At 45.1% G+C, this 64,687-nt stretch overlaps 1 pseudogene; it reads left to right on the top strand.

Moving 5' to 3' along the window:
- Positions 1–33,464: 33,464 nt before the first annotated feature.
- LOC138246824 (epidermal differentiation-specific protein-like) lies at positions 33,465–60,300 on the top strand (annotated as a pseudogene).
- The last annotated feature ends 4,387 nt before the right edge of the window (positions 60,301–64,687 follow it).

Consider the following 64,687-nt stretch of genomic DNA (forward strand, 5'->3'; position numbering starts at 1 on the left):
CTTACTTTACCCCACTTTCTAGGCTGTGCCCCAGGGTCTGAGTGACTTAGATGCAACTGGTGGAAGTGCTGAGTTCAAGATTATGAATCAGCACTGCCAGTTGCCAGGATATTTACTTACAAACATATATTGTCCAGGCTATTAGACACTCTAGCCCCTCCGAATAGCCTATAATCTTACACGGAATGGACCTCATAATGCAGGCCAGTCACCAGAGGCCAGACACCATACTAGCAGACATGGACGGACATGTTAAACGTGTCCATTCCCAGGTTCCAAAGGTTTTAATAAAGAAGTAGAGAACCTCATGTACATGAAGCATTGTCGCAGGGCATTCAAAACAGGCTTATGGAATAAAACCTATCTTTTCACTTCTCCTGAGGCTGCAGATTTTGGTTCAAAGCCAGATCTACTCTGCTGAACATCGTTCCATGCACTTCTAATTGCTTTTTACTGCTGTCAGATGTGCGTTTTAATATTTGTGTTAGAAAAAACAAAGAAAGAGTCAATATGAATGATAGTTAAAGTTTTAACATTTATACATATGGAACAATATCATATATGTTCAGTTCATGAAAAAGAGACAAAGGTCTTAGCCCCTGATAAACATTGTGCAAAAGGTAAAAGCAGAATAATTGAAACATTTTTAGAATCAGTAGCTTCAGTTAGATTCCACAGTATGTAACAACTGGATTTAAGTCTCTACACTGTTCTTCTCTCAGGCGATCTGTAGTTATTACAGTAAGGCCCTACTCTTCTGTTATATTGAGGGACACACCAATAAATTTACAAACAACAGATAATATATCGCAAAGAAATACAAAAATGTAAGCAAATAGGGTCAGTTCTTTCTTTTACTCTTGCTTACCAAAAATCGCACTTTAATGAAGTCTCTAGCATGAAACCACTGCTTTGTCTATCATGGGTTTCGTGATCTTTTATTGCTTCCTAAAACAATTAATGTTCTCAAAATTCATGGATTAGAAAGATCATCATCATCATCATCCTCATCACACCCCATCCATCAAGGTTGTCACTGACTTGAAGAACATCCTTATTCCCTGGGCAGTGAACATCAATACTGGAGAGGGCTCCCCCTCTCCAGTATTGATGTTCACTGCCCAGGGGATAATAAATTATAATAAATAAATAATGCCACCAATGCCACAATCCTCAAAACTATAGACTATTCATCCTCACCCAATATAGAGTTGATGGTCTTAATTTCTGTAAGAAGAAAGCCATTAGATGGAGCAGTCCATTTCATTGATGAAGCTGGAAAGGAATTGTACCGACCACCACATGGAAGTGTGGGCGAGCAGGGTGAGGATGTTGCAGAATCAGTGCAGTGGTGAATTGATTTCTTTTGGCAAGTGGAGTTTTTTTGCACTTTTATGTCCACTGAAAAGCTTTTGCATTCTTTAGTGGAAACGTTGTGACTGTTACTATGTGAATATCTTTCATGAAAAGTAAAATTAGCAAAATCTGTCCTTATTTGTAATCAGCCTACAGAACAAAATACGCTCTGCAGGGTGACTAGAGAAAAGATTGAATTTCCTCTAAACCACCTGTGTTTGGGCAGCTTGCTCTATAAAACGCAGTTCATAGTGGCAAGTATACCGACACCTTTTTAGTTTGGCTACCGGCAGCTGATCTGAATGTTTTAAGCACAGAAGTCTAATCTTCAAAGGTAGACCATCAGATTGCTGATGTTTCAGTAATCTGAAGGGGTCAACCTTTCTACCAACCAGAAAAGGACCTTTGAGCTAATCTACCACAATCTTAGCTGGTCCCATACTGTTATGTTATGTTATGCTATGTTATTGTATGGGATGTTATGGTATGCTTTGTTGTGTTATGTTATGTTATGTTATATTATATGTATCTGTCGGGTCTTCAGCTTCTTGTGGAATTCAAGAGGAGAGAAACCCCCGACATTCTATAAAGGCAGTAACATGGGAGTGGCATTTCCCAGCCTGATGTACAGCTCATATTCACATATTTCTCTGTAATGCCATGTGGACATCTTGGTCATGCTCTGGCTCAGTACCTGAAAATATCAAGAAGTTGTTAATTCAGATAACTCTTGTAATATACTATTCATAAAGAACTGGGTGTTAGTTATCGTATTACAGCTAGCTAATTGTAGGAGGAGATTTTAACTTAATCCTGGAACCGATATAAGACGGGTCGATGAGTTTGAATTGTTCAGATATGTAGTATGATAAAAATGTAATAAAAATAAATGATATGCCTTGATTTAAAAGATGTTAGGAGAATAAGGAACTGTAATGAAAAGTAGTACACTTATGTTCTTCAATGCATAGTAGCCATTCGTATTTCCCCTAAAGACCTGGGACTCCCTGAGGACTTCTAGGTGATCCCCCTCTGCACCCTCCTTTCAACAACATTTAAATCTCTAGGTTTTGTGTTGGACTCCTTACCTTATCTGGAATGCCACTTAAAGTTGTGAAAGCTGCACATTTCTTTCTCCCCTCTCTCAAAAAACACACTTCTTCTCTTCTATTCGTATCAAAACAGCCACCGTACTGGTGATTTTATGATTGAACATTGACAATGATGTCGTAGCTGGTATTCTGCAATTCTCACTCACCCAACACAGGTTTACACTGCATTATCCTTCACCAAAGTATTTGGCCACATCACTTTTGTCCTGCCCAGTCTTCACAGTTTGTTGATCTAAGCAAGGATCACATTTACAATAGGAGGTGCAACCTACTATGCTCTTCACCTGAACAAACCTAAATACTTTGCCAAGCAGTGCAACACATCTGGTGGATAAAGAGGACTAAAAATCAAAAACGTTCTTTACTGGAATCAATTCTCCTCTGCAATCACAAGATACACCTTTCCTCATGTCCTTCAGAAGACACTTCGGGCCGGATTTATACTTTTTGATGCAAAACCGCACTAACGCAGTTTTGTGTCAAAAAGGTTAGTGCTGACTTGCGCCATTTTATGACGCCAACCGGATGTCATATTTATACTATGACGCTGGGTGGCAGTAAAAATTGGTTAGAGTCATTTTCTCTGACGTTAACCATTGCGCCTTGTCGTAAGGCAAAATGATGTTAACGGAGGAAAAATTACTCTAATCCAGTTTACGACATATAAACACGTCGCACGGAAATGCACCCTTTTTGCCCACAATAGTGTCAATTAGAGACTCTAACGGGGAAAACAGTGCAAAGGACAGGAAAAATGGAGCCAGGAAGCCAGAAGAGACCCCAGGGAGACCCCATTCAACCACAACCCAGCGAGGAGGACACAGACAAGACCCAGGGGAGGGAGAAGAAAAAGAGGTAGTGTCATTTCGGCACAGAGGAGCATGAAATACAGGTGAGAGAGGTGACAAAGCATCAACATCTACTCTTCGTCACCCCCAAATTGCCAATTGGAAGGAGAGAAGCAATCTGGCAGCAGATTGTGGATAAGATCAACAGTGTTGCAGAGGAGAACTGTAACTGAGTGCAAAAAACGCTGGCATGACTGCAAGCGAAGGACAAAGAAAAAATGGAATGGAACATGAAGGCAGCACTGCAAACTGTAGGTGGGAGTAGAACCACAGGAGGACTTGGAGGAAATCATCACAGGAATACAAGGACAGGACAGCACAGACTACCAGGAAACACCACAAATGCAGGATAAGTTGTATGGGGGAAATTTATGCTAAAATGTCAAGTGCAAGAAGGGGGAGGCACATAGGACTCACAATGCATGTCAAAGGAGCGCAGAGGGACACAATGCACATTAAGCAAGTTGCACCATGCCGACGTAAGCTACACATGTACCTATGCCTTGGTAGTGCCATGCACCTTGACACATACACAAACTGGACATATTTTGAACACCAAGCCTAAATACCTACATGTACATATGCAGCACATGGGATGGATGGCATGTTTAATCACTGTGCAACTGGTTGTGACATCACAATATTCCTTGCATGTAGCAACACCACCAACACGACCAAGACCTCAGAGACCAGGTAGTCAGTCAACACCATCCCTGGGGTAATGTCATAGTGGTGTCCCTTGCAGTAACACTTTGCAACTGCCTTGCATCATTGCTCAAATGCATGTGTGATGCATCTCACAGCACACAAGTCATTGCAACTGTCCCAACAGTAACCAGGCATGTGCCAGTAGCACCACCACACCACACATAGTCAACACATCCATATGAGGCAGCCATCCCAACATCATGCAGTCAGGGTGACCCCTAGGTGCATGGAACAATGAACTGAACAGGTGCCAGAGGAATAGCTGGGTGGACCTGTATCATTGGTAACATGCCACTACCCAGACCAATTAAACTGAAGTAGTGTTGAACCACACATCTTTATGCTGAACTGAAATGTGCCACTACATAAATATGTACCACAGATAGCAAGCAGTAGGTCACAACAGTCACAGGCTGAGCCCACAACTACTCTTACACAACCAGGTCAGACACATGGGAATGGGGAAATAAATACACACATACAACACATGGGGTATGACTGTGAACATAATGGTGTATAATTCCACATCAACGGGTGGGGGATAGTGCATGGGCAAGTCCGGTGCTGGTAAGACTGCCAGTGCAGTGTACCCTTTGCACTTGGCAGTATGAGTCACACGATGGGAATCTGTCTGCTCAAGGTAGCTCTATGAGGCGCTTAGTAAACATTGTTGATGGATCAAATAGAGTCAGTGCCAGTTTTGGGCTGCTTGGGTGTAACAGGACGCACTGCACTCAGCCCTGCAAATTAGGCAGTGGAAAGGGCAAAGGGTCAGGGTATGGGACCCCCTGCACAGCCCATGCTAAGTACATGGGCTGTGCAGGGGCACCCAGGGCCACATCACCAACAACCATTTCATGGGTGTTACACCGCCAGGCAAAGGCTGTTGGAAATACGGAAACAGACCTGGAGGATAGTGTTGAACATAACAATGGTCTGGTGTGACAGGACAGATGCTATAGCCAGTCTGTAAGCTGCTGGAAACCTGCCATGTCCAGGCCATTGGCCCACGAGGCATTCCACGTTGACAACAGTTGCCACTACCAACTGAGCAGTTGGGGGCAGTCAAATACACAATGGCAGTCAGGTGCCCCTTGGACTGATGCACTTGGAATGAGGGACCAGTATGACTACCTGCAGACTCACCTCTAACTTGCTTCAGGCCCTGACCTAGGTACAACTCCTGTTAATTGGCTATGTCCATAGAATCATTTACCATCAGGCACAGTCACAAACACAATAATGTACACAGCAGAAATTTCATACCCATACTTGCCATCCCTGGGTTCAACCCTGTGCCTGTGTTTCAATGAGCTGTACTGTCACCATGCTGCACTCATGTGACATAGCGCAAGGAGGCTGCATTGAGGGGTAGGACATAGGTGTTTAGTAAGACAAACACACCTACACAGACAGGAGATGAAACTGAACTCTGCCAGGCCCATGAGTGTCATGCAATGTAGCACACAAACACAAACATCAACATGAGGAGCCATCAATGGCAGCAGAGCATAATGTCCTGGCAATGCCATCCCTGGGGTGGTGCAAGGTCTCAGCACAGGATAGATGTATGTGAAACATGTAAGACTGTGACAGGTGAAAATTGCCATGTCTGGTGCTGTGGCAAGAGCACAGCAGCACCCATTGCATTTTGATGCTGCCCCAGGGGTGGCGTTAGCTGGGTGCAACGAGGAGAATACATTTATACCTCCTCATTTTGTGCTTTTCCAATGTGTGCTGCATTTTGCAGCATGCATAGGAAGAGAAAAATGCCAGGAATTATTGTTTATGTGCATAAAGGTGTCCCTTCCTGCACATAAACAATCATTTGTAAATGGCGCTGTGGCTCTTCTGTGTGTGCTGCATTCTGCAGCTCACACAGAAGTGCCAAAGCACCATTAGTGATTGCTAATATGCAGAAAGGAACACCTTCACGCACATAAACAATCACACCCCTCAAAGCATTCATCCTTGTATGATGGTGCAAGGATGCCTGCGTTGGCACTGGCAGCTGAATTTTGCACCGGCACGGGAGATAACACAGGGGTGCACCGTATTTACATACATACGACACATCCTTGTGTTACCAAAGTGACGCAGCGAGGTGCTGCCAATTTCTGCACAGCACCGCGCTTTACCACTTTTATATAAATATGGCCCTAAGATGACAATGAGCCTCAAATATCAAGTCAGTGACATGACATGCCAACTGCCACTACACAGATAGACTGATTTTACACCATTTCATTGCAGAGGATGATGGTTCTCCTTTGGATCTGCCTATCCTGGAGTACCTTGATGACCTGGATGAACAGCTGGCAACTATCAGTGAAGAGACCTTCCAAGAAGCCCTTGTTAACCTCCAGACACCACCTCCAGTCGCAAGAAGGAGTATTGATGTAGCACACATCCCACAGGCCCCACATAGCACCCCAATAGTATGACCTGCTAGCACCGACACAGCAGAGGACTCCGAGGACTTAAGGACCAGCTTTGAGAGGACAGTGGTAGGAGTCCAGCAGGAGCTGACCACGGAGGTGTGGGTGGGGATGCAAACTAAGACAGCCAGCCTTGAGGGGATGCAGACATGCATGGTTACAGCTACAGAACAGACTGCAGCCAACCGATGTACACTCCCCAATGTCTGGAATCCAGGAGTGTCTGATGGACATAGCTGCTGCCATGAGGGAGAGGCCACAACAACTGCCCTCCTAATCAGCGTGCTTGAGGCCAAGATGGACTCCATGCACAGGGAAATGGTCTCCCTCAGGGCAGACATGGCTGCCTACCACAGGGATGTTGCTGCTATACTTAAAAATCAGCAGCTCATCCTTGCTGCAGTGATGACATATGTAGTGCCACAGATTGCAGCTGCTGGGAATTTGGAGTCCACATCTCCAACCACTGAAGTATGTGTGGCACCCTCTACCTCCCCACTACCACCATCAAGGGTAGAGGAGGCACCACACACATCGGAGGATGAAGATCTGGAACAGTTCATCTTCACCCATAGGAGTTCCCGGTAGCACCAGCCTATGCCACATGGGCAGTGTTTTCCTTTGTCCTGTGCTTGACATCATGCCAGTGTTAGCACTGTTGCAGATATGCACTCTTCACCAACAAACTAATGACCTTTCTGCTATGAACTGCAATGGTCTCTAACTTTTCAGTTAGCAATTTATGTTGCCCTGCACTGAAAGACATTTACCCCATCCCTGGACTTGTGTTGTGTCACATTTGGATGGATCCACGAAAGGCGTCACAGACCTGGATATTGTAAATATTGCACTATAACATTTGTTATTAAACACCACCTACACAACCAGCATGTTTTTGTGTGTTGTGACACATCTACTATGGTTAGGAATTGTGATGTGTGTAACATGTCTTAAGTCACAGAGTGTCAGTACAAGAGTGGATGAATATGCAGGCACATATCTCTGCATATGGTACCTACATGATGAACGTCAATGCTGGTCTCATTCCATACAAGCAATTCACTGAGTATGTAACACATGTTAAACACACATGTATGCTGCACCCACTACCTACAGCAGGAATGGCTGTGAAACAGTTCTTGGGAAATATTGTCAGCAGGGCGTACCAGTTGAACACATTGGTGTGAAACAGAGGGACTCACTCAACCTCATCTGTAATTGCCACTGGTCAGTTTAGCAGGATAGCAATGAAATGTAGGCTGTTGTCAGATGTCCCACAGTTCCCAATATTCCGACACAAAACCCATACAATGACAGCAGAAATACCACACCTACCTGTCAATGACACCTACATGGTCAACAGAGTCACCTTGAGTTGTGGGTACACTGGATGGCAGACACACAGACAATTAGATGTGTTGTAGCTGCCAATGTGACAGCACAGTTGTGAGAAGGTGATAAACATGTCAAGAGAGGGATCCGGAGGCAAGACGGAATCCTTAGCACAACACACAATTTCCACTGTACACCCATGGGAAGACCCTGAGACCCAAGCATCTGACACATGAAGTAAGGGAGTACACAAAATCTTTTTAATTAGATTTTAACAAAACTAAAAATAATTAAGAACACCTATCATAACCTAACCTATCCTAACTATACATAACCAACAGCAGACCCTAACTACTCTATGCTACACTTACCTAACACATTTAACAACACACTCTAAACATTGGCCCCCGTACCCCCTTTATATCACAAGACACATGCAGGACAACATATACTAAACTACACATATACTACCTATTACTAAACAAATATATATTTTTTATAATTTTTTTATTTTTATAACACATAATAGCCCCAACATCACCCCCACCCACCCACATAGTAAAATGTAAAAAGTAGAAAACCCACCCTCAAACCTACTTATCTTAACTAAACCACTAACCTACAACTAACCTACAACTAACCCCCTAACACCCACAAAAAACATTAAAACAAATAAGGAGGGAGGGGACTGAACTGGGGATGAGAGACATGATGTCATTCACAGGTTGGCTCTCTTGAGTTTCTGCTTTATGAAATTTAATCTTTTTGTGTTCTTCTGAACCTCCTTCTCAATAGAGTCTGACTTCTTGAGGACCTGTGTGACATCCCTCTGTAGTTCTTATGTCCATGGCAGCAGATGTGGTTGGCTGTGGCATGGATGTTGAGGGTGCCGCAGCTGGGGCAATTGTGATGGTGGCAGCTGTGGCTCCCTGCACAGCTGTGGTGCTTGGTTCTCCCTGTGTGGGCAGTGTGGGTCCCCCTTGTGTGAATGCCCACCACTCACCGGTGGATCGCGCCGTGCGATAGAGGCGTGCCATTCTCCTGAACTCAGATTCCACTGCCAATATGTGCCGATAGTGGACTGCCCTCTTATGAAAGGTATGCAGTTCCTCGTTGTTTATGTTGGCAGCTGTTAAAATGAGACAGGCAACCATCAGTGTCAGCATCATGTGGAGTATGTACAGATAATTAGTTGACACTCTGCATTGAATTGCACATGCACTCCAAGTCACATTCCAGCTAATACAACGGCCCTGATAGATGAAACAACAACACTGCCTTAGCATCATTTCCTTGACACCATAGCCACCCACAACAAGATTAGGAAATAAACAAAATTAGATGTGCATTGATTTTGTGCCATGTGTAACAAATCATCAACTTCACATAGATCAGGGCCACTATTCCTCATCATCTGTATCAAATTTCAACCATACATCACCAATAACTTGAATCTGATATTGGGAGTATGGGATGCAGTTGGTAACCATAAGGGATCAGTGTTGATAGGTGCACACGCAAGCCTGATAAAAATGACTGTCACATACACTGTGAGCATCACATCTACCCACAAATTTGTTGTTCCCACCCCCTGTGCCTCAGGTGGAAATCACGCAAATGGCTCACGGGTCATATACTGTGCTTTTGCGGATGTTTATGACGCATTTGCATATTTTTTCTTACTCTGTTCCTGATTGCGTGATTTTGTCCATTGTCAATGGATGCTCCCTGTATCAACATACAAGTAGAATGGGCTGGGCTTCAATGTGGCATTTTGTTTACGGCTAAATGTGGTAGTCCATACAACAATGTGTTTGGGTGTGATTGGCCTGTTACACCAATGTGTGTGTTACAGAATCAACAACATGCAAATGTATTCACGTCATGCATATGTATGTATATGTGAAAACAGAGGGGCATATTTATACTCCGTTTGCGCCGAATTTGCGTCATTTTTTTTTACGCAAATTCGACGCAAAACTAACTCCATATTTATACTTTGGCGTTAGACGCGTCTAGCGCCAAAGTTCATGGAGTTTGCATCATTTTTTTGCGTGGACACCTACCTTGCGTTAATGAGATGCAAGCAAGGCGTTCCCGTCTAAAAAAATGACTCCCAGGCCTGTGCGCCGTATTTACACTCCCGTGCAAAAATGGCGCACAGGCGTGGGCGGGTCAAAAAAAATTACGTCTAGCCGCGTTAGCGTCATTTTTTAACGCCTGCTCAGGGCAGGCGTTAAGGGACCTGTGGGCTCGGAATGAGCCCACAGGTGCCCTCCCATGCCCCCAGGGACACCCCCTGCCAACCTTGCCCACCCCAGGAGGACGCCCAAGGATGGAGGGACCCACCCCAGGGACATTAAGGTAAGTTCAGGTAAGTATTTTTTTTTTTCTTTTTTGTGGCATAGGGGGGCCTGATTTGTGCCCCCCTACATGCCACTATGCCCAATGACCATGCCCAGGGGACATGAGTCCCCTGGGCATGGCCATTGGGCAAGGGGGCATGACTCCTGTCTTTGCTAAGGAGTCATGTTAATGGCGTCTGGGCGCCCAAAAAAAATGGCGCCCCATTTTTGGGCGCCCAAGCTCCATCTTCCCCTACGCCGGCGCTGCCTGGTGTACGTCATTTTTTTTCACGCACACCAGGCAGCGTCGGCGGCTAACGCCGGCTAACGTCATTGAATAAATAGGGCGCCCGCATGGCGCTTCAGAATGGCGTTAGCCGGCGCTAATTTTTTTGACGCAAAACTGCGTTAGCGCAGTTTTGCGTCAAAAAGTATAAATATGGCCCAGAGTATCCACATATGTATAGCAGTCAGTACTCTGCAAGAGTAATGGTATGTGATTGTGAATTGTGTTCACTTATGTCCTGTGTGTAGTTGTCTTACAGAGCAGACGACATACACAGCTCGTGCATTGTTGATGATAGCTAATGAATGTTATCTAGCAAATGTTACCCGACAACTGTCTCCATATGTTGATCTTGAGTATATGGTGACTTGTGTGTGGACTGCACATATGTCTGACATGTGTACATATTAGGAACGTACTGTGATTGACACACTCTGTAGGAGGCTGGCCTTGTTTGTAGTGGGTACCTTGGGTACTTACACCTTAGTCCAGGTCCAGTAGTCCCTTATTAGTGAGATGTAGTAGTGTTCTAGCAGTTTAGGCTGATATAGGTAGCTATAGAAGAGCAGCTTAGGCTGAACTAGGAGACATGCACATCTCATGCAATACCACTTATAGTTACATGGTACTTATACTCAAGTAAAGCCAATACTCAGTGTTACCAAAAATAAAGGTATTTATTTGGGTGACACAGTATCAAAAATATCTTAGAGACAATAATGCTTGTGGAGGTAAGTATTATACACAATATATACAATAGACACCTCAATTAGACAAGTAAATAGTCATAGAACAGTGCAAACAATAGGGAATGCTATAGAATACATTGGGAGAAAATAGGTCTAGGGGCAACACAAACCGTATACTAAGAAAGTAGAATACAAATCACAATTGACCCCCCTTGACAAGTGTAGTGTGTGCAGAATCGATGGGAGAGTAAGAATACAGTAAAGGTAAGTAAATTACCCCACCCAAGAGCCTAGAAAAGCAGGAGTAAAGTACTGCAAGTTTCCTTAGAACACACTACACCTCGTGATATGGATTATTGTAGTAACCAACCAAGTCTGCAAAAGAAGGGGACAAATTCCAGAAGTCAAAAGAAGTTCCTGGAAGGACAGGAGCCCCTGCCAACCCAGAAGAGGGTGCAAAAGAAGAGTCCCTGGTTAGTCGAAGACTACAGGCATGCACCCTAGGAAGCTCCCGGCGGTTTCCTGTGTGATGCAAAAGATGTCCCAAGACGTGAAGATGGATGCAGACATGATTTCGTGTTAGAAGTCAGCAACAAGCCTTGATTATGACAAAAGTGCGTTTTGCGTCAAAATGGCGCTGGCTGGACCCAGGAGGGACCTGGGAGCCTCACCTCTGTGTGAGGAGGAAGAGGAGGCTCTGAGCACTTTTGCGAGCCCTTAGGATGCCAGACAGCACCCACGGGAGTCCCAGGACATGGGGACAAAGGAGGTGCAAAACGCGGTTGGTGCAGCACAACAAAGGAAGGTCCCACACCGCCGAAGAACAACTTAGCGAGTTTAGCGTTGCATGATTGAGTGCTGGGGACCTGGGCCAAGCTGTACATGAAGGAATTCAGCAAATAGTGCACAGAGGCCTCAGGAGGTGAAGAAGATGCAGTACATAGGGGTACCATCGCTCTCAGGGAAGGCAAGGACTTACCTCCTCCATATTGCCTCAGCGGGACCTCAGGACAGTCTTGTTGATGGGGTCCGACCTCTGTGTCCTTAGGAGCGCGCTTGTCATTGTGAGAGGAGTCCAAAGGTACCAGTAGTCATCTTGGAAGGTGCATGCTTGAGCAGGAAAGTGACTACGTCACCCCACAGGAGATTTCTTCATTCCTTCTGGTGCAGGGTGAAAACAGGGAGTCCCCAGACCATGCACACTATTGAAACTGTTGCTGTTGCTGGCTGGAGCTGAAGTTGCAGAGGCAAAGTATCCCTTATGGATACTTTGTTGCTGTTACAGTGTTCCTGGAGCAGGCTGCAGTTGATCTGAGGTCAGAGGATGAAGTAGTAGTTGCAGAGGATTCCTGAAGGAAACTTGCAAGCAGAATCTGAAGAGAACCCACAGGAGAGACCCTAAATAGCCCTGAGAGGGGGATTGGCTACCTTATCAGGTATGGACTTATCAGGAGGGGTCTCTGACGTCACATGCTGGCACTGGCCACTCAGAGCCCTCCAGAGTGCCCACACACCTTGCAAAGCAAGATGGCTGAAGTCTGGGACACACTGGAGGAGCTCTGGGCACCACCCCTAGGGTCACTCCCCTTTCCTTTGTCCAGTTGCATGCCAGAGCAGCGGACACGGGGTACCTGAACCAGTGTAGACTGGCTTACGCAAGGAGGGCACCATCTGTGCCCTTCAAAGCATTTCCAGAGGCTGGAGGAGGCTACCCCTCCCCAGCCTGTAACACCTATTTCTAAAGGGAGAGGGTGTAACACCCTGCTTCCAGAGACAATGCTTTGTTCTGCCTTCCTGGGACTGAGCTGCTCAGACCCCAGGAGGTCAGAACCCATCTGTGAGGTGGCAGCAGCTCTAGCTGCAATGCAAGCCTCAGACTGCTGGTTTGGCAGTACTGGGGGCCCATGGTGGAGCCCCAGGATGCATGGAATTGGCTCCCCAATACCAGATTTGGAATGGTCGGGACAATTCCCTGATCTTAGGCATGTTATATGGCCACATTCGGAGTTACATTGTGAAGCTACAAATAGGTATTGACCTATCTGCAGTGCACGCGTGCAATGGTGTCCCCGCACTCACAAAGTCTCGGGAAATGGCCCTGAACTATGTGGGGCACCTTTGCTAGTGCAAGGGTGCCCTCACACTTAGTAACTTTGCACCTAACCTTTAGCAAGTGAAGGTTAGACGTATAGGTGACTTATAAGTTACTTAGGTGCAGTGAAAATGGCTGTGAAATAACATGTGCTTTATTTCATGCAGGATGCAATGGCAGGCCTGTGCAAGGGTTTGTCTGAGCTCCCTAGGGGTGGCAAAAGAAATGCTGCAGCCCATATATATCTCCTGGAACCCCAATGCCCTGGGTACCTAGGTACCATATACTATGGACTTATAAGGGGGGGGCGCAGTGTTCCAATTGAAATTGGTAAATGAAGTCACTAGCCTATAGTGACAAATTTAAAAGCAGAGAGAGCATAAGCATTGAGGTTCTGGTTAGCAGAGCCTCAGTGACACAGTCATGCATAACTGACAACACACACATTAGGCCATAAACTATGAACATTGGGGTCCTGGCTAGCAGGATCCCAGTTAGACAGGCAAACACACTGACATATAGGTTTTTATCTATGAGCACTGGGGTCCTGGCTAGCAGGATCCCCTTGACACAGTAAAAATACACTGACACACACTCACAAACAGGCCAAAAGTGGGGGTAACCATGCTTGAAAGAGACTACTTTCTCACACACTCTGCCTACATTCCAACCATATCGTGGATTGAACACAATAATCAGTTCAAAGTCATTACATTTAGCATTGTAATAATAATTTTTGTGTGGTGGACCTGCAGCCCTAGTTGCATATGTTCTCATCCATTCTGATGTGCATTCCACAGACGTGTCTGTCCAAAGTGTGCGGTCATGTGTACCCTGTGTCAGGATTGGGCCCCAGGGCAGTGGCAGGACTGATTTCCATGAATGTACTGCGCAGGCTCCATTTCTCCCATTGCTTGTCATACCTGGCCTAATCATGATGACCATTGTCACCGATGATATCCCGCCCTTGTCACACATGCTCCATGCAGCCATTGCATCTTTCACACTGAGTTGTGTCAGTGGTTTGTTCAAACATTACAGTCTCACCATGATTTCACATCCACTTCCTCATGTGTGGGCCCCTTGTTTACCTCCTATTTAGACCTGTTGTAGTTGAGTGTGATGAGCTATTGATGTACACGTTGTCAACATGGATGTAAATAATAGGTTGTGGTCCACAGACTGTGTCCTTCAGTTGTCACACTCAAGTGATGAGGCTTTTTGTGAAATGAGTGATGGTAGCAGTTCAATCTTATGCATCACTTGTGATGTTGCTAATACACTCATCAGATTAGTGTTTGAGAACATGCTCCCTGAGGTTAGACTCACAATCCTGTGGTATATGTTGTGTAGACTGAAGAGACCAAAGCCTGATTTAGTGAATAAGTAAGATGTTTATTGACAAAATCTACAAGGTGAGTTACGTGATTATTAAGTGAAGAAGTTTTCAATGATGTGTAGTTTGTGGTGTATCCCAGCAGCTGTGTTGTGCTGTTCTCCCTTATTTTCTTCTCCACCATCCTCCTCTTCCTCCTCCTCAGGCAGGTCATATAAGGGGACATATGTTTTCAGGATGGCACATGTCAAGATTATCTTGCAGACGATGTGTGGGGTATATAGAAGGCCGCCTTCTGTGATGTCCAGGCACCTAAATCTGAACTTCAGGATGCCACATGTCCTCCCCACAATAGTCCGTGTCCTACAATGTCCCTCATTATATGCACGCTCTGCTGCTGTGCTTGGGAAATGGCTGTATGCCATAACCAAGATCTGCTGCAAAAGATTAAAGGAGTAAGTTGTTGTTAGGGCGTGCAACAAGTAGGTCATGTGGCATTGCAGTTGATATTTAGAGCTGGTTGTGGCTCATATGTATTTGTCTTTTGAGTTCCTATCCTTGTGTAACGTTTCCACATCACTAGGTTGTTGGACATGACACTCTTGTGTTTGGCTCAAGGACCCTTGACACGTGATTTGGATTACTCATTGATGGTCATTATGTATGTAGCTTGCGTTGTGTAGTGCACCTGTGTCTCAGTGTGCTATCACTAGAAGGGACATGACACATCCTCACAAAACCGTGGGGTCAGATGTGTTGGCAACATAGAGCACTACAGAGCCTTGACATCCCATACCTTTTAACATGTGTCATTGCAGATGATGTGTGACACTTAGGGCCTTTGAAATTGGTAAGTGAGAATGCACAACACGTCTCCAAAACTGGCTGCATTGTCCTACAACATTTCGACTATGGAAGAATGCCCCATGTGTGACATGTTACTTGGCAACCCTTTGTTGTCCCCTGCACCAGTTGCTCATGTGCAGCCGTGCACTGACACTACCTACCTGCACTAGGGTACTTGGCTAGCTGCCTTGTGGCTGAATCTGTGCAGGACGGTACACTGCCCAATACATATGCTCTTTTGATGGCCAATTGGTTCTTTCTGTGTGTGCAGCAGTATGCAGCATGCATTAGTGCCACAATCATCTGAGTTCCTAGCACAGTCTACTCCCTTATTGCAACATGCATACAGCACCTCTGGGGTGATGTTTATTGTTGGCACTTCCTCAGGTTTTAGGTGACAGCTACATGTGAGTCAGCATCATCATACTATGTATCTTGTGGTGACAGACCTGCAGCAACAAAGTTTGCACATTGCTTCCACACTACATACAGCATGAGAGGGTGGCCAAATTACAATGTGGCTTCAAGTCATTATGCAATGGTCATCTGCCAAGTTGAACATACAGTGCAGGCCACGACAATGGAACTGTGGGCTGTAACATGGGTCCCTTTGTGTTCCAGAGTGGCAGCTAATGTTCGTGGCAGTCATGAGGTATCCAAGGGCGTGCATCTCATTGTCACAGGATAATCAACATTACTACTTGTGTCTCTCCTATCTTCCTAAACATTAATGTGCAGTTTTACTGTCGAAACAGGCACAGTGCAGGCTATGTGATAGAGCTCAGCTACTTAGCAAATGTGTCCCTTGGCACAATGCATGTGAGGTCAGTGACGTCCTGTTTTCTTTTACTGAGTCCCACTATGGCATCCATGATCTGCACTGTCTGACAGTGACTCTGTGCCATGTTGGGCCATTTATTGTATCTGGTACAGACATGATAGTGTTGTGAGTCAGTTAGTGTTGAATGTGAGGTTGCGCTACAGTAGGTGTGGTACCACTTCTCACACATCTGGCACATGGTGTGTGATGGGCATTGATCTTGTGTTCCTATGTGTGTGAGCTGATGCATCAGACAGCTGCCTCTGCACACTACAGGTAAGTTAGGTATGTGTTGATGAGTTGCAGTTGATATAGGCAAAGGTTGTGTGGTGTTCGATATTTGTTCTGGTAGTGATTTGCACAGCATAACTTGAGGCATCTGTGCCTATTCGGAAGTTACATGACATGGGCATGGTGTATGCCATTAACATGTCATGTGCTATTCTTTGTTTGGTGTACTGTCTGTGAAGTGTATGTAGTAGTCAACTTGTGGGCAATTGTATTGGTCTGTGTAGTTCTGCTGTTAGCAAAGGGTGCATGTCTGCACCTGTCCTTCCCATGGTGTGCCTGTCAAGTTGTGGGTGTGTTATGTACATGTGGGTGTATGTATAAGTGTTGTGCACTGATAGTGCTGTAGTGTAGCATGGTGCATATGTGTTATCACCTGCACATGTGTTTTACCCTGGCCATATGTTACTGTGGTGGTGTTTGTCTTGTGTGTCCGACAGGGTTTGTGTGTTGTGTGTATATTGTTAGATTTATTGAGTTACCCACAAGTAGGCCATTTCCAAATTGTCCTTCCTGGAATTGTTCATTGATCCTGCTGTGCTGGAATATCTGGGCGTCATGGACACTGCTAGGATACTTGGCCAAAATGTTTATGAATAGTCCCTGTGGTCCACTATGACCTGCACATTAATGGAATGCGTGTGCTTGCAATTCTGGTATCAGTACTCTGTTGCTGCAGGTGGTACGAGCTGGACATGTGTGCAGTCAATTGCACTGAGCACATGTGGGAAGCCATGGATTTGATAAACCCCTATTTGTTCTCCTGCTGCTTTTGCTGGGTGTTGGGGAAGCTGATCTGGGGGGGGTGTCAGGAAGATTATAGCATCTAACAGCTTTGGCAGGAATGCAAAGAACCACGGCTGTGAGACACCAGCAACCAGTGTACCCGTTGTTTGGAAGGAACCACTTGCAAGCATGTGCAGGACAGCAAGCAGCTTTGTCATAGGTGTTATGTTGTGTGGGGTCTGCAGGCTGGCTGTAATGTGTAGCTCAATGTGGTGCAGCAGGTGTAGTATGGCTTGCTGGTTCAGTCTATAGGTCCTAATAATGTTCAGGTACCTGAGGCCAAGGAGGGTTGTCCTGGTTCTGAAGACCCTCTCCTGCCTTCTGCGTTGCCTTTGTGGGCCGCGTTGTCGTGGTGGTGAGTGCAGAAGTTGTTGCTGTCCTCTGCTCTGTCTAGCACGTTGGATCATTGTTACCTCCATCTTCTCCTGTGAGTTGTATTGTTTCTTCTGTGTGTTCTTCTTAAGTAGTGGTGTGTTTGCCTCAGTTTAACGCCTGCCCTGACCCAGGTGTTACATTTTTACGCAAATCGGTGTTAACGTAATTCTTTGGGTCCGCCTCCCACCCGTGCGTCTTTTTTTGTCCAGGTAGATAAATATGACGCTAAGGCGTTTGAGTCATTAATTAGGTGGGAACGCCTACCCTGCATCTCATTGACGCAAGGAGGTTTCACGCATCATAAAAATGACGTTAACAGCAATATTTTTACTCAAGACGTGTCTAGCATCAAAATATAAATATGACGTTGAGTTTGCGCTGAATTAGCATTAAAAAAATGATGCGAATTCAGTGTAAACAGAGTATAAATATGCCCCTTAAAACTTACTTCTTCATATGATACCAGTCCTTTGTGAAATTTTCAGATACATTTTACTAAAATAGCATCTTCCTAATCCAGGTTTTGAATGCATTTTATGCAATGTGTGAGAAATGGGGATGTTGATTGTCTGTGGTGTGAGCAACAGCCGAAGACCCCTGCAAAGAAAACCACAAAAGGTCACTAAATTATCTGTGCATTACCATTGATAGCTTGGCACAAAAACAAGTCAGGCTTCACTTAGAAGCAATACATGAAGTATTTACACAGCACACAAACATTAATAAAGTGTAAACTCTACACAAGAAAAAATCAACCCCAATTTATTAAAATGAAGAAATGATTATTAAACTATTTTATGCAAAAATGAAAAAGATCTAATCAGTAGAGGGGAAGTTATGAATTTTTTAAGTTTTAGTAAAAAGATCAAAGCACCAACTGCAAACATGTATTGAGCAAGACCATTTCAAAGTCAAAAAATATGGCCAACTGCGATGGAGAGCAGTTTGGACAGAAGTGAATTGGGCCCAGTCAGTGCTTACCTTTGGACTTACAAGTAATAAAAAGTGTTCTCACAATGTAAATTTCAGGTGAGCAAGGCTGTAGGGGGTGTCAGAGGACGGAGCATTGTCATCACATTGCCTTGGGTCGAAGCCCTTGGGATGTTTTCTATATTTGGACTTAGGGGCTGACTTATTGATATTGATAATTTTATAGAAAACACAAATGCCCAAAGGCATCTTGGCACTAAAACAACAACTGACTCATGTGATTCCGATGCAGGCAACCAAGATTAGCCAACCATATATTAAACCTTGCTTTCTGAGCAGGAAAATAGCCAGCTTTTAAGCAGTTTTCTGTAGCCTGGCCTCTCACCTGAACAGGCAAGGAGTTCCAAAGATGAGTTACCAAAAACATAAATCTTCAGCTTACTCCGCTAGATCTCCTGACTTTACCAACCCAGATTGCTCTAGTATTGGAGGATCTTAATGCTCCACTAGAGGTATACCAAGTAAAAGTTTCCTTAAAATATTCAGGAACAGCTCCATAAAGGACTTTGTGGACAAGACAGAGGGACTTGAACTTATTCCTCACCGGCAGCCAGCATATCTCTTTTAAAGTTTCTGAAACAGACTTGAATTTCGGAATCTTTTTCAAAAGTCTAGCTGCAACATTCTCAAGACATTGCAATTTGGTCAAAGAATCCTGATGAGCTACTAGGTATTACAGTAGTCCAGACTTGACAAGATCAGATCAGTTACCACTGTTTTCTGCAACTCAAAAGGAATATAAACCAGGATGTTCCCGATCTTATGCAGCAAATAGAAGCAGACAGACACTAGTTTGTTTATTTGTGCAGTGAAAGACAAGCTTACATCAAATATGATACCCACGTTTTTTACAGTAGATTCTAGAGTTGGGGGGTCCCAAAAATTGAGGCCATGAGTTCTAGTTCCATGGGGGAAGGTTCTTCTCAAACAAAAGGACCTCTTTTTTTGTTGAATTGATCATCAGACTGTTTTGACTCATCCATTGCACTATAGCCTCCATACAGGTAAAAAACCTCAAAACTGTCTCCTCCCTGTTGTTAGCAATGGAAACAATGAGCTGTGTATCATCAGCATATGCAATGGGAGAAAAATCAAAGAAACAAATGGGTCCTATCAAAGGAGCCACATAAATATTAAAAAGGGTTGGCGCAGTGATGAGCCCTGTGGGACTCCACAAGGCAAAGTAAAAGATTTTGATCTTAGTTCTCCCACAGCCACAAATTGTTCTCTCTGCGTGTGAAAAGAGCAAAGCAACTTTAAGGCAGAGTCCAATTTCTTCCACCCACCCTGTAAGAATCTCATGATCAACGGTATCAAAAGCCAACAAATCTAACAAAATTAAAGTTGCCTTCCCTCCGCTATCCAGTAGAGTCCTCACTTGGTCAGCAGCCACCACCAAGGCCAATTCTGTACTTTGGTTAGGCCTAAAACCAAATTGTTCTGGATCTAACCCTTGCTTTATTTCCACATATTTAGAGAGGGTGACATTCGGAGGCTGGTCTGGTTTATAGTGGGTACCTTGTGGTACTTACACCTTGTGCCAGGTCCAGTTATCCCTTATTAGTAGAATAGAGGTGTTCTAGCAGCTTAGGCTGATAGGGGTAGCTATAGCAGAGCAGCTTGGGCTGAACTAGGAGACATGCAAAGCTCCTACTATACCACTTACATCACATAGCACTATATCATAAGAAAACACAATACTCAGAGTTACCAAAAATAAAGGAACTTTATTTTAGTGACAATATGCCAAAAGTATCTCAGAGGATACACTCCTTTAGGAGGTAAGTAATATACACAAATTATATGTACACAAACCAAAATCAGGTAAGTAACAGTAAGGAAAGTAGTGCAAACAATGTAGAATCACAATAGAATGCAATAGGTAGAAATAGGCCTAGGGGCAACACAAACCATATACTCCAAAAGTAGAATGCGAACCACGAATGGACCCCAAGCCTAGTGTAGGTTGTAGAGGGTAGCTGGGACTGTTAGAAAACACTAAGGGTGTCCAAGATACCCAACCCCAAGACCCTGAAAAGTAGGAGTAAAGTTACCCTACTACCCCAGAAAGACAGTATAGTCGAGATAGGGGATTCTACAAGAACAGCAACTGCCAGCAAAACACTGAAGTTGAATTCCTGGACCTGAGGACCTGTAAAGGAAGGGGACCAAGTCCAAGAGTTACGCAAGTGTCCAGGGGGGGCAGGAGCCCACTAAACCCCGGATGAAGGTGCATAAGGACTGCATTTGGGTGGAAGAAGCCAAAGATTCTGTAACAACGGAAGATGCCAGGAACTTTTCCTTTGGTCAGAAGATGTCCCACAGTGTGCTGGAGAATGCAGAGTTGTTTCCATGCAGAAAGACCGCAAACAAGCCTTGCTAGCTGCAAGAGTCGAGGTTGAGGATTTTGGGCGCTGCTGGACCAGGATGTCGCCCCTTGGAGGAGGAGACAGAGGGGGCGCTCAACAACTCACAGGGCCCCTACAGAAGCAGGCAGCACCTGCAGAAGTACCGGACCAGGCATTTAGAAGATCTGAGGACAGCGTTCAACTCAGAGTCACAAAGGAGGGTCCCAAGACGTCGGAGTCCAACTCAGCGAGTTGGGTAATGCAGGACGGAGTGCTGTGGACCCAGGCTAGGCTGTGCACAAATGAAGTCTTGGAAAAGTGCACAGAAGCCTGAGCATCTGCAGATCACGCAGTACACAGGATTACTGTCTGGCTTGGGGAGGTAAGGACTTACCTCCACCAAATTTGGACAGAAGGGCCACTGGACTGTGGGAGTCACTTGGACAGAGTTGCTGAGTTCCAGGGACCACGCTCGTCAGGCTGAGAGGGGACCCAGAGGACCAGTGATGCAGTCTTTTGGTGCCTGCGTTAGCAGGGGGAAGATTCCGTCGACCCACAGGAGATTTCTTCAGAGCTCCTGGTGCAGGAAGGAGGCAGGCTACCCCCAGAGCATGCACCACCTGGAAACAGTCGAGAAAGCCGGCAGGATGAGGCAATACAAGGTTGCTAGTAGTCATCTTGCTACTTTGTTGCAGTTTTGCAGGCGTCCTGAGCAGTCACCGGTCGATCCTTTGGTAGAAGGTGAAGAGGGAGATGCAGAGGAACTCTGGTGAGCTCTTGCATTCGTTATCTAAAGAATTCCCCAGAGACCCTAAATAGCCAGAAAAGGAGGTTTGGCTACTTAGGAAGGAGGATTGGCTACTGAGAAAGGTAAGCACCTATCAGAGGGGGTCTCTGATGTCACCTGCTGGAACTGGCCACTCAGAGCTGTCCATTGTGCCCTCACACCTCTGTATCCAAGATGGCAGAGGTCTGGGACACACTGGAGGAGCTCTTGGCACCTCCCCTGGGAGGTGCTGGTCAGGGGAGTGGTCACTCCCCTTTTCTTTGTCCAGCTTCACGCCAGAGCAGGGCTGGGGGATCCCTCAACCGGTGTAGACTGGCTTATGGAGAGATGGGCACCATCTGTGCCCATCAAAGCATTCCCAGAGGCTGGGGGAGGCTACTCCTCCCCAGCCCTTCACACCTATTTCCAAAGGGAGAGGGTGTAACACCCTCTCTCAGAGGTCATCCTTGGTCCTGCCTTCCTGGGAACAGGCTGCCCAGGCCTGAGGGGGGCAGAAACCTGTCTGAGGGGTTGGCAGCAGCAGTAGCTGCAGTGGAAACCCCGAAAAGCAAGTTTGGCAGTACCTGGGTTCTGTGCTAGAGACCCGGGGATGCATGGAATTGTCCCCCCAATACCAGAATGGTATTGAGGTGACAATTCCATGATCCTAGACATGTTGCGTGGCCATGTTCGGAGTTACCATTGTGACGCTACATATAGGTATTGACCTATATGTAGTGCACACGTGTAATGGTGTCCCCGCACTCACAAAGTCCTGGGAATTTGCCCTGAACAATGTGGGGGCACCTTGGCTAGTGCCAGGGTGCCCACACACTAAGTAACTTTGCACCTAACCTTCACCAAGTGAGGATTAGACATATAGGTGACTTATAAGTTACTTATGTGCAGTGAAAAATGGCTGTGAAATAACATGGACGTTATTTCACTCAGGCTGCAGTGGCAGTTCTGTGTAAGAATTGTCTGAGCTCCCTACGGGTGGCAAAAGAAATGCTGCAGCCCATAAGGATCTCCTGGAACCCCAATGCCCTGGGTACCTAGGTACCATATACAAGGGAATTATAAGGGTGTTCCAGTGTGCCAATGAGAATTGGTCAAATTAGTCACTAGCTTGCAGTGACAGTTTTAAAAGCAGAGAGAGCATAAACACCGAGGTTCTGGTTAGCAGAGTCTCAGTGATACAGTTAGGCACCACACAGGGAACACATACAGGGCATACGTTATGAGCACTGGGGTCCTGCCTAGCAGGATCCCAGTGACACATAGGCAAAAACAAACATACACACAGTGAAAATGGGGGTAACATGCCAGGCAAGATGGTACTTTCCTACACTTAGGGACTGATTTATTGATATTGATAATTTTATAGAGAACACAAATGCCCAAAGGCATCTTGGCACTAAAACAACAACTGACTCATGTGATTCCGATGCAGGCAACCAAGATTAGCCAACCGTATATTAAACCTTGCTTACTGAGCAGGAAAATAGCCAACTTTTAAGCCGTTTTGTGGAGCCTGGCTTCTCAGCTGAACAGGCAAGGTGTTCCAAAGATGAGTTACCAAAAACATAAATCTTCTGCCTACTCCGCTAGATCTCCTGACTTTACAAACCCAGATTGCTCTAGCATTGGAGGATCTTAATTCTCCACTAGAGGTATACCAAGTAAAAGTTTCCGTAAAATATTCAGGAACAGCTCCATAAAGGACTTTGTGGACAAGACAGAGGGACTTGAACTTATTCCTACACCGGCAGCCAGCGTAGCTCTTTTAAAGTTTCTGAAACAGACTTGAATTTGGGAATCTTTTTCAAAAGTCTAGCTGCAGCATTCTCAAGACATTGCAATTTGTTCAACGAATACTGATGAGCTCCTAGGTATTACAGTAGTCCAGACTTGACAAGATCAGATCAGTTACCACTGTTTTCTGCAACTCAAAAGGAATATAAACCAGGATGTTCCCGATCTTATGCAGCAGAGAGAAGCAGGCAGACACTAGTTTGTTTATTTGTGCAGTGAAAGATAAGCTTACATCAAATATGATACCCACGTTTTCTACAGTAGATTCTAGAGTTGGGGTCCCAAAAATTGAGGCCATGAGTTCTAGTTCCATAGGGGAAGGTTCTTCAAAAATAAAAGGACCTTGTTTTTTGTTGAATTGATCATCAGAATGTTTTGACTCATCCATTGTACTATAGCCTCCATACAGTTACAAAACCTCAAAACTGTCTCCTCCCTGTTGTTAGCAAAGAAAACAATGAGCTGTGTATCATCAGCATATGCAATGGGAGAAAAATCAAAGGAACGAATGAGTCCTATCAAAGGAGCCACATAAATATTAAAAAGGGTTGGCTCAGTGACGAGCCCTCTGGGACTCCACAAGGCACAGTAAAAGATTTTGATCTTAGTTCTCCCACAGCCATAAATTGTTCTCTCTGTGTGTGAAAAGAGCAAAGCAACTTTATGACACAGTCCAATTTCTTCCAGCCACCCTGTAAGAATCTCATGATCAACGGTATCAAAAGCCAACAAATCTAATAAAATTAAAGTTGCCTTCCCTCCGTTATCCAGTAGAGCCCTCACTTGGTCAGCAGCCACCACCAAGGGCAATTCTGTACTGTGATTAGGCCTAAAACCAAATTGTTCTGGATCTAACCATTGGTTTATTTCCACATATTTGGAGAGGGTGACATTCATATGTTTTTCAAACGCCTTTGCTACCAAGGGAAGACAGGATATAGGGATGATATGTCTCCACATCTTTAAGATCCAAGGTAGGCTTTTTCAGGAAAGGAAGGATTGAGGCTTTTTTTCGATGCCATATGAGAGGATCCTGACTACAAAAGATAAGTAACAGTGCGAGCGGAGGCACTACCCATTCCTTAATCTCATCCATGATTTTTGGAGGACACGGATCAAACAGAGCTTCTGATTTAGTCTGGTCAACAAGTTTAGTGACTCTGTGAATAAAGGAAGTCCTATTAAGGAGCAGGGCTCAAGCTGCCCCTTAACACAATGGGACAGGCAATCCTTTGAGATAATATCATTCAGCTTGCCATAACTTTCTTCAACTTTGTTTTAAAAAAGAATGCAAGTTGATCACAAAACCCTTGACCATAATCAGAGATGAAACTAGATGAACTAGATAGGTGCTCCACTTTAAAAAAAAAGCTCTTTAGTAGAGTATCTAGCCACAGGCATTTTCTCAGAGACAAATTTAGCTTTTTCAAACTTAATAATCTTGAATACACTATACTCCTTCCTTCACAGATTTTCTTGTTTTCTACATTTACGTTTTAACCCTGTAAGCTTCTGAGAGAACCACAGGGTGGAGGGTCTTACCCTACGGCTTCTAACTGATTTTACTGGGACATGCTCAGTCATTGCGGCTCCAATCCAATCTGCAAAAATCGCAACGGTAAGTAGGGTATTCTTAGTAAAAAGAGAGAAGATTGATTAAGTGTGTTCACCAAGTCTCGGATGCAAATTCTGTTCCAGCCTTTAATATTAACAAGAGGTGCAGACTTATTAGGCAGATTAATCTGATGAGATGACTCCAAACTGAAGTTTACCACCATATGATCAGACCAGGAAACTGGTATAGTCTCTTCAAACCTCAAACCTGGCATACTAGAAAAAATAACATCCAGAATGTGGCCTCCTTTGAGTGGAGGAATTCACCAATTGAGGAAGCTTAAAACAATTTATAATATCCAAGCAGGACTCTCTTTGCTGGTCATGTTGTCACAGTGAAATTAAAATCACCTAGGATAGTAAAATTTGGATAATGCATGAAAGGTTCAAACGTTTCTGCCAAGTTGGCCAGAAAGCATGCTTTAAGGCCCAGAGGTCTGTACATCAGCACACCAATAAAATGATTTGAAATTTCACAGCTAAAAAACAATGCCTGACCCCTACTAATGAGATCGGTTCACAGAGCAACACCTGGTGATGCCAAAAGATTATAGCCAGCACCCTCACCCAGTTTACCAAATCTGTCTAGTCTCTAATAGAGTAACCAGCCAGGTGAGCCTCCTCCACATCAGGGTCTGAACTCTCGTTGGCCCATGTTTCTGTTAGAAATGCCATATCTAGCGAGTGCTCTTCTGTATGATTACAGAACTCAAATCTATGCTTGATGAGAGATTGTGTATTCAATAATGCACATTTAAGTCTTAATATTCTCCCTTTAGGCAAAGGCAGAGGACAAGGGGCCTCTGTTTCTACTTCAGGTGAAGCTGGTCTAAGCAAACCTGACAAGTTACTATCCGTGCAGTGCATAGTATCCATAGCTGATTCAGGGGAGAAGATGCTACATCAAGGGACCTACCCTTCTTTTCCTCCAACAACTGGTCTCTGGAGTACTTAATAGGCCCCATTTGACCAGGGGTCCTGGCCCAGACTTGGTGTGGATGGGTGCAGACTGGCTCGTTATATGCTAAGTCAAGACCCAACATGGTGCCTAAGAATGGCAACAGCACTAAAGACGACTGGAATGCCAAAGCGAGAGAAAGGGCCTAAGGTAGAAAATGTGCAAGGTGTGCAAAGTAAGTAAACACACAGGAGGATGTAAAAACAAATACCCATTTGGAAAAAAATAAATACCCTTTAAAAAGCAGCAAAAGTTGTTGCTCCTACTTGCACTTACAATCACATTAATCAACTGCAGATTTAGAGTTTGGCGGAGAGGTGGCGGATATCCCGTCCACCATTATTACAAGTTGCATAGGTAATAATCTAATTTTAATACGGTGTATGGGATATTTGTCATGATTGTGAAGGAGTAACCCCTCTACCACACTCTAAGTCAGGCCCTAAGGCTCCAAAATGGAAGTCAAAATTTTCCAGTGGATTGAGAGAGATGGCTTGCAGCTGAAGACAGGTCCATGGGGCCGGATCCCCTTTTGGCAAAGGAGCCACCAAACAGGATTTGCTGCTGTGGAGAAAAACAAAGCCAATCGGACTGGCAAGGCACCTTGGTGTGATATGCGAGCAGGTTGGTCCCAGTCGCCTCATGGCTCTCAGGGCAGTTTTTAGTCTACACTTTTGCATTTTAGCTATCATGTCACCTTCAGCACCACTTCCAACTGTCAAGGACTTGATGGGCACCTCTTGGAAGGTCAGGAATAACTTGTATATGTGGGTCCAAGGTGAAGGGAGTCTTTTGTGTCCCTGAAGCACAGATCAGTAGGCCATCAAAATAGCTATTTTCATACAAAGATGTCCTTCCTCCGGAAGGTTTGAGAAGATCCTAGAAAGGCTCTTTGAAGTGTATAACATTTCCTGACTCCTCTGCCCTTGTTCCAAGCTGGCCGCAGTGACAATGTGGAAGTGATAGGTCTTTTGGGTGAAGGAAGAGATATATACCATATTCAGTTGCAAGTGGGGCTGTGTCCACCTCCCCCCTCCATTCTGTCCGCAGATGCCCATTCAGGCACATTTAGGGCCAGATGTAGGAAACGTTCTGCATGGTGCAAACTGCAAAATTCGCAATGCACATTCCCATTTTGCGAGTCGGTACGGACTCGCAAAATGGGAATGAGACTCCCCTTCCTATTTGCGATTTGCATCGCTATGCAGAATTGCTTTGTGACCTCGAACGCGGTCGCAAAGCAATTCGCAGTTAGCACCCCTTTGTGAATGGCTCTAAAAATATTTTTTCAGAACAGGCAGTGGTCTACTATGAAAAAATGAAACCAAATGGTTTCATTTTCACAAGTGTATTGCAACTCGTTTTCCTTTAAGGAAAACGGGCTGCAATACCAAAAGAAAAAACTTCTTTATTGAAAAAGCAGTCACAGACATGGTGGTCTGCTGTCTCCAGCAGGCCACCATCCCTGTGAGTGCAGGGAATCGCAAGGGGGTCGTAAATTGCAACCCCCTTGCGATTCGCAGATGGTGTCAGGGACACCATCCTGCATATGGGATTGCGAGTCGCAATCCCATTTCTACCTACATCTGGCCCATTGTTCCTCTATTGTGTGACTGTCTGGGAGAAAGTCACAAAGTCTATCAGTTGCACTCAGTCATGTGATCCAAGGTATGCCACAGACATAAAAAAGTTGAGGACAGAAAAATGGCTACTTTCTAAAAGCAGCATTTTGACAATTGTAATAAAAAACAACTTTACTATTAAATAAAAGTGTTTATTACAATTTCAAAGACACCACATATGACATAACCACTTGCTCCCAATTGGAAATTACACCTTGTTAAATGTAATACAGAATATGCAATGTTATACTATAGGTGGGGTAAGCCTTATGGTAGTGAAAATCAAATTTAGGAGTTTTTCACTACCAGGACATGTGAAACTTAAAGTACATTTCCAACATTTTAAATAAAATGCACCCTGCCCTATGTGCTACCTAGGGCCTACCATAGGGGTGACTTATACACAATAAAAGGAAGGTGTAAGGCTTGGCAAAGGGTTTATATTGACAAAACTGAATTCAGGTTACAATGAAACTAGGTTCTGCAGGCTCACTGGTAGCATTTAAATTACAGGCCCTGGGTATGTGGTATACCATTCTACAAGTGACATGCAAGTACATTAACTATGTCAATCAGTGGTAAGCCAATCAAACCATATTTAGGGGAGTGAGCACAAGCACGTTAGAGTACTAGGGCCAACAAAATCTAATTTCAGCACCGACAATGGAGGTGAGTAGGCAAATTATTTTGGGGAAGACCACCCTAAGGCTGACAGGTCTAACACAATGTAAATGTATAAGGTAATGTTCCATTATCAGGAATGCATGTAACTGTTGTTAAAATTTAAGGTGCCCTAATACGTATGTTGTGCAGAAGCAATAAAGTAAAACATTAATTAAGTGAAATTCCATAATAGACAAATTTTGAACTTCTATACGATATTAATTAACAGAAATAAATACATATGGTCACATCATAATTTATGACCATGCTGATCTTACTCTAGATTTTATTTGCAGAGGACTTTGTTTAGGAACAATGCCTTTGGAGACTTACGGGCTTATTTAACCTATGGTGGGAGTTCTGTCCTTCTACAACAGTGTCTCTGCTATCATGTCAGAGACTAACACAGCCATTTTTTAGTTTCCTCTCCTGGTGCATTTTGATCTAAGAGCTAGGCTGACATAGATGGGTCACTTTTTGCAAAGATGTAATGCCGGGTAGGAGACTGCCATTTAAACACTTACATGGAAGCAATGATAGTGTGTCCGCTAGCCATTTTATTGACAAAACAATATTTGGAATATGTGGAAAGATATAAAAATGACAAAAGTGCACTACTAAAATGACTCATTTGGCACTAATGAAAAACTACATATCATACAATGAAATGTGCTCATTCATTGTGAATCTATATGGAGCAGTTCATTTGCATTTTAGCACTGGCACTTTCTTTTGACCACAAATACTGTACTAATAGATTATGGGGGGTCATTACAACCCAGGCGTTCTTTGACCACCAGGGCTGTTTTGGAGGAAGCACCGGCAACAGGCTGGCGGTGTTTCCAGGGGAATTACGACCGCGGCGGAAGCGCTGCGGTCGCTCCGCCGGGACCGGTGGTTTCCTGCCACTTTAGTCCCGGCGGATGTAATCCTCCAGGACAGCGCTAAGACCCCCCCTCCCGCCAGCCTTTTCATGGCGGTTTGAACCACCATGAAAAGGCTGGCGGAAAGGGGAGTCGCACATCCACAACACCGCTCCATTTGGAGCCGGCTCCCGTGTTGCAGCCGAGATCCCCGCCGGTCCAGCGGAGATCTCATGATAGACCCCGCAGGAGTGCGGTTCAACCTTCGTGGGCGGCCTCAGCTGCCCGCCAAGGTTGTAATGAGGGCCTATATATTTTAATACACTCTTCCTTTTTCCACCCCCTTTGTAGTCATTTGCAATCCTACCTTTAGTAAAAATATGCAAGATTATATTTCATAGTTACTTTGATATTCTATTTATTATCTAGAATACCATACAGTGCAAAATAAAAAGTTTGAAAAACAAGGCCAAATAGCATTACACTGCATTCAAATAAACTGGATTTAAAGTGAAAACCTTGCTTCCATTTGAATCCCTGTACTAAATTACTACTTTGACTTCCTTCCCTATAGTAATCAACTGGTAGGTCAAACTTAGTAAAAACTGTGGCATTGCGTTATGGATCAGGTAATATTGTTATTAATGGTAGAAGGTATCTCTTCTTGATTATTGTCCATTTCTGAGCCCAATGTAAATGCACACTCTCAGCTTACAGCCTTTCCCAGGCACTAAAAATAATGGTGTTGCCACAGGTAAATCAGTTGGCAAATAAGTTTAAAGATACTGATCAAAGTTTGTTTTCTTCCTTAGTGCATCGATTTTCCAGCTCCTGACGGGCCCAAATCAATGCAGCAGTTGCATCTACTATGGGAATGTAGGAGGAGCATAACAACCCTCTTGAACAAATGTGGGTTTGTGGATATAGATCCACAAAACAATAGGCAGGTCACAAATATTCTTTGGCTCCATAAGATACCAGAGAAGGCAGCTTCAGTGCAGTTTCAGGATTTTGTGAAGCTGAATTGAGTTCCTAGAGGCAAATATTCAGGTTTCCTCCTGCACAGAGTAACAGGGACTGCCTTGATATATGTCCAGTCTACTGTTTCAAACATCATGGACTCCTGAGTTCGAGATATCAAACGTCATGGACTCCAAAGATTGAGCGCTTTTGACGTCGCTCAGTTTCTCAGACATTTTGGGCCAGATGTATCAAACATTTTATTGCGATCACAAAAATGCATTAGGGTATGTATCAAGTCCAATTTGCGATTTGGTAACTTGTTACCAAATTGCAGATTAGATTTGCGACTACATACCGATTCAGTATTAGGAAGGGGCTTGTCAAGGGCGTCCCTTCCCAACACTGAATCACAGAGGTATGTACGATTGTTTTGTGACTATGAATGCTGTAGCAAAACAATAGCAGTTACCATAAATTTCAAATTGGTGGTAACCCATAAACAAAAGGTGAAGGGGTCCATATGGGACCCCTTCCCCTATGTTAATGCATGCGGAAAAAAAATTTAAGAGTAGGCAGAGGTCCCAAGGACCACAGCCTACTCTTAAAAAATGAAAAGAAAACTTTTCATTTTTCTTTTTTAAATGCATCCCATTTTCCTTTAAGGAAAATAGACTGCATTAAAAAAATGCTTTATTTAAAAGCAATCACAGACATGGTGGTCTGCTGAACCCAGCAAGACATCATCCCTGTGATTGTAGCCATTTGCAATGCGTCCCAAATTGCTACCTACCTCATGAATATTAATGAGGTAGGTCTGATTTCGAGCTCTTGCGAATCGCTATATGAAACTTCTGAAGTTTCAAACATTCCAATAGCGATTACTTATTTGTGATTCATAAAAAATCGCAATTTGGTAATCACTATTGGAAAGAATGACACATCTGGCCCTTTATGTCTTCCATGAAAACCCCAAATCTCTGATAGACTCGAGAGGACTGCGGGGGTCAGTAGCGTTGCTGATTTGGTTGGAGTCTTTTCACTCTGTACTTAAGGCATCAGTTGAAATAGAGCAGGCATCAACTAAATCTGAGAAGGATCAAACTGGGTCTGACAAGGATCATGCCTGTCCCCACTCCTCTTTAACGTCTACCGTCAGACTCTCCACCAGCTACTGTACAGCTTGAGTATCAGTTTAAAAAACTATGCTGAAGTCACTCAAAGAAGGGGGGCGTGGCTAGCCGGGCAAACATGGCGGACGCTTAGTTCGAGAGCTCCGTTGAGGCCTTAATTAATCCTGCTGTAATCGGCTACCCCCCGGGAGCCAGGACTGCGATTTAGGGGCGGAGGATCTGGGCTTCCCGGCGGGGATCACCCAACCGGGTTTGGGAGAAGTGAGGAGGACACCGGGAGACGCACGAGAACCGGCACGAGCGGGGCCCTGGACCAGACCGGATCTGAGTTGCGCTACGCAAGTAGCGTCATGCCGAGGTGAGGAGAGCCTGACGGCGGGGAGTGACTCAGGCCTCGGGCTCCGCCGGGGCTGCGTGCTACCAGAGAGGTGAGGGGCTCCGCTGGCCTCCCCGAGGGCGGCAGCCCGACTACGAGTGCCTCTGGGAGGAGACCTATCGGAGCGGCCCTGGCACGGACTAAGCCGGAGGCCATATGAGACGGAGGTGCGCGGAAGAGTGCTACGGCCGGGCTGCGCTGCGGCCTTGACGCGAGTGGACACCTGACGCTGAGAGCTCCGTTGACCAGCTGGAAGGGGCTGCCTGACTGAAGAGGCTCACCCCGCTAACTTTGAGGCCGGACGGCTGGCTGTGGCTCTGCCCAGGGCCTGGGTGAGGGCTTGGGGCCGCGGGGTCGAGCTCGGCAGGTGACCTGTGGTGCATTGCTCGGTGGTGGCTGCGGGGCTGCCTCCCCGCCTGCCGGGAGAGCGCGGATCGAGCCAGGACCTGGCTGAGGAGAGAAACAACGGCCTGGAGGAGGGTGCCTCACCAGCCCAGCACAAGGATCGAAGGTAGGAACACTTCGCTTGATCGCTGAGCGCTATCCAGGGGACATAGGAAGCCCGCCTGGACTGACCGGAACGGAGTGTGGGGGTTGCTCCCGGTTCTAAGGACGCCAGAATCTGTGGTAACTGGATGGATGTGCTGGGGCTGGGCGCCCTGATATATGTACAAGTGACCTAGGGAGGACCAGCAGACAGGGTCCTGCTGGGATCTGCAGCCTGCGAACGCCTGTCGCTCCGTGGTGGTCGCTAGGCGCTTTTGGACCGGCGTGGGAGCACGGTTGCTCTCTGTGGTATCGGCGATCAGAATCGAGGCGATAATTACTTACCTCCAACGCTGGGCCTGGATGCGGTGCCCGGGAAGGATACGGCACTAAGGAGTGCACCCGCAGGGAATTGAACAATGCGGGCCCACGGGGGCTGGGCGTGGCCGGGGCCGGGGGGGGAGAGCTGTGGTGAGTCCTGTGACCAGTGCTTAACGCAAGGACTACCTGCAATCCAAAACCCTGTATGGGCTCTACTGACTGAGTGTACTAACTGAAACCTAATCTTGCACAACTCAACACAAAGCTGTTGTCTTCTTCGGATTCATGTGCCTTCCTGGATCCTTCCCCCTGCTAAATAACTCATCCAGTTCCGACCGAAAACGGACCCGTGGTAGCAGCATAGACAAACTGTGCTTGAGGGGAGAAAAAGCACACCTGTACCCCAACGGTGAATAGCCCACCGCTCTGTTCGACACCTAGCTCGCAGCGATACGGGTCCCGAATGTCTACCAAGGGCAAGACCAGAAGTAAAGCACTGCATCGTAACCCTACTAACGCATACCAAAAAGAGACCATGGGAGATCTCACGCAACCAACAGTACAGGCAACCCTCGAGAAGATCCTAGGGGCCATCGAAGACACACAAAACCACTTTACGGCAGGACATTAACCAAGTGGCAGTGGAGCTGGGGTTGCTGAGGGCAGACCACCACAAATTGGCAGACAGAGTGAAAGAAACAGAAACAACGATATCAGAACTCACTCCGAAGCACGAAAACCTCACAGCATAAGTTCTGCATCTGACAGACCGCGTACACCGCCTAGAGCGCCATGTTGAAGATGCAGAAGGTAGGAACCGTAGGAACAACATTTGGGTGGTGGGCCTCCCGGAGGGCGCAGAGGGGTCCGACATGGTGGAGTTCCTTGAAGGATGGCTGCGCACGGTCGTGGCACCGGATCACCTTACGCCCTTTTTCTCACTGGAGAGGGCGCACGAGTCCCCTCAAGACTCCTGGCGCCGGGGAGGCCACCGCGAGTGGTGGTAGCGAAGTTAATGCACTATAGGGACAGAGACTACCTGCTCCGGAGAGCCAGAGAAGCTGGGCCCTTCGAGGTGGAAAATGGAGAGGTGACGCTGTTCCTCGACTTCACTTTGGAGGTCCAGCTGAAACGTGCCTCATTCTTGACTGTGAAGAAGACCCTCCGTGAGGCAGGAATCCAGTACTCACTCCGCAGCGGCCGGGGTGAACGGGCTGCTCGCACGGACCACAGAGGACGGAAAAGGCAGCGCAACAGCCACCAACGGAGCCAACCAAGGCCCAAAAAGAGCTGGCAAAAAAGGAGGCTCTTGTCGCGGCGGCCTCCGTGTGTGGGAGTGTGCCCTCGCCAGACAATAGTGCAAAGGACTCGGATAGGGCGTCTGTGTCCTCAGAGGAGGGCTCCAGCTATACCGGAGATGCTCCTAGGGTGACTCCCCAAACGGCTGATGACCTGGCCTAAATATCTCCCAACCCAGCCCCGGGGGAGCTAGGAACTTTGCTGAAGATGCCTCGACAACCTCGCAACCACCCCCTCTACTGGTTTCTCGACCACTCAAATCAGAATGGCGAGAACTCTAATTGACTTGTTGTTATTACTGCATTGTTGCAATGTTTGCTGGGCAACCTACAGTTTGAGAGGTGCTCTGGGGTTTGGGCGTTGGGGTTTACAACTTAGTTCTTTGATGGTGACACTGGGGTTACGAATTATCCGCATTAAGCTCAACGAGAGGGGGGAGGAGTCCTGGCGCTGGAGGGAAGGAGGGAATTGGTCTGTTTACCACACCCCGAAATGGCTAACTATTCCTTCCTGACTTGGAACATTAGGGGTATGGGTTCGCCCTCTAAGAAGCATCGGGTGCTCTCGTACTTGAGACGGAGGGGGTGCATGTCGCTCTATTGCAGGAAACTCATCTCACCGCTACTGAAATAGACAAACTGAGGCGTAGATGGAGGGGTCAGATCTTCACCACTAAATATTTAGCCTATGCCAGGGGAGCACTGGTGTGGATAAGGGCGGGGGTTCCTTTTGAAGTTAAATCCACCAATATTGACCAAGAGGGCAGATTTGTGATAGTGGGGGCCTCCTCCATGGAGTCCCAATTACCTTATGCAGTATATACGCCTCTAACCAGGAACAGATCCCCTTTTTGCAGCGACTGTCTGGTCATCTTACGCGTCAGTGTGGGGAAGAGCTGTTCATCGGAGGAGATTTTAATAGTGTAGTAGATGTGGACATGGACCCCTCCTCTCCGCCACTTAAGGGGGCAGTAACACATAAAATAGCCAATCACTCACGGGAATGGATGCTGGGTTGGGGACTGACTGATGCCTGGCGTGCTCAACATCCGACAGACAGGGACTATTCATATTACTCTAGCCTGCACCGATTACACACCAGGATATACAGGATTCTATGTTCCGCAAAGGTTGCACAGAATGTAAGTCACACTGAATACTTAGGGTGCACCCTGTCCGATCATAACCCCTTATTACTCATATGGAAGGCAACTGAGGACAGGCCCCCATCCCGTTATGGAGGTTACGACCAGCTGCCTTAGAGGATTAAGCATATCGAGAGACACTCCGTTCCTATCTCACAGACCATATCACTTTTAATACTTGGTCTGCGTCGTCAAGTGGCATAGAGTGGGAAACCCTTAAAGTGGCAGTGAGAGGCCACTGTATGAGTCAGACGGCCGGAATCCAGCGCACACTAGAAAGGGAACTGGTTGAGTTAGAAAAGATCATTCACGAAGAAGAAAAGAACAGTAATGGTACAGGAACAATGGGGGATAGACTAAAGGAGGCATGGTCTTCGCATTCCAGGAATTGAATAGCAGTTGAGGTTCCATAGCGCGCAGAGATATTGGGCCTCGGTGCAAGCAGAAGAGGGTAGATCTGGGAAAATGCTGGCGTGGCTGGTGAGGCCAGGAGGCGAGGGGACACCCATAGTGAATGTGCGAGATATGGAGGGGAAGCTTAAATGTACACCTGAAGAAGTTAATGGGGCCTTCCAAGAGTACTACACCTTTCTATACAGGCAACCAAATACGATGGGGTTAGAGCAGGTCCAGGCATATTTACACCCACTACCACCATCTACAATGACGGATAGCGATAGGGACAGTCTGGGGGGCCCGGTGACTCCAGAAGAGGTGCAGGACGCCATATCACAACTAGCGGCCGGGAAAACCCCAGGCACCGATGGTCTACCGATAGACTTCTATAAAAAGAACTCGACACTACTAGCTCCCAGACTGGTAGAGATATTCACAGAGGCATTCCAACAGGGCCTTCTTCCCAACTCAATAAGAGAGAGGTGCTAGTAGTCCCCCTGCCCAAGTGGGACACAGGCGAGCTCTCAGTGACTGACTTTCGCCCATTATCAATTCTAAATTGTGACTTTAAATTTCTCAGTAAACTCATGGCCAATCGGATCCTCCGCCATGTCCCCAGTCTAATACACCAAGACCAAAATGGATTTATTCCGGCACGGAACACCTCCTTGAATTTAAGACGCCTGTTTTCCATCTTGCACATGCCACACACTGAGAAACCTCCCGGGGCAACCCTCCTAGCAATAGACTTCGAGAAGGCATTCGACTTGCGGAGATGGGACTTTTTGCAGACAGTGATGCTCCGAATGAGACTGGGAACAAACTGGGTACGTTGGGTAGATCTGTTATATGCATCCCCTTTGGCAAGAGTGAAGACCGGAAGATCGGTCTCGGAAGCATACCCAGTTCATAGGGGCACTAGACAGGGATGTCCTCTGTCCCCACTATTATTTGCCCTAGCTATCGAACCCCTGGCCGACCGGCTCCGTTCAACTGGGTCGGGCAGAGGGGTAGAGTGGGGACAGACTGAAAATATAATCTCACTCTACGCAGACGATATCCTAATATATTTGAGGGGTGGTGAGACAGGATTACCCTGGGCATTGGAGGAATTGGACAACTTTGGAACCCTCTCGGGACTGCGTTTGAACAGAGGTAAGACCTTTGTCTTCCCACTGAGAACGGGCGGAAAGCGCCCATCAACATGCCCTGAGGATGTGGTGTGGGCTCCTCGCACCTTTAAATACCTGGGCATCCAAGTGTTCCATGACCTGAGAGACCTACACGAGGGTAACATAGGTAAGGCACTCTGCGCACTCCGGTCCTCGGTGAGATTTTGGAGATCCCTAAGACTGACCATATCAGCTAGGATTTCCCTGTCAAAGATGATTATGCTCCCATGCCTCCTTTACTTCTTTACCAACTTACCGGTAACGGTCGCCTCAACATGGTTCCACGAGTTAAACACGCTACTCAAAGATCTTCTATGGGATGGAGGCGGCAGGCGTGCCTCGCTTCCTGTCCTGTGAGGCTCACGGGGGCCTCAGTGTTCCGGATTTCGAATCTCATTACTTAGCCTGTCAGTTACAGTGGATTGCTAGATGGTTCGCAGGGGGAGGCCGTATAGATAGATACACAGTTAGCTGAGTGAAAGATGAAAACTGGATACTCATACATATGATTACCCGAGCGGGAACACGTAAAGAGGAAAGTATCCTGCTGAAAATTCCAATAGATTACTGGAAGCGATGTTCACGCCGAGTGGGAATAGGGGCAGCATACTCCCCGGCTCTTCCTTTGGAGTGGCTGGTACTCCACCCGTTGGACGGGTCAATGACTAGCGGTGGCCTGGGGACCTGAACGAGTAAAGGGGTGAAGACTCTCGTGACTTTTTCCAGAACGGATGAGAAAATGTACATAAAGTTAATCATACACCATAGCTGCTAGGCATCTGTTTATCTTCATTATGTTGCCATGTGCTCGACAAACCTCCTGAACTTTGATGATTGACCTTGTGCTCACAGCCTTGGGCTGCAATCTGCTTATCACTGCCATATTACTTTTTCCAATTACAGTTCAGAGAATTGTTGTGCTTAATCAGTAACTGCCAGAACAAGTTTGTACAGGTCGTTGCCACCTCCTGCCAGCTGCATCTGTACCTTCTCCCACCACACGTGTATCCCTGAAATATTCTGAAGGCCATAGCAGAGGAGCTTGAATGCGCTAGGGGTGGAGTTGTCCTCTGACTAAGCAGTTTTGTGTGTATATAAGGTTGGGTGCCCCAGAGTGAAGGGGCAGCCTCCGTAGGATAGTCACTTGACTGTCCTAGGACTCTGTATTAGCTCAAGCTATAATCCATGTAATGAACTTCTCTTTATTCCTCCAGTTGGTGACTCCGTCTGATTTGTGAACTCCCTGCTAAACTGACCCTGAGGACAAGGGTGTCCCTCCACCGCTGGGAAGAGGACCCTGGGTGGGGGTCTAATCTTTCCTGGTCCCTCAGTTGGCGCCCGAACAGGGACTTGAGTCAGGCATCCAGGGGACCGACCAGGTGACGGAGGACTCACGATTGGATTTCCAAGGCAGGCACCCCACACCAGATTCTGAGCTTCGTTCTTTGTCGTGGACCTGCGGATCTCCACTGTGTGTCTTCCAGCCGGCTCGACTTCTCCTGGCGCTGTCTGAATTCAGGTCTCTGTTTTCCGTGAACTACTGGAGTCCCCAACTGTTGGACTATAACAGAAGTGTCAGGTAAGGACGGGAATTGAAAGATTCCTGTCTAAAAATAGATCTGTGAGTATTGTACGGTTTCTATCGCTCTTTGCAAAGATCGATGTCAGTGGTAAGACTGACCTCAGTTGTCATTTAAGTATATAGGAAGCAAAAGGCATATTTGCCACTCATTTGGTGTATTCAAACCACAGGTGTAAGAATTTTTTTTTAAAAAATACTGGAAGAATACCAGTGTTCAGTTGTTTTAGGAAATTGTGTTGTTGTCTTTGCAGTACGGACTCCCGTCTGGAGGAAACATGCCCGCTCCTCCGGCCGGGACTCCAAATCATGATATATATATGTTAAATATGGCAGAGGTCCGATTATCTGGTCTGATATATGGAGAAAAAGAACCAAAGGTAGTTCTGATTTGCAATGGCCTATTCATGGGACATTTGATAAAGATAAATTAGACTATTTACAGGAACGTTTGTTTGTAACAAAAAGTAGACCAGGGATGTTTGATTCACTACGGACTTGGCAGAAAGAAGCAGACCAAAGACGTAGGAAGGCAGAGAAAGAATTATAGAGACATAAGACCAGGACTGTGACTGAAAAGGTATATGACTCTGACGTAGCTGAACATCAACAGAAAATTTTAGAACATGACCGAAGGCTTCACTTACAAACTGATAAGTGTTACCCTTCCAGGACAGTAGTGGATAAGCCACAAGAGGAAGACCCCCTTTTAAACGATATGTTAGATAAACCCCCGTTATATACTCCACCAATATATCCTACACTACATCCTCAACCTGCACCAGGTGACCCTATTGTGCCACCCCCGGTTGGATCTCAGGCGAGTGCTCCGCGACCCACCACCAGCCCTCCTGTCACCAGACCTATAGAGGATACACCCCGCCCGACTGTACCCACCCCTTGACTGGCCCCCGTTTGGCCCACCCCTGACTCCTGTTCAGACACCACACATACCCCCCCATCCCATGACCCCGCGAAAGCGCACCCTGCGCGGACACTTGTTCTCTAATTCACAAGAGGAAGATGTCATTGAAGAAATGACACGGAGGTGGATGACTAATTGGAATGACTATGGGGTCAGGGACATTGTCCACACTATGAAACAATGGGATAGTTTAGTTCAGTTACATGAAGCCACCCTTATGTGCAACATTATAATACAAGAATATGAGGATGATGGTTCCTCAGCTCCAGCGGGACTGATGGACCTCCGAAAACGCGCCTTTACTGGACTGCTGTTTGGTTCTGGTCTACATGATTATGTTGTTACTCTCCTCGCATATAGGGACCGCCTGTGGATGTGTACTCCTTCTGTAAAGGCATCCATGTTTCCCAAGAGAGAGGTTCCGCCGGTTTGGCGAGAACCGGTGACGGATGACGCTGGCCAAGTTATTACCGCAGGGCATTTTCAACAAATGTGGGTACACACCCCATGGAAAAGATCTGAAACATATACCCTAAAAGCCGCCTTACCTGACCCCCGTAAGAACCCTGCAGAATATTATAAAGAATTGCAACAAATTCTTGAATCCTGTACTATGACGTTGTCCGATATTGACATGTTAATGGCAGCAGTAGTCCCGCAGGAAGTATGGTCAAAAGTACGGAGGCACGACCATGCTGAACTAGGGGGCACGTGGGACCAATTACAAGCAGCAGAAAGGGACAGGGTTGGGGGAGCGAAACCAGACCCACTTATATTGGCTCTCCCTGTGCGTATTTTGGATTTAATGAAGACCATACTTGCACCACACAGGATAAATTGGGATAAATTGGCCGCCTGTAAACAGAAAAAGGACAAGGGTGTTTCAGACTTTTATAAAAGGTTTGAGGGTGTCTTTTCTGATTACAGCGGCAAAGACATGACTACTGAAGGGGGGATAAGACTCTTTGTTGACAAATTTGTGGACAATTTATTACCAGACATAAAGGGATAATTGAAATTGTGTGAAAGTACGTGGCCAGTCTCTACTGCCACTGGAATACTGACAATGGCACAATATTATGAGAACAAGGAGATAGAAGAACAAGAAAAGAATGAGAAAAAAACGAAGGAGTTGAAAACGAAGGTGTTATTTCAGCAGGCCTACCCTCAGCCCCGTCAACAGCAGTCCAGATCAAGGTCACAAGGACCTCCCAATGACAGAAGGCAGTCCCAACGCCCTCCCCGTTCTTCCCTCTCCTACAATCAGTGCGCCTATTGCAAGCAGGAGGGCCACTGGAAGAATGACTGCCCCAATAAGGACAACTCTACAGGCCGTCCCATGCCCCCACTGCGACAGGACAACAGACCACGCAGTAGGTCTGGTCTTGCAGACAGACCCCGCCAGCAGGCCTCTCCGCGGTCCCACAGTACCCCCCACCCGAATTATTTTGATGCTTCATCCCAGCGTCAATATTTTAATGATGATTATGATGCGTATGAAGGTCAGGGGTCCTCCTTTGACTAGGACAGCCTTCGACAGAGGGGGGTGGGACCAGTTTCTATTCCTGTTAGGCAGAATGGCCCTCACATTGAGGTACAATTAGACGGTACTTCACATGATTTTTTGGTAGACACTGGGGCCACCAAAAGGTCTGTTAAACGGGAAGAGGTCCAAGGTGTCCATCTGTCTGGCAATATTAACGTCTCTATGGGTTTTTCTGGTGTTCCGGTGGCTAACCCCATCTCCCAGCCGCTGCATGTTGCTATAGGTCCTTACACTATTAGCTCCCCTCTCATTCTTACTTCGTCCTGTATTGAGAATTTATTGGGTTTGGACTTATGAAAGAAATTGTACGCCACCATTTATTGCTCTCCGGATGGAGTTCATGTCACTCTAGGTCCAAATATTTCCCCGTCACAATTTTCGTTAAAACCACTTCCACCCGAACTTCGAGATTTGCCAGACATTTCATGGGCCACACATAAGGACGATGTTGGATGTCTGGACATACCACTGAATGTCATACGCTTGAAAGCCAATGCCAAATTGCCTCGACTTCCCCAATACAAATTATCCCAACACATTTAACAACAACTCAAAAATATTGTGACCCAGTTGATTGATTTGGGTGTCATTGAAGAAACGCGTGGTAATGATTGTAACAGTCCTGTCCTTCCTGTTCATAAAAAATTATCTGATGGCACCGCGTCTCCAGGACTCCGATTTGTTATTGATTTACGGGCGGTCAATAAGATTGTAATACCCCAGTTCCCTGTTGTTCCTGACATTACGACATTATTAACAATGATACCTGCCTCCGCTACTTGGTTCTCTGTTATCGATCTTAAGAATGCATTCTTTAGCATTCCCATTCATTCAGATAGTAGACACATCTTTGGGTTTTCACTGGGTGGTCGCAGTTTCCGGTTCTGTCGCGCTCCACAAGGCTATACTGAATCGCCTAGCATTTTTAGCCAGGCCCTCAAGGGTCAATTAGATGCCCTTGTTTTTCCTTGCTCCTCGACGCTGGTTCAATATGTGGATGACCTTTTAATAGCATCCACTTCAGAACAAAATTGTGAAACAGATACTGTAGCCTTATTGAAACATCTTGCACACCATCACCATAAGGTCTCCCTCTCCAAATTGCAATATTGTAGACAGGAGGTTATATACCTAGGACACCTCCTGTCTAAGGAGGGACATGCGTTAACGGCTGAGAGAATACAAGATATATGAGACATACCGGTTCCAAGGACACAGAGAGACGTTAGGGCCTTTATAGGTATTACCTCCTTCTGTCGTCAATGGATTCCTAATTATTCTCTTTTGATAAAACCATTTTTGCATCTCACCCACAAAGATTGTCCTGAAAAGATTGAATGGAATGAAGATTTTCAGTTTGGTTTTGATGAATTGAAAAATACACTCTGCACAGCACCTGTACTGGGTACACCTGATTATCGTAAAGATTTTCAGTTATATGTGAGCGAGAGAAATGGATGTTCTCTATCAGTGTTAACCCAGGAGCATGGCGGCAAACAACGCCCCTGTGCTTATTTTTCGGCCCTACTGGATCCAGTGGCCCGTGCACTCCCGAGCTGTCTACGGGCAGTAGCCGCTGCAGTGGTCGCAGTGCGCCAGTCGGCCGGGATAGTCATGGATTCACCCGCACCCTGTTGGTCCCACACACTGTTGACGCATTATTGAACAAAACAAAAACACAGCATCTTAATAATGCACGATTAACTACTTATGAACTGACACTTTTAGCTAGTTATATAACATTAAAAAGGTGTAACAAGCTCAATCCTGCCACTTTATTGCCAATTACTGAAAAAACTGAAGATTCTTATGATGACATACATGACTGCATTCTCCGGACGGAGGATGAAACAAAAGGGAGAGTGGACTTACAGGACACTCCACTGAGAGACCCTGATGGCATATTATACGTAGATGGCTCATGCATCAAGCTACCTGATGGCACTACCTCTGCAGCCTATGCAGTTACAACAGCTACCATGTTAGTTGAAACAGCTAGAATGCCACACAACTCTGCTCAGGCCGCAGAATTAATAGCTCTAACACGAGCCTGTGAGTTAAGTAAAGGACTTAATGTGAATGTTTACACGGACAGTCAGTATGCATTTGGCGTAGCACACAATTTTGGTCGCTTGTGGGCAGAACGAGGATTCCTCACTTCACATGGGACACGTATTCAACATGGGACCCTTATAACTAACTTACTTTCTGCCCTGGCGTTGCCCAAAACAATGGATATCATGAAGTGTAGTGCACACAAAAAGGTGACAGATGAAACTGGACAGGGCAACGCCATAGCCGATCAGACAGCAAAAGATACAGCGTATGCAAAGACAGGACACATGTATGTGGTAGATAGTACAGAGAAGGTTCGTCCCCATGAAATATTTGGGAACACGGTAGAGAGTGTCAGGAAGATACAGGATGAGGCAACTGAACAGGAGAGAAAGGAATGGGAAGAATGGAAGGCCAAGTTAGATGAAAATACGCTGTGCTGGACAGATCTGTCACAGAGGGAAAGATGGATGTTACCCGATACATTCGTTCTGCCAGTAGTGACTATGGCCCATGGTCCTGCACACGTTAGTGCAAAAAGTATTTGTGATTTGCTTGATCCGGTTTGGTCTAATAAAAATATCAGAAGAGTAGCTGACCAACTGGTTCAATCCTGCATGATTTGTTTACAACATAACATAGGGAAGGGTGCCTCAGTCCCTGCTGGGCATTTTTCACTACCAACGTATCCCTTTGAAGTACTACTAATGGATTATATTGAGATGGAAAGGTGTAACAACTTGAAATATGTCTTAGTTGTGGTATGTATGTTTAGTAAGAGGGTAGAAGCCTACCCTACTAAAGATAATACTGCCCTTACCACCGCAAAGGTACTTCTGAAGGAGTTCTTCTCACGGTTTCGGGTCCCAAGGTGTGTCTGGTCAGATAATGGGAGTCATTTTGTAGGGCAGGTGATGAAAAGGGTGTGTGAAGGGTTGGGCCTCCGCCAGAAGTTTCATGCAGCTAACCAACCCCAGTCAGCAGGACTAGTTGAAAAATATAATGGCACACTTAAATTGAAGATGTCAAAGATATGCGCAGAACGCGGTATACGGTGGCCGGACGCGTTGCCCCTGGCTTTAATATCTGTCAGGATGACGCCTCACTCTAGATCAGGGTTGTCACCCCATGAGATAGTGATGGGAAGGCCAGCAAATGTCTGGGGGGTCCCTCGACCTCACAAGTACTCAGAACTAGAACATCCTGTTTTGATGGACTATTTAAATGAACTCACTAATTCTTTGCGTTCTATTCACCAACAGGTGCGTGAAGCACTTCCATCTGTATCCTCTGATCCAGGCCACAAGATACTACCTGGAGACTGGGTCCTCACAAAGAATTTCCAGCGGAAAAAGAGTCTTAAACCTCGATGGAAAGGTCTGCGACAGGTCCTCCTTGCTACTCGAACAGCAGTTAAAGTCGAGGGAGCTAAGAATTGGATACATGCATCCCACTGTAAGAAAGTACCCCTACTCGTACCCTCTGATGAAATAAAAAGTGGTGACCACCCGACGACTGAGGACCATTTCAGAAACACTACGCGGAGTGATAAAAAACAGAACGACAGTGTGCTGCAGGAGGTTCCCTCAGATTTTGGTCACACTGAACAATTGTTTCCTGACCATACCATACCACAGTCCACAAGATACAATTTCCGCCCACGAAAATAAGAAAATTAACAATGAACTGATTGCTTGTCCCCTGTATTAAGTCTGACGATAGCTGCAGGGCCATGATTTTGACTGTCGGGGTGGACCAGAGTGTGTCAATAGGACTGCTGGAATCACCCCACAGTGAAGCAACCACCAGTCACGGGTAGCACCTAGGTTGAACTGAACTGCTAGTGGGACAAGCAATAAAGAGAAATGGATGTTATAGAAGAAGACAAGAGGAAAAAGAAGAAAATAAGTAATTTAAAAATACTATTGGGCCCACGTATCGCTTGTCTCACCATACCAATACTCTTTTTGGTACTTCTGTCCTGCATTGGGTGGGTAATACATGATTCTGACTCAGAGGTCTCACCAACTACGCCACTGCCTCCAGAACACAGCCATGTTTCCTTACCACCCCATGAGGAAGGACGACGTAAGGAATATGAAAACAATACCTTCATATCTATGTTACATCAACATCAGCTGGCTGTAAATAGAACAAATTGTTGGATATGTGGCTTGCTACCGAGTTCCGTGCAAAGAAGGTTGCCATATATTTAATTCCCTTTTTTTTTGATGGCTCCTGCAGCGCCCAGTATGAACTATCAGCCATTTGGGCTACCTAAATGGATGTTACTAATTCCGGACTATAGTCACCCACCTATACAGGTTATGCTGGCCCACTGGAACGAGAGTTTATGGAACAAATGAAGAAAAGTCAGAATATGCTGACCGACGAAATAGGTCTACTGACATATATTTTTTATCCTTTAATACCAGACCCCGGATTGGCCGAAGATTTTTTGTAACACAGGTCAAGGCTCCACTTTGTTTTCAGAAAAGTGGTAATAGAAGTGTAGGTGCCAGTAACTGTAATGCTACAGTAATGTTGAATGGAACTAATTGGCCTACTATGATACCATCGCGAAACTCGTATTTTGTTTGTGGTAATAATGCCTACACCTCCTTAGTACCCACCTGGACTGGCACGTGTTACATTGCTTGGTTACTACCACCAACTTACACAGCTGGCCCTCAACACCACAGGACTCGGAGAGGGGTAATATCTGCAGAAGATACCTCAGCACAAGAAGCATTGGACTACTTTAAAGGAGTCCTTCCATTTTGGGGCCCTATGATGAACAGTAGGGATATCAGACATCTCACACGAGTTGTGGAAGCAGCAATAAATGAAACAGCAGGAGCTCTGAGTAACATCACTGCAGAACACACTGCTGACCGCCTTGTTACTCTTCAAAATAGAATGGTTCTTGACATTATCTTGGCAGACTGTGGTGGAGTTTGTACTTTGATCAGATCGAGCTGCTGCATTTATATACCAGACAATGCCCCTTCAGTGTATAAAGCTATTCAAAGGTTGCACATGATAGCTTCCACAATACACCAAGACAAAGGAACATGGTCCTTGACCGACTGGTTTTGGGGCTTGATTTCTCAATGGGGTTGGAAGATACTAATATTCCTTTTTGTGCTTGCTGCTGTATTCCTCACCTGTTGTCTTTGTGTACAGTGCCTACCTGCTTTGTGCAGTTGCTGTATGGCATCCCTTGCCCCCTGGCCTGCTCGCCCTCCTCAACACACGAGTATGCTGTCCCTTGAGCAGGAGATAAAATACCTTATGTCCATTAACATAGACACTGAATGACGTTCAAACTTGCCTCACAATGGCAAAAGGAGGGATTGAGAAAATGTACATAAAGTTAATCATACACCATAGCTGCTAGGCATCTGTTTATCTTTATTATGTTGCCATGTGCTCGACAAACCTCCTGAATTTTGATGATTGACCTTGTGCTCGCAGCCTTGGGCTGCAATCTGCTTATCGCTGCCATATTACTTTTTCCAATTACAGTTCCGAGAATTGTCGTGCTTAATCAGTAACTGCCAGAACAAGTTTGTACAGGTCGTTGCCACCTCCTGCCAGCTGCATCTGTACCTTCTCCCTCCACACGTGTATCCCTGAAATATTCTGAAGGCCGTAGAGGACCTTGAATGCGCTAGGGGTGTAGCTGTCCTCTGACTAAGCAGTTTTGTGTGTATATAAGGTTGGGTGCCCCAGAGTGAAGGGGCAGCCTCCGTAGGATAGTCACTTGACTGTCCTGGGACTCTGTATTAGCTTGAGCTATAATCCATGTAATGAACTTCTCTTTATTCCTCCAGTTGGTGACTCCGTCTGATTTGTGAACTCCCTGCTAAACTGACCTTGAGGACAAGGGTGTCCCTCCACCGCTGGGAAGGAGACCCTGGGTGGGGGTCTAATCTTTCCTGGTTCCTCACGGAGTATTGAGATCATTCACAGACTTAACTGAAAGGAATAACGTACCGACTGGGCAGTTCTTATCTTATCAGCATCTGACTCACCGTATCAAGACACACTGGGGTACGATTAATGCAGAACCGGAGACACACAACATCTTGCATCTCCTCCTGACCCTGGGCGAGGATACCCACCTGGTCACTAAGTTGTACAGGACCCAGAATGAGTGCACACTGACCCCCCTTCAGTCGTTACGAGAGAGGTGGGAAAAGACACTAGAGAGTACCCTGACAGAGGCAGAGTGGAAGAGAGTCCTTGCATGTCCTAGGAAAGTATCTAGTAACACACGATTGAGGTACATACAATTTAATTACTTGCATAGAACGTATCTCACACCGCATAGGCTAAACATTATCTATGGGGGCGACTCCAGAACATGTACTAGATGCAATGAGCCGGATGCAGACCTGGACATGGCTCTGCCCGGCAATCTGGCGGTCCTGGGAGGAGGTCTTGCGTGAACTGGAGAAACCGTTGGGAGTCAGATTGGCGCAGACCCCATCGCTGTGCCTGCTGGATCTCCGTTCGGGACTAGCGGTGGGGACTGTAGCTGCCCGATTCTTAGATTTGGCATTAGCACTTTACAGGAGACAAATTACGCTGGGATGGTAATCTCCCGGATGCCCCCCATTAGAGGTATGGCATCGCGAAGTCACGAGGTGGGCTAGAGACGAGCTGCAGGTCCTGGGACATGAAAAAATGAAGGGGCTGCGCCAGAAACCCATCGCCCCCCTATGGGAGGAAATCTTAGAAAGGTGGGAACACCGAGATAGCGGAGAAGAAATGCACCAGGATTAGCCAGGATGCCCACTAGCTAGGAACGGTAGAGCCGACACTTACACTAAAACGCAACACTGACTGCTGACAAACAGTTCGAGGATCTCCCACGCCAAGTAAAAAGTGGTCGAGGGAGGCAGTACTCGCCTGGTGTAGTTCACCTTGTCCCGGACTGGCCAAGACGACACCTCAGCGCACCCACCCACTAGATAAAAAGTAATCCCCCAACAGGTACAAATTAAAGTGAGTGAGACACAGGAGGTCTGCACTCACAGGGCACTCGGACTTAGCTCCACCCTAAAACCGACACTTACCCCATGTTAATCACCATCATGTATATAGTTCCACAGGAAACTGGTTAAGAAGTTATATAAACTGAAAGCACGCAAGAATAAATACTGTTTAGTCATTTTACAGATGTTTTAAACAAATCGGAACAGTATAACATCTAATGGAAATATCTGATGCTTTCAATTGTGTACTTTCTATTTGTATTGTCAATGTACGAGAATAAAATGTTAATAAAGTATCTTAAAAAAAAAAAAAAGTTACTCAAAGAATAGGCTGTATGTCAGAATAACGACGACAGTAATATGACCCGGCATGAGAATTATGGTTTAAATGTTATTTACAGAAATATAGCTCCATTGACTGTATATTTCCGTTATTGACTCCAATGGGGCTATATTTTCATAAACAATGTTGAACGAACAATACACTTGTGAGGCAATATTTAGGCCATGACATTCTGGTAACGTGCCTGAATGGAGTTAGAGCCTACACCGAAGTGTTCACCACTATTAAGCAATGAATGACTGAGAGACACCGGAGCTTTAATATTTTTCAAACTGAGTTCCTGCTCATCAGTTCATCGGCTAGAGCACTAAAGCCTCACTATTTAATGTTGGGTTACAATAAAAAGCTGGTAAAAAGATGTGATCGCTCTTTTTTGGATGAGTATTTATGAAAGAAAGCCAGATTGAACAATCATACAATTATCATCTTCATATCTTAGAAAGATGCACCATCTTTGTATTGGGAGAGGATCAACCATTCTGTGAGCCTTTAATGGTGCTACAATGCTATAATGGCAATGCCTAGGAGGAAGGAAGTTCACAGGTCAATGTCAGCAAATTGCAAAGTCTGTAAAACATTACAGTGGGAACAGTTCATTGTTCAGCTAAGAAAGCCAGTATCTTTCATGCCTCACAGGACTTCCTCTGGCTCCTGGTTGCCACCTGAATCACATTTAAGAACAGCACACAAAACAGTGGTAAAGCCTCTCCTTATTTAAAACAAAGCCTGATTTCTGAATGACATCAGAGATCAATCAGTGAGTATCTGTTGGTGTCTAACAAGATCACAAGAAAAAGGGCTTGGGGAAAATCCATCCAGACTATCGGTGCTCTTTGTGGAACTCTTTACCGACAGCTGGTACCATCTGGGATGGCATAAAGACCCATTTGAGTAATTTCCTTCCAATCTTGCATTAACATCTAGACCCCATAGTGATTTATGTTCTCTATTAATTTATTAAATATTTAAAAAAAAATTTTTTATTTTTCTTATTACTTTTATAGTGCTACAGCTATTGTTAAACTGGGTATTCTGCTGCTTAACTAAACAAAACTCTGACAAAGAGAAGTATATAGAAATCCGAATTTAGGAAATCCCTCAATCCTTAAATGCCTTGAGTTTCTTCATATCTTCAGGTGACTGAATGTACTCCTAATGTCTGGTGGTGCAGCATTCAAAGCATTGGAGGAAAGCACAGAAAAGAAACGTCCTTCACTTCTGGTCTTGATAAACTGTTGAATGTTGAGTAAGCAGTGAGAATAGGACCTAGGTTTCCCTGCAGGAGAAGGAGGAGCAAGATTTTGAATAAACCCAGGTCCAGCAGACGTAGACATGACATGCCATAAACAAAGCCTTGAAAAGATTACACCAATGCCGGCCTTACCGCTGGTGGCACCCTGTTTGACAATGCTTGTTGGCCCACCCCCAGTGACCACCTCTGCCGCTGATTCCCTTTCTACCACCCTTTAATAGTGCCCTCATGTCTCCATAACCACCTCTCTCAGATGCATTTAATTAGTTTTGTCACACAACTCATTTCGGTGTAGGGTGTCAGAGCACTTAACATCGTAGACACATTACACTGAGACAATCAATTGTAAGGGTGTAAATCGGTGTATAAGAAATGTTAGATAAGATAGAGCACTAAAAGTTGTAGGGGACACGTGTCATCCATACTGGTAGGCTGTATGGTTAAAGAGTGCTTAGTCTAGAGAAGCACAAACTCAGAATTTAATATGTACTTTCATGGTTGGGGTTCTCTTTAATAATGAGAACTGATTTATACCCAAATGAACCCTTTTTGCAACATTAGGATAATAAAGAACTCGGGAACAATATAATAACACTCTAATCTACACCTTGAGGAATGCATGCAGTTCTTTGATGATAGTAGGTTACTATTCTATATTAGGATTTTAAGTTATAAACTGTAAGCAACAAAAGGGCCTCTGTTAGAAATGGGGTTTCTGGTTGGCTAGGGTATGCACCTCAGCCAGCAGAACCTACCCACTCTAGTCAGAGCAAGAGAGTTACACGTCCAAGATAACCCCTGCTCACCCCCTTGGTAGCTTGGCACGAGCAGTCAGGCCTATCCCAGAGGCAATGTGTAAAGCATTTGCACAACACACACAACACACGTCAGGCACTATCTCCACCACAAAGGAAGCACAACACGAGATTATATAAAAATATACTGTATTGTACACATCGTAATTATTAGACCAAACATCACATATCAGTACTATTCTGCTACCTTACCAGTTGTCAGAACGTTCCACATCAGTTACTCTGCAAACTAGCAGTAGTCACATATAACACACAGGTTACTCAATATTCTGCAACATAAGCAGTAGTCAGGAAACACGGTTTTACACCACAACACTTGTCATAAGAATATCATAAATGCCCATAGTAGGAACATTAGAAAACATATGGCAAGTCATCAAAACATATTAGTATGTTATGCCCATGATAGGAACACATTCATACCTATATAATGCATCAAACACAGGTAGGCAATATATGAATTCAAGTCTGTAGAAAGAACTCTGAATTAAGTATACAGTTCCTAGTAGGGAATACCTGATTTTCTGATGGGGCACTTCTAATGCCTAGAAAATGAGAAAATGGGGCCCCGGTGCTCCTCTGTGCAAAAACGGGGGCCTCCCTTATCCTTGGGCCAGAGGTGGGCGGCACGCACCTCCTCTCTTTTATGGACGGGCCCCTCTGGGGACCCTTGATCACTGGGGGCACCCAGGCCTCAACTGGCCCTCCATAGGGGGGCCAACATCCTCGAGGTAATGGGAGAGGAGGGGGGTGCCATGCACCCCCCCCCCGATTTTGTAAGGGGCCCCTCCAGGTGCCCATGATCTCCTAGGGTCTCCCCCGGGCCTGTCCTGGCCCTCCGCTGTGGGGGAGACCACCAATGCCAATATTGGCCCGCACGGGGCCACACCAGGAAGTCTGGGGTGTCGGGGAAGCAGGGGGAGCCTTCAGTGAGGCTTCCCTTCCCCCTGCCCGGCAGAAGTCATCCAGAAAGGGGACTGGTGGGGCAAGGGAGCCTCCGAAGAGGCTTCCTTCCCTGCCCACCGGCTCCCACAGTACTCGGCGGCCCGTCCGGCCGTCGGGAAGGGGGCAGGCACCAAAGTCGGTGCCTGCCAGTGCCCCTGAGGCGCTTCAGAGAGCAAGCTTCACCCCGGGGGTACGACAGGAGCGCTCGTGCTCCATGTGTACTGTAAAAGGATTCTTCTGGTGCCCCAGGGACACGGAACAGCACGCTCACTCACGCTCAGGGCAGCAACGTCCCCCGGGCAGTAGCGGTGATTTCTTCGTGCAACAAAGAAATAGCGCTTTTAACAGCGTGAAACACCAGCAAGGGGGAGCGCTTCTAAGCACTGAGAAAATCCCCTAAAGGAGCGCTTTCCCAAGCGCTTAGCTCCTGAGCACGGTGAAGCACCCCTCGTGCTTCAGGGTCAATGCAGGGGTCAGGGGCCACAGCACCCTGCCCCTCAGGAGCAAAGTTGTAAGAAAAGGCCCAAAGGTGGAGGGCCCAAAAACAGGCCAGCACAAGGAGTATGCAGCAAGTGAAAAGTCCTCTTCAGTGACCAAGCAGGTCACAGGTCAGCACAGCAGCAGTAGTCCATGGCAGTTCCTGTCCTTCCAGCATTTCTGTGTCCAGTTCAAAGATGATTAAGAGTCTCCAAACTGTGGGGAACATTCCACTGTACTTGTACTCAGTCCTTACAATGTTTTGCAATGGTAGGGAGAGGAGGCTCCAGCCAGTTACAACTGGTTCTGGGAGTGCCCCCTCTCTCCATTAGCACAGGCTCCAAACATCAGTGGGGGGATAACAACCCTATTGTGTGAGGCCAGGACGCAGCCTTTACAAATGTAGGTGTGCCCCGCCTCTCTCTTCTCTCAGCCCAGGAAGACTATTCAGTATGCAGATGCACCTATGTGACACCTCCACCCTCCCTGTGTACAGGCTGTTTAAAAAGTATGCACAAAGCCACAAATGTCAGTCTGCCCAGATGTGGATTGGAGTGAAGCTGCAAAACACCAGAGTCATTAGCACAGATAAATGCGCACTTTCTAAAAGTGGAATTTCTGTAATAGTAATAAAAAATACACCTACACCAGTAAGCAGCATTTATTACCACCATCATAACCATACCAAACACCGCTACGCTACCCCTCATAAATCAGACAATATACCTTATACATAAGGTAGGGCATTTCTAATGCAATCCTATGAGAAGGCAGCACTCACAGCAGTGAGACACCAAGTTAGGCTGTTTGTCACTACCAGGACTGGCCACGCAACCTGGCACATGTCCTGCCTTCTACATACATGGCACCCTGCCCATAGGGCTAGCTTGGGCGTACCTTAGGGGTGACTTACATGTAGTAAAAGGGGAGTTCTGGGCCTGGCAAGTACATTTAGATGCCAGGTCCCTGTGGCAGAAAACTGTGCACACAGGCCCTTCGCTAGCAGGCCTGAGACAGGTTTGAAAGCCTACTTCAGTGGGTGGCACAAGCAGCGCTGCAGGCCCACTAGTAGTATTTAATTTACAGGCTCTGGGTATAGAGATACCACTGTACAAGGGACTCACAAGTAAATTAAATATGCCAATTAGGTGTAAGCCAATCATGACAACTTTAGATGGGAGAGCACTTGCACTCTAGCACTGGTCAGCAGTGATAAAGTGCTCAGAGTCCTAGAGCCAACAGCGAGAGGTCAGAAAAACCAGGAGGAAGGAGGCAAAAAGACTGGGGATGACTCTGCATAAGGAAAAAAGTCCAACAGACTCTCTGATAAAAGCAGTAATCCACTGACCTATTTGCATGATATGCACTTTGTTTCATGTTCTTTGCAGGAGGCATATTAACCCCCTCCTCTACCTCAAAACTTCCACTAGAGAAAACTCTGAACTCTCTCCAGACAGAAGATGAATCACTAGAGTTATCTTGTTTTCTTTATTGTTGCTTGAAAATTGCAAGGAACGCTGCAGCAGGGGCTTTTAAAACTATAATATACTTGTGAATAAAGTGCCCTTTCCCAAAGTCAGCACCGGGTCGGGTGCGGGTGCACAGGTCGCACTGTCCTAAGCCGACCCTGCATCACACATCATAAAATGCAGCACATTTAAGGCTGAAAGATAAAAAGACGGTTGTATGATTGAACTACGCATGTTTGAACAATGGATGCCTTAACAGCGCGGTAGGAACTACAAATGTATTGTTTCCACGCATGCCTTTACCACTCATGCCTTTACAATGAATTCCATTGTAAAAGCATGCTTAGTAAAGGCATGTGTGGAAACGCATGTGACACAGCATGCGTGGTTCTGTCATGCAATCCCCCACCAGCCCTGAGGCCCAAAACTACCACCACTCTTAACACCCAAACTACCCTGATGAACCTTTAAAAAAACAATTTTAACGCCGCCCCCACCCCTATTAACTAAAGAACCCTGACCCACCCGCCCTGAATCCTAAAAAAAAAAACCTAACCTGACCCCCACCCCATAAAAGTAAACTACCCGACACCCCACTACCTGCCCTGAGCCTTAAAAAACCTATCTCAACTGCCCGACCCCTGCCCCTAAAAAGTAAACTACCCCGACTCCCCACCCGCTCTGAGCCCTAATAAAAAAACCTACCCCAACCCCTCCACCCCTAAAAATTAAACACCCCACCTGTCCTGAGCCCTAAAACCTTCCCCCTAAAAAGTAAACGTCCTCGACCCCCACCCACCCTAAGCCCTAAGTAAAACTATCCCAACCCCCTACCCAAGTCCCAAAGAAACTAAATTACCCCGACCCCCTCACCCTGATCCCTAAAAAAAAATACCCCTGCCCCTAAAAACTAAAGTACCCCGACACTCTCCACCAACCCTAAGCCCTAAATTCACCCTACTGCTAAAAACTACCTCCCAACCCTTCCCCAACCCCACTTACCTCACTGCATCCTCTCCCGATCCTTCTTCCTCTTCTCTCTTTCCATCCTTCTTTAAACCTTCTCACATCCATTTAAAAATAAACTACCCCACCTCCACCCTAAGTCCTAAATAAATAAAATACCCAACCCCCCTACTCCTGCCCATATAAAATAAATAGCCCAACCCCTCCATCCTAAGCTCTTAAAAAAAATACCCAAACCCCCACCCCAGCCCCTTAAAAAAAAAGAAATAGCCCATCACAAACCTCCCGCCGACCCCATTCCCGTAATCCCCCCCTGCCCCAGACTCACTTACCTCACATCCTCCGTGTCCTCTCCCGAACAATGCATGTTTTTTTCTGTGCCTTAACTACGCATAGGCGTAGTTCAGCACATGCGTGGTTAAGGCACAGAAAAAGCCATGTGTTGTTAAGGTCAGTGTGGTTATGCATGCTTGGGAAACATCTGCATTCTTAAGGACACGTTGTTAAGGACGTTTCCCTAAAAATAAATATGTCTTTTACTTAAGACTAGCATGAGCCTGGCAGTCAAATGCCATATGACTTGAAGTTTGTGAATCAAGTCAAGTGGTACTGGCAAAGTTTCAGGAGACCCAGCCGCTGCAGGAGGAACAGTATTTGGGGTTCAGGGAGGAACTCAAATCCATCAATACCACCCTGGTCACCATTGTAGGGGTGCTGAAGGAACTCGTGAACACCAGGAGGGACACTATGGCATCACAAGGGGCCCCTGACACTAGCCTGGAGCAGCGTAGATTTACATTAATCTAGCATTCAGGAAATGAAAGAATTAACAACAGTTTTCCTAAAATAAGGTTGCAAAGCCAATGTCTTTCTTAACATCTTATGTAGAAAGATGTATCTAGAAACCAGCTAATGTATATGTTCAGAAAAAACTGAGTGCTGAGCCCCTTAGTTAAAGTAGGCAGTTCAGCTCCCTAAGGCTCCAGCTAAATGCTCTAGAGCTCTTTTCTGGAATTCATAATGCACTGTAGCATGGCTGTGTGCTAATGCTGAAGGCTGGCCATACCTCCAGGATAGTGAAGGGTCACCCACAGTGCTTCAAAACAGTTTGACCAGCTGTCCATCATCTACACAGGAATATGCTCTTCATGGCTGTGATGAACCCTTTCCATCCTTTATGCATCACTGCTTTCATAGACTGAGTGGCATATTTACTAATCATTCATGCAACACAGGGCAGCAAGTAAAATTGCTGTGCTGCATTGCGTGAATGTGAAAGAGCATACATTCTCCATATGTACTGTGTGCTGCCTAGTGGCAACTCAGGCACCCTTTCAACATAGTGCATAGTTTAGTAGCTTTAGTAAATCTGGGAATGCGCCAAAATCCATGAGTAGATGCATTTGAAGGTCCATGCTTCACCCATGGAACACTTCCCAAATTTAAATGTAAAATAATGCAGTGCAAGCAGATGCATTGTGTTACATTTCTTTACAAAGCTAAGCAAGGTAACGCAAATCATGCCTTGCATGGCTTTGTAAATTCCAAAAAATCCATTGTGTTCTTCATGCAGAAGGGCGATACAAACTCTAAGTAAATCTAGGCCTAAGTCCTACATGGATATTGTTGGGGAATCTGCCAGTTAGTAACTCAGAAGTAGCCTGGTGCCAAATCAAACTTCTCTAGCATCCCCAAATAGTGGGGCCTATCTTCCCTGATGGGCCTGGGTCTATCAAAAGTCCTCATAGAGGAAGTTCTTTGTTTCTGCCTAACCCCTGTACAGTGCTACATACGGCCATCTCCTCACATCAGAACATTAAGCCTTTGTTTTATCTACGCAGGATTATGGAACCTCAAATTCCCTCTGTAATTGACAGGACATTTACACTGTCCAGAATGCTGTGGGTCACCTTTTGATGGCAACTAGCAGGTTGGTGTATTCTACATACCTCTTTAAGCAATGATATTTGGATTCCAGTGACAATGCATGTGCAGATCAAGGGTTTTTTCCTTCTCCATAAGTTCATCTATGGCAAGACTTCCATTTTCATTCTCAGAATATTGTCTCCTACCGACTAAATTCATCTCTAGATCAGAACCTACGCTATTTGATATCACATTCTGACCAAGAATGGAGATATGGCTATTTTTTAGGTTTTGACTCCCCCTGTTTCCTTTTGCAACCTCAGCAGCTTTCAGTGGCATAAAGTGCTCTACAGATAATATAAAGAAATATAATAAATAATATGGTTTCTGGACCTGATGGAAGACAATAAATACAGTTGTGATGTAGGATAATAGCTTATTTCTCCAAACTACTCTTGGAGGATGAGGAACGTGGGTGTGCTGTGGTACAAGTTAGCACCAAAAGCAGATATACTTCCCCAAGGCGGGTAGTTTTCATATACACATTGAGATCATGGCTAAACCTTAATATCTGCAAGGAATTGCATTGTACTGACTTACATATTATATGACTACTCAATTTGAATGCATGGTTTATATAGTGTCACTTTATAGTGTGACCTGTCAGGGAAGAGTTGAGGGTTCATGGATGTAGTACAGTGAGGTTTTTCAGTCATATCACTGTGAACTTGTGAGTGTACGAGGTAAAGAACACAGACATGAGAGAGATGTTTGCTCTGCAAATACTTACCATCTCATTCGTAATTGAGTGGGAGACTATTGTACTTGTTGTTCTTGGTTGATTTGTTGTAATGTTGTAATGCATACATGGGAAGTGTTGGTTGTATGTGAAGTTTAGGAGATGTGCTAGGATCATGATATGGTGATCATCTTGTCATGCATATGCAAAGTGTGCGGCAAAGAAGTGTAAGATAGATAGATGCATAGGCTACATACCACCTTTCTTTAAACTTACCTGGACAGGAGCAGGTCATCTATTTCAACTCAGACACTGTCCTGAATGCAAGACTGCTATCGATGATCTTTAGTCTTGCCAAGAGTGTTGGCCCTATGTTTTAGTCCTCAAAGGTGTGCTATGCTCACACCAACCGCAAGGGAAAGCTATCCTGCCCAATGAAACAAAGTGACTCACTGGTTTATGAGTAAGAGGGGTCGGTCGATAGACTTTCCTAGGGAGATCATAATAATCAGAAGAACACCAGGGATTGGGTCGGAAAAAGGAATCTGCAGGGTGGTGTCGTGATGATGTCGCAGTCGTACAAAGGTGCCACCCAGGCTCGCTGACGTCAGTTTCTTTTCACAGCGCAGAGCCATGAATAACACTGGAATTGGTGCGCCAGCGCTAAGGGCCTGAATGGGGAATTCCTGAGCCTAGAAATCAGTTTGCAAGTGGGAAGGATGGGTGGGTCAGTAAGGAATCTGCAACTAGAATATGTCTCTACGAGATAAATCATTACCAAAGGTAAGTAAATTGTTCATCTGACAGAGACTTCTAGTTGCCGATTCCTTACCTTAGAATAGATGCCCAAGCAATACCAGGTGGGCTGAGAATCAAAATCTTACTAAGAAGTCCTGCAGGACCGAATAGCCAAAGTAGCCGTCTCTGCGGACCTGACTGTCCAGGCAGTCATGTCTTGTGAACGTGTGCCAGGGGTCACAAGGGGCAAGCCAGGGGTTGCAGTAGCGACCCCTGGCAATCCCTAAATGACCTCCATGAGCACAATGAACTTTATTGCATTTTGCACCCTGTATGCCTATGGCAGAAACGTTTTCTGACCCCTATGAGAATACTTTGGGCAAGATGTATCAAAATCACATTTTGCATTCCCTAAATAGCGAATTTTAAGAAATCGCTCTTTAGGGAATGCAAAATGCTATGTAACAAAATAGTGGTTCTCTCATAGCGATTCCTACAGAATCGCAATCGCTCTTAGGGAATCACTATTAGGGTTTGCGACTCTATTCATTCCTACGCGCCTCAATGCCCGTAGGTGTGAATGGTTTTGCATTTCCTAATTTGAGATTTCCTATTAGGAAGCTGCAAATTAGGAAATGCAAAACCAAGCGTGCCGAGGGTCTAAGGCCCCCATTGATGCACCACCAAAAAAAAAGTGCACATGTAAATGCCCCTGGGGCATGTGTGCGCTACATGACACTTTAAAAATGAATTTTTAATGCATTTCTTAAAATTGCACATGGTTACAATCAGTTTGGAGTTCATATTAATAGCATTTCCTAAATGACCAATTCGCATTTAGGAAATTCTTATTACATGTGCATAGGGAAACGCAAATTGGAATGCCCCAATTGTGATTTCCTATTTAGGGGATTGTAAAGTGTGATTCCCTATTTGGAATCGCAATTTTAGCGAATTGCAAAACATTGTGATTCCCTAAAAATGGGACTTCAATGCCTTTCATACATTGTGAAAGGTTATTTTGCATTCACAAACGGTTAAATTTACCGATTTGCACCGTTTATGAATGCAAAATATTTTGATACTTCTGGCCCTAATTCTCATAGGGTGGCTTTTGAATTGCTGCAAAAACTAAAAAAGTTGGAGATGTGTGTTGCCATGGGAAACTTTGTAATCTCGCCCCGAGAATAAGAAAGAGATATCCTGAAGTATAAATCTCCCCATTTTGTTTGTTAACGTGGGTCCTGTAGGTTGGGGGAACTTTGTGCAGCATCCTCTCTGTATCTCAGATGTGTTATGCTCAGGACTGTTCTGTTTTATTCTTTGTAGTGTATTTATATTACATATTTTTATGGAATGTTTTATGAATGTTACTGTTTATTGGAATTGATGTTATATTGATTGAATGTTTTCTCTCTGTGTACTTTTATGGTCCTTACATTGTTGATGTATTCTTCTTTGCCAAACTAAGATTGAGTTACTGAGCTTTCTAATAGAATATTTGTTCGCTTTCCATTTCATACAACTTTATTAACTAACACACAGTTTAGTATGTTGGTGCTCCAGAGTAGCTTGCACTTACTTCTGCGCTGCTTGAGAGAGGAGAAAACAGAGACATGTTATGATTATTTGAACTAATTTTGTTTTATGTAATTTTCAAGATTACATTGACTGCAGATGAAAATGCTATTGACACATACTGCGATTATGTTATGAGTAGGTAGAAGCATTTTTGTTTTTGTTACAGTGTCAAAGCCAAAAGATTCTGGCTCATCCAGTGACTTCTTCAGACTGTTCCTTTTGGGCTTGTTCTGTTCTTCACTGCTAATGAACCTTGAAAAAATGCAGCAGCAAACTTCTTTATCCGTGGTGTCCTGCAATTATTGGGAAATTAAGCTCCTATTCTTGAAAACCATTGTTCAAAATGTACAGCAGAATGCATCAATCTTGGTGATGAAAGCTTTCTTTTGAGAAAAAAAATAACTGTGCTGCAAATTTGCATAAAATCCTGCTTTATCACCACTAACTGATAACTGTTTTTTAATTTGTGTTACAGCATCAAAATAGGGACCACACTGAAACCTCCATAGCTGTTGACCATGGACTCAATCACTATCTATAACGGGTGTTTGTTTGTTGGACTCAATAGGACGTTTACTGCAGATGTTCTAAATCTGGTGAATGAAAGCTTCAATGACTGCACCTCCTCTGTGAAGATCGTCGGGCAGCCCTGGATCTTGTATGAGCATCCACACTATGAGGGACGGTGTGTAGCCTTAGACGAGGGAGAATGCTTAAGGTTTGGTTCAGGAGACCAATCTAGTGTCTGCAAACATGCATGACAAGATGAGCTCTCACAGGGTCCAGAGTGGAGCATGGCTTCTGTATGAGGATGTAAACAGAGGTGGCAGGTGCATTGTAGCCAGGGCAGGTGAATATTTACCAGATTACTGCAATATCGGTTTTAATGATCAAGTCTCCCAAATGTATCCCCTGTTTGCTGGGACATGCTCTGTGACAGCCACAATTCTGTGAAACTAGAAAAAGGTACAGAGTGAAAGAAACGTTCAGATAGATCAGTACCTTTACACCAACAACATAAACGTAGATCAGTAGTTCACTACCAATTCTTCCAAAGAGTTTGAAAAATATATCTCCCATAGCTTCGAATTCAGCAATGAGACATCAATCAAGGTGGGGACATCCTTTACCTTGTAAGGAGTGGTCAATATTGAGGTAGATGTGTCCAACACCTTCACAGTGACAAAAGGTGAAACTGAGGCATTCACCACGAAGAAAAAACAGAGTTGAGCATTCTGAAGAAGGCCCCGCCACATACAAAACTGACTGTTAATTTCCTGTGCAAAGAAGTCACAATCTCAGTGCTGTTGGAGCTGAAAATCATCCGGGCCAATAAAACGTATGTCGAAACTGGAACATACCGATGTGAGTCTGGTACAGAAGCCTGCATTGATCTGCAGTCCCTTCCCATAAGTTGATCCAAGCGGGAGTCACACATTTTCTCCATAGTGGCCATATTCCAACATTGATTTGCTAATCTTTCACTGATTATAATTGTATTTTGCTGAAAACTGAGAACTTTGAGAATTACCCTTTCCTTTAAAGATGACATTTTCCCAGACTTTACTTCAAAAGTCAGTAATGGACAGAATGCACCTTCCTCTTACCCAACTCTTTTTAAAATCCCTTCAAGGGGTTTATTCTGTAGAGTAGCAACAAGCTGTAATTCCCTACCAGAATCTCCTCCAATTCCCTATCTGAATTGGGGACGGGGGGTCATTGCTGATTAGTCTACATACTGCCCCTTCGATGCAGAGAACCAGTGCCACACTCTAATGGGCCACCAGATCTATCAGAGGCCCAGTGAGGGAGTGTTCTCTGCATAACCCAAGCCAAACCTGTACTGTGGTTGGCAAAGGTTATATCTGCTGCTCTCCTCAGGTCATTAGAATACTCCATAGTGATGCAGGTCACTTACTGGCAATGCTTCAGTGGTGTGAGACTGGGTTTACTGCTGCATCGGTTTCTGTTAATTGCTGTGCCAATATCATCTGTCCACTGGGTGTCAATGCTGCAGCAATTCTGTTTCTTTCAGAACACGGGACAAGGTAACAATATGAACATCCAACAAGTGTCTCTGCACAAGATATACCTTTAAAAATGCCCATCTAGCAGACATTCAGTAGAAATAATTGTTTCAGAAGATGTAGTCCGATGAAGCCTGACTGAGCACAGCCATCAGTATTTTATTTAGTGATGCAACTATGACGTGTGTGGGTACAAAGCAGGTTTGTGGCAAGGACTGACCAACTGCATAGTCTTTCATGACCTATGGGAAAGATCATAAGTTATGAACATGAGTCACATGTAGTAGTCTTTCATCATGGATGGACAGTTCAAATGTCTTGAAATTGATGCATACCTTCATGAAATGACAATGGCTAAGACACAAAAGCTGGTAATATTTTGTTGTGAAACTTTGCTTGGCCAGATATTGAGCATTAGTTAAAAACGCAGGTTGACTTGTTCCAACTGTTTATGGCTGTGATGGGTAAATACATAAACTAGATGAAGCCTGAGTGGGTAATCACTGTAAACACATCTGTGCACAAGGTTGCAATGATAGAACTGAAGGTGCAGGCTTCATGTACATCTTTAATGTGCTTCAGTATCTTTTAAGCCAGAAACATTTATGTGCAGCTCTATTTTCTGTGCTTAATTTTAGGTTTGTTTTCAGTTTTTCTTTTTTAATGTTTGCTTTAGTTATATTGCAGCTTAAACTGGTACATGTAGGGTTTTTGTCTTCTTATTTTAAGTCTCGAAAAACTAACCATAATCTCCGATTTCTATCCAACCCACCATTGGGATTAAGCTACCAAAGATAACTAATGTTGTAATTAAGGGTTACATTTGGCAAATCAATGATCAGGGTTTGCTTTCCAGTATAACTGTTTTTGTTTGGGTTTATGACTAAATAAATCTCAGTTATAAGCAGCTCCAGCTTGCACCTGTCTCTTGTTTTCACTCGCATTGGAATAGTCAATGTCACCATCACAGCACTGGCAGATGTTGGCAAGGATGGTTGAGGGGAGCCCAGTTTCCTGCTAGCTCTCAGTGACTGAAACTTTCACTACACAGCGACAGTCTAAGAGCAGGTAACAGATGCCAGTCTCGAAAAACACCTATCCGAAATAATCTATGTCCAGTTTCCACATACTGCCAACCTTACTTTTCAGACACCAATGTAGTCTGGATAATGGTACACCAGTCCCCACTGCCGAAAAGTCCTTGTGGGCTACATATAAGAACACTCACAAACACACCCGCAAATACTTGCACGAACAAAACAAATGCACGAACCGCACAATTAGTTACACATCTGTAGACACACAAGGAAAAATGTACACCCACACTGACATGCAGCCAGAAACTTACACACAGACTGAGCCCTTTGTGACAAACACACACACACATAGAAAGATATGGAAATGCAAAGGCATAAAGTACTAGTATACATATTTATTCACCCAAACAGACATACACAAATGGAAGGAGACCAAACACACATAAAACACCAAGCACAAATAGTCTTAAAACTATGAACAGGTTTTGAGTTGAGATTTGAAAATAAATCCCCGAAATCCTACATAAGGATTCTGTGCCAACAGCTTAACTAAACTCGTTCCCTTACTACAGAACCTCCTAAGATTGTTTACGCAAGGAAAGATGGATTTGATTTAGACAGGTTTTTATTCTGTTTTTGCACAAACATAGTGACACATCACAAGACTTTCCTTCCTGGTTTTAGACAGTGTTATACCTGCCTTTTTAATTACTTTAACAGTTTTAAGAATGTTTTAAGCCAAGGTAAAAAAACTAAATTTGGTAAATCAGATGCTTAATTTTTTATAGTGGGAAGGAATCTAATGAAAACTCTGGTTTACAGAGATGTGTTTCTGGCATAGGAGAATTAAAAACAGGTTGGACCTGATTAACCCCGGTTTTTCGCCATGCTTAAGATAGTTAAACTGTTTTAGGCCCTAAAAGAAAATCTTGTGTCTGCCGGCAGCGTTTGTAAATCAGGCCTAATAGCCTCACATCTTTCTGAAGCCCTACAACAGTCTTACCCCTCTAAGGTCAGACCCTGAAAGTTTTATTTCTATCAAACTTAATTAAAGATGTTAAAATAAACGCAGCTTCTCAACAGTATATTTCGAATTCACTATGAGTTAATTACATCGTATTACTACCATTTATGCATTTAATAAAAAAACATCTGTCAAAATTATGGGGCAAGTATTGACACCTCTGCATTTTCCTGACAACAGAAGACACAAGCAGTGGAAAAGCGGATAGGTCAGCTCGGGGGTCAGCCTTTTGGCAATTTTCATGTTGTTTTTTTTCATGTTTTTTTTTGCAAGCATTAGTATTCAAGAAGCTACGTGGCCCTCATCAATGTAAAATAAAACAGTGTCTTAAAGGCCAAACTGTGTTAGCACACATCACTGCAGTAATAGGTGATACTGATGGGAACTGCTGTGTGTGTGGACTTGTTCCTTGTGAGAGCCCAGCACGCTGTAACTCAAGGTGAACTCAGTCACTGGGTTAAGCGCACTGAAGCACTGCCCCTCGACAAATGTGACTGACACGACCACAGACCAATGAAGGAATTCAGACTGATATCTCCTATGAGTAATTATGTAATATATATAATTCTACCGACAACAAAATCTCTTGGTTAACACGGAGCTAAAAAAGCAGATCACTCGAAAGAAAGAAAGCACAAATGAAAGAAAAAGAAAGAGGAAGGCAAGAAGTAAAGAAAGAGAAGAAAGAGAAAGAAAAGGAATGAAAGAAAGAAAGAAAGAAAGAAAGGCAAGAAGTAAAGAAAGAGAAAGAAAAGGAAAAAAGGAAGAAAGAAAGAAAGAAAGAAAGAAAGAAAGAAAGAAAGAAAGAAAGAAAGAAAGAAAGAAAGAAAGAAAGAAAGAAAGAAAACACAAATGGAGGATAGAGAAAGGCAAGAAGTAAAGAAATAGAAGAAAGGCAAGAATGAAAGTTAAAGAAAGAAGAAAGCAAGAAAGAAAAAAGAAAGAAACAAAGAAAGAAGGAAAAAAAGAAAGAAAGAAAGTGCCAGCATGTACAGTTCTGATAGTGCAGCCTCTCTTTGTGCTCTTTCAGCACTAGAAGCAATGGTCCACATTTGATCCTTTCTCTATATCCACAGTGTACTAAGGTCCCGGGTGCCCGGGGTTGCCCATCATATCCAGGTAAAATGCCCAGAGGCGACAACTCGGTCACTAGCCAATATGCTAGTTGGCCCACTCCTCTTTGGTCTCATATTTACGGTAATGTCTGGCACCTGGCAATCTGAGAGTGCAATAACCGTGCCATTCTGCAGATGTTGGGACCTTTCCTCGACTCTGAGGAGCTTGGTAGCCCATCCTAGAGATGTGGCTACCTGTGGGCTACACGCTCACAGGAAAACCTGTTTGAGCACTGGCTTTCCCTCTCTGGTCCAGTCTCAGCTAGTTTGAGTGAACAATAAACAGACTCTCAGGGTGTCATGAACATTTGCCCTTCAAAGGTGTCTTCCCCTTTGGCGCTCGCCTTTTGAGCTAAAACCCTGATTGACTTCCTGAGAGGGGAGGTCACAACTTGCCCTGGCAGCAAATTCCTTTGTTCTCAAGCCTGGGAGTTGTCCACACATTTCCCCAGGTGGCTATCTGTTGTCCAGGGCCTTTGTAAGTGCACTGAACCAGCTAGGTCACAGAGTTCCAACCTTCAGTCACAATATGTTTATTTAGACCATTAGTCTTTAAACAGTATAAACACATAAACATTGATCATCTTGAATAAACACATTCC

This window comes from Pleurodeles waltl, chromosome 7 (genome assembly GCF_031143425.1).
Source record: "Pleurodeles waltl isolate 20211129_DDA chromosome 7, aPleWal1.hap1.20221129, whole genome shotgun sequence".
Classification (NCBI taxonomy): domain Eukaryota; kingdom Metazoa; phylum Chordata; class Amphibia; order Caudata; family Salamandridae; genus Pleurodeles; species Pleurodeles waltl.